This window comes from Anomaloglossus baeobatrachus, chromosome 5 (genome assembly GCF_048569485.1).
Source record: "Anomaloglossus baeobatrachus isolate aAnoBae1 chromosome 5, aAnoBae1.hap1, whole genome shotgun sequence".
NCBI lineage: Eukaryota > Metazoa > Chordata > Amphibia > Anura > Aromobatidae > Anomaloglossus > Anomaloglossus baeobatrachus.
Window position 1 is genome coordinate 349,175,932 of NC_134357.1, and position 72,089 is coordinate 349,248,020.

Here is a 72,089-nt window from a genome sequence, read left to right on the forward strand (position 1 = left end):
TGGCGCCGGTTGCTCATCGTTCCCGGGGTGGCACACGCCGCTCCGTGTGAAACCCCGGGAACAAAGAACAGCAGCTTACCTCCGTTCCGCGGCACCCGCCGGCTATGCGGAAGGAGGTGGGCAGGATGTTTACGTCCCGCTCATCTCCGCCCCTCCGCTTCTATTGGCCGGCTGTTGTGTGACGTCGCTGTGATGCCGAACGTCCCTCCCCCTTCAGGAAGAGGATGTTCGCTGCCCACAGCGACGTCGCAAAGCAGGTAAGTGCGTGTGACGGGGGTTAACGACTTTGTGCGCCACGGGCAACTAATTGCCCGTGACGCACAAACGACGGAGGCGGGTACGATCGATCGTGAAATTGCACGATAGATCGTACCGTGTAAAGCAGGCTTTAGGCTATGTGCACACATTGCATATTAGGTGAGTTTTTTACCTCAGTATTTGTAGCCAAACCAGGAGTGGAAACAATTAGAGGAAAAGTATAATAGACATACCGGCACCACTTCTGTATTTATCACTCACTTCTGGTTTTGTCTTAGTCTTTGTCTTTCCATATGTCTGTGCAAAAACACACGTTTTACATGGTATGTGGTGTAGCTGTGTGTGTGTTCAGTGTGTGCTGTGTGTAATCCGCATTGCACACGGACAGCATGAATTTCTATACTTACCTGTCCATGGTACTGCTGCTACTTCTGGTCCTCGGTGCAGTGCATATGCGATGAGCATAATGAGCGGGGGTTGGAAGCAAGTGACAGCAGTGCTGGAGACATCAGCGGTGGAGAAGGTAAGTGTAAAAATTCATTTGATTTCACAGAAACGTGTTTTTTTCCAGTATGTGTCACACGGAGCATGTGTGACACCTGTGCTGCTGGAGAAAAACGGACATGTCTACTACGTGTGGTGCACACGGACACATGTATTCTCCACATATGTATTCTCTCCATGGGCAAACACGCACGTGTGCACAGACCCATTGATTTTAATCAATGTGTGCCTGTGTCTCCAGTACGTGTAAAAACGGACCTCACACGTACCGGACACACCGACATGTGAAGGGGGTCTTGCAAATACTGAGGTAAAAAACTCACCAAATACTGTTCACGTGGCTTTATGTCTGTGCCCAATAGACAAATGGTAGCCAATGTGCGTTTGTGCGTTTTTCCCACATAGATTTTCATCGTGGAAAATAAAGTGTTCACCATAAGGATGAGAGGACAGATTTAAACACAAATGAAATGACTCCATTATACGAATGTGACGCCCATTTTTTATATATTTGATTAAAGCCTTGTAATTATTTTTTCTTTTACCTCAGACCAGAATTGATGCACCATTCCCTGACAGTAATTACCTTTTATTTCCATGCAAATATGAAAACACTTCATTATTATATTCTAGGTACCGACATTTTACTACAGAACAATTGTTATAAGCAGTCACATTGCATTCCTGGAAAACTCCGCTATCACACTGCGGGTGTGACTCAGCGCACGCACTGACTGCACTAGGACGCCATCACTTCCCGCCCTCAGGAAGGCGGGATTCACAGGCTCCGCCCACACGAGCTGAGATGGGAGTGCGCGGCCTGTGACGTCACACCTCCATGCAGCCGCCATTTTGTGCGGCTGCTATTGATGAAGAAAGAAAGAAAAGCGTGATAATAAAATATACCGCGTCACGCGAGGAGACGGGACCGGGAGGGCGGACAGTGCGGCGTCTCGCCTTACCTGTTGCGGTTTCTCTTATAATTATTTTCCTTTCATAAAAAGATTTGAGCGGTAAGAGACGTCAGGGCAGAGGGGAGTGTGAGGGAAGGGAGGGTGTATGGCTGGTGAGGCGGCCCGGGCACGGTGCCTTCTGAATGTATTGTCCATAAATGTGTTCTCAATAGTCCCCTCCTGTCCTACACTGGCTGCAGGTGGCAGTATGGCTGCTCGGCGTCCTGCAGGAAGCCGCCATGGCGAGGTGAAATGAACCGCCTTGGCGAGGAATGAGGCGGCGCACATTGCTGTGTGGCCGCAGGCCGGGACTCCTGCTTGTCAGGTTGTCCCTATGTAGTAAATGGCGGCTTGTGACATGACTCCTGGCTCATTGTGTGGTGGATTTGAGATTTTTTTATATAGGGAGAATACAGGAGACTTCTGTGAATTGTACTGAGCAGTTCTGGTCCCCTTGGCATTTGTTTGGTGGTTTCCAGGTCTAATCATGGGATTGGGGCAAGTACTACGCCTTCCATACTATATGGTAGCCTGGGTGTCATCAGCTGGCTGGGGAAACTGGATTAGCCCTAAGGCGCTGCGTGCCCACGATCCGGACACGCTGCGTTTTAGATGCAGCGTCATTCCTGCGTGGCCACGATCCAGACATGCTGCGTTCTAGATGTGGCGTCATTCCTGCGTGCCCACGGTCCGGACACGCTGCGTTTTAGATGCAGCGTCATTCCTGCGTGCCTACGGTCCGGACACGCTGTGTTTTAGATGCAGCGTCATTCCTGCGTGCCCACGGTCCGGACACGCTGCGTTCTAGATGCAGCGTCATTTCTCTTGTGGAGACGTTAGTGGTCTCTGTGGGAGAACGCAGCGTCCGTGCCCACGATCACGAGTCTTGGCACAGAGGATTTTCGCTTTGTTCTCCCCACTGAGAACATTCCCGTATCCGCAGCATAAATTGACGTGTCCCGAAAAGCTGCGTTGCAGGTCAGATTAAGCTGCTTAGAAAAGAAGCCCAGTTAGCATTGGATTTCTGGAAATCCCATTCACTGTGCTTGTACTGTACAACGCAGGGTTTTGGACGGGGGAGAAAATATGCTGAGTCTAAAATGCTGCTAATTCTGATCGTGGGATATGTGCACACGTGGAGAAATATCTGCACCTCTTGGCAGAAAAAAAATGTGCAATTCCCCCCCCCTCATTGTATTCATTGGGGAAAAACACGTAAATAATTGATATGCTGCAGATTATTTTCTGCACCAAAACTGCAAGGGAAAAATTGAACGTGTGCACTACAGTTTAGGAGTCTCATTGACTTTGCTGGCATGAGGATTTGCTTCAAATTCTGTGACAAAACTGCACATAAAAACAGTGTGCGGGCTCAGTCACACAGGCTTATAATAAAAATTAGTCCCAGGGCCATTCCAAAGTTACAGGTGTTACATTCACATAGCTTAACCCCTTCACAACCCAGGACATGTATATACACATACACGTCCTTGACCTTGTCTGTCCCTTCAATGTAAGCTCGCACTGCAAGCCTGCATTATTCCTCCACATATCTCTGATGATCTGATCAGCAGACGTGCAGCAACAGGCGCAGGTGGATCTCTGAGCCTCCCATGCCTGTTAGGCCGGTTTCACACATCTGGCGTTTTGCCGGATGCGGCGCTCTCCCGTACAGTTAATACAGTACAATGACAGCGCAACAAGCATGTGACCCGGAAGTTACAGCGCTGTCATTGTACTGTATCAACTGTACGGGAGAGCGCCGCATCCGGCAAAACGGCAAAAAGCCGGTTGTGTGAAACCGGCCTTAGCCGCTTAAGATCGTGCTGTCAAACTGACAGCACAATCTATTGTGCTCTGGCGGGGATCCCACTGTTAACCCCAAACCCCCCGGTCCTCCACAAGCCCTGTTATCGGCGGCCACGTGATGTGATCACTGGGCGCCGATGGTTTGCCATGACAGCGGGGGTCAGCTGATGACCCTCTGTTGCTGTTATGACTCACTTTCTGTGAGTGTCGGCAGGGCATGGGCACTCGCAGGAGAAAAGCAATTTTGTTGATCAGGCGGATTCTGAAGCATCGCTCTGATCATGAGAAGTGATCAGAGTGTGTAGTCATAAAGTCCCCTGGGGGGGGCTAATAAAATCAATAATACTTTAAATAAAAAAATGAAAAAAAAAAACCCAGACATAAAAGTTCAAATCACCCCCCCCTTTTTGCTCCATTGAAACTAAAACAAAATAATAGTATAGACGTATTTGGTATCTCTGCGTTCAGAAATGCCAATGTGTTTGAACTCCATCCAGTAAAGCCATGTTTTATATAAAGCCTCATATCTATCATAAAGAAGCAGTCAATTAACTCCATGTACATTAATTTATTGAATTTGGAAATCCAGAGGGACAGGCAGGGCGGATTAGGTGACTTCCAACTTAAGGGAATACAGACTCTGGCAGCCAACACTAGAAATCTTAACAGAGTGTTTATAGGAGCAGATTGAAGCTCCACAGAGCTGAAGGAGGCGCTTCTAGCATCCTAACAAAATAAAAGAACATTTACGTATAGTGTTTATGTAAAACAGACCTGAGGTGAATGATAATTGTTTTGTGCAGTGTGACTGCCTGAATCAAAGGAGTAATCATTCAGAGATTGAAAATGTTTGTCAAATTTCTGATAGTTTTATAAATAAAAGTAAAATACATTAACCAAAATTTAATGTTACCATAAAATGTCACAAAAAAAACCCCAAACATAATTACTCTGTTGAAACATTGCAGTTATTGCCCCTTAAAGTGCACTGGTCAGAATTGAAAAATTTGGTCTGGTTACTAAGGAGTTAAAATGTCTTGTAATGATTTTTTTTCTTGGATTACAGAGCAGATTTGATAATCACCGGGATCTGTCTTGTTGGGTTGCAGCCCTGTAATAGTTTTTGAGTCCCATTGTTGGTCCTTTATTGGCCCTGTATTAGCATGAGGCCCTTTATTTGCATGTTGGCATATTGTGCAGTAAATGTCTTACATGATGCAGATCAGTACTAGATGACCATTTCTTGTTTATTTCCCTACATTCGTGTCTCTAATTCTTCACTGCACAGTGAAAAAATATTAAAGGGAACCTGTTAGATGCAATATGCACCCAGAGCCACAAGCCGTTCTGGGTGCATATTGCTAACCCTGCCTAACTGTCCCTGTATACGTTAGCATAGATAAAGAGATCTTTAGAAAAAGTATTTCTAAAGATCTTTTATTGTATGCTAATGAGCGAGGGGACTAGTCCCAAGGGCGTTGCTTCCCTTGGCTAGTTGGGCCCATTAGCATGTTAGTACGCCCCTGTGGGCGTGCTAACATGCTAATAAATGCGCAGCTGCAGAGGATGAACTCACTCACCTCTCCGCTGCCATCGCCGTCCAACTCTGGATTTCGGCTCAGTGCGCATGACCCCGGACTTTCAGTCATACGCACTACTTCAGTTTGAAGCGAGGATGCGTACATCAGGCTTCATAGTGTGCATGACTGAAACTCCGGGGTCATGTGCACTGAGCCGAAATGCAGCGTCAGATGGCGATGGCAGCAGAGAGGCGAGTGAGGGCATCCTCTGGCACTGCACATTTATTAGCATGTTAGCACGCCCACAGGGGCGTACTAACATGCTAATGGGGCCGACTAGCAAGGAAAGCAACGCCCTTGAGAGTAAACCCTGAGCTCATTAGCATACGATAAAAGATCTTTAGAAATACTTTTTCTAAAGATCCCTTTATCTATGCTAGTGTATGCAGGGATTAGCAATATACACCCAGAACTGCTCGTGGTTCTGGGTGCATATTGGAGCTGACAGGTTCCCTTTAAACTTTAATATTGTAAAAGTATTTAATTGATTTGTTACTTCACGGTAGCCATACTGATGATTTTGAGGTGTTGCGTTTGGTTATTTTAGGTTTTTCAACAGTGATAACAGTAATCTTTTAGAATACTTCATTGTATTCAACTTAGTAAATGGGTCACTGTAGCTTTCTATGTCTGAGATGCAAAGTTCTAATTTTCTATTTTCTTTATCTATTAATCTGCATTTTTAGTTCGTGGCAATGTTTAATTTCGGCTTGTTCCCTAAGAAATGCATCTGAGATATTTTTTTTTGTATTTATTGTGGTCTTTACTTAACTTCCTAAGCACAAACAATTCAGTAATTACGGTAATATTGATGGGTCTGTATTTACATAACTTATTTTTGCTAGATGTAACAACACTATTATGATACAATTTTTGCAATTTATTACCATATGGTCACTTCAGTAATTTAAGCAACATATCATTTCGATTTGTAAAATTAGCTATTTATTGTATGCATTAAAACAAACAAGCAGCATTCACATCTGTATGACTAAAGTCCCTGCGTTGGCCCTGGTGTAATGTTATTCAGTAAAACCAACATTTATAAAAAAGGATTAGAAACTCAACTGTTACTATGCTAATTAGGTCTTTGACTAGTCAAAGAGGCGTTATATCCCCAGACTAGTCAGCCCAATTTTCATGTTATCTCGCCCCTGTGGGTGTGATAGCATATTTCCATGAGCTGGTGTCAATGCAGCTCCTGGAAATCTAGTGCACGCGCACGGCTTTAGGCACTCCACTCAAATTGAGCCTTCGAAGTCGGTTGTGCACGTCCTGGCTTCAGGGAGGCGCACTGTACATCATCGGAGGAACAGCTTGTGTACTTCTGATCATGCTCAGAGTGCTTCTCTGATGCCGAAAAACGTGCACCTGACCTCAGAGGCTCAATGTAAGTGACCAAAGCTGCACGCATGCACTAGATTTCCAGGAGCTGGCAATGATGCCAACTTGTGGAAATCATGTTATGACGCCCATAGAGGCAAGATAACATGGAAAGAGGACTGACTAGTCAAAGGCCTAATTAGCATAGGAAAAGCGGAGGTAATAAATACCTTTTTAAACATTGAGTTAAGTGAATACCATTATACAGGGCTAGTTAGGCAGGGAATTTATTCATACAGATGTGAATGTTGCTGTGTTGGAGGGCATAGGGGGTCTTGACTGGTTCCTTTTTAAAGGGAACCTGTCACTAGATTCATGCTACCCAAACCAAGGATAATCTGAATCAGCATGGCTACATGATTGCAGCCAGGTGTGTTTTACTCTGACACTTCAGCATTTCCTTTTTCTGAAACGTCAAAGGCCGTCCGGATACTCCCAATCTTCCCCTTTGAAAGATAGTTCTTTCATGTATGCACATAGGGAAAAACCTTTCAATCAGGAGCAGGGCATGGAGAATTTGGCCAGGGACCTCATTGGACGCATCTACCTGTGGTCCCCAGTCGGCTCTTCAAAATATAATTTTCTTAAATGCCAGAGTGTTTGAGTAAGGCCGGGGCCACACGGGGCGCTAGTGCGATCCTCGCATAACACTCGGCTCGCGCTGGCAGCACATCGGGAGCAGAGTGCCATGCGAGTGTCCCTGCGACTGAGGTCTGATCATGCAATTGGACCTCAGCTGCAGGGGGTAGGCCGGCTCTGAGGAGGTGCGGGAGGGATTTATCTCCCTCTCTCCTACGTAGCCGGCTATTGCCATTCTCACTCTGCACTCGCAGTACACCAGTGTACCGCAAGTGCAGTGCGATTTTTCTCTCGCTCCAAAGACTTGAATGGGTGCGAGAAAAAAGGAACGCATTACTGTCGCAGCATGCTGCAATTTTTTCTCGGTCCTATTAGGGCTGAGAAAATAATCGCTCATGTGAGCTGACACATAGGCTAATTGAGTGGAATCTGGAATGCGATGTTTCCACTCGCACCAATTTTCATGCCGTGTGTATGCCATACTGGACTACAGTCGTGCAGCCAGGATCTGAATTCATGATGCCCATGGTTTTGGCAGCATGAATTGAGTGGCAGGTTCCCTTTTAAGAAACCTATATCATTTCCACATAGTACAGATGTATGTCGATTTTGGATTCTGTTTTTCAGCATTTTTGTTTTTTTGTTAATTTCTATTTATAAACTACATTTTAAGTACCCCCTCCTGAAAACAAAAATCAAGCATGGTTTACCTACTGGGCCATGGTTGTATCCTACATACTGTGATTGCTTGTTGTACTGTGGATGGCGGCTTGAAAATGTGTTTGAGGATTTGATGCTGACTGATGAAGACTCCTGTGATTCTGTTCTTTGTACAATGGTACAAATGGAAAGTTTTGTGTTGTGAAAACATTCCACATAGACAATTGATTTTTGTTATCCATGATCTAGTTTGTGATGAGTGCAGTTACGTTGTATTCTGTGAATGGAGATATTTTTCTTAAAGTATGTAATATTCATTTAGTGCATTTGTTAGCAAACAGGCAACAGACTACATTTCAAGCAAACACTCTAGGTTAGTGTTTCTCATAAAACTGAATTTGGACATGTAGTTTGTGTGGCGAACTGTATATGTATCTTGCTATGCCATTACTGTTATCGTCTATTTTATGTTCTATGCAGCCATTTGTCATAACCTAAAATACCAATAAACAGCATACATATATATATAAACTGAAAAACTATGTGACAATGCTGATTTATTTCTCAGTAGCTCATTGTAGTGTTTCATGCAGTATGTAGTAGTCTTTTTGCCCCAAATTGGCTTTGTATTGCCAATAAGGATGGGCAGTTATGTGGATTTTGTATATCTGTTGTAACCTGCTACATACCGTAGTTGGCTATTAGACACAGTGATGTATGACAGATGCATTTTTGCTCGTTTGCATTAATTTGGAAATTGCTGTAATTATTCTTGTAAGTGGATATTGTAAACATGTATTTAGTTGTATCATAAACGTGAAATGACCAACTGATGTTTTAAAAGGGTGGGAAAGCTTAAACATCTTATGCAGTGAGCCCTGTCATAGTACAGCTGGATTGGACAGGTCCTAAAAACCATGAAAACAAATGTGCCTAGCCCTTTGGATTTATTTTTCTCTTCTGAGGTCAATTTCCATTGTTTAGGTGGTTCCTAGAGAGGTACTGGCTCTTAGATTTAGTTTTTTGTGTACCCCTGCAGTATAGAGCAAAACCTATAGATCAGATGCGTATATCTGATGTCTGGAAAACGTGTTATTTTGCTCTTTTTAAATGCATCAATAATTGCCATTATCCATTCCATTTTTTCCATTAACTACTGTACTTATTCCTATGTTGGCACTATGCACCTCATCCTGGTGAGTGTTGCCAGAACAGCAGGGTATTTGCTGGATTACTTACTGCATCTTCTATCAGATTGTTTAATTTGATTTTCATGTATGCCTTTTAATTTCATTTTTTTTGCAGTCATAAAGATTTTTTTTGATTGCCAACAGGATTCATTGGATTCTATGTAATAAAGCGAAAACAAATATCACATTTTCTGCAGGTAAGCTGTTAGTTTAACCATTCACTATTAAAATTTTGAGCACTGCATCCTCATATCAGTAGCTTTGTGTCTGTCTGTTCTAAAGAGAACTTGTCATGAGATATGTGCTACCTGAACTAGAGCATTCTCATTCTCCATGTTTGCCACTGTTAAAATAAAAAGCATTTATACTCCCCTCCACTGCTGGGTGCTGTTCAAGTGGTGTAGACATTTGCTCTCCTTTGGGCTCAGGTGAGGTTGTTAATTTATTCGAGCCATGTGCTCAATCAGCTGCGGCCTCACTCTCCTTGACTTCAGACAAGTAATAAAGAGGAACTTAGGCCTTGTGTGCACGCTGCGTTTTTACCCGTGGTTTTGCTGCAGAAATTTCTTGAGAAATGTTTGTAACCTTTCTGCAGACATTTCCCAGCAAAGCCTATGGGAAAAAAATAGCTGTGCGCACACTGCGTTTTTTCTCAAGAACCTTCTTTCTGCAGAATTTCTTGAGAAAATGTGCATGTCACTTCTTTTCCGCAGGTACCTGCGGTATTTCACTCTATTCACTGTAATGTAATCGCAAAATACTGCAGGTATACCGCAGGTAGCAAATGATTTGTGGTATACTCTCGGTGTAGCCGCGGTTTACCTGCGGTAATGTTCATCACTGCCTGCGTTTTGCAGGGAAGGGATGTCATTATGACAGGAAGAGGAAGCGGAGCTGAGAGTAAACACACACCCATATCGGACACAGACATATAGTAAACACACATATCACACACACACAGACATATAGAATACACATAGAAATCAAACGTGTGTGTGTGTATATATGTGTGTGTGTGTGTGTGTATGTATGTATATATATATATGTGTGTGTGTGTGTGTGTGTATATATATATATATATATATATATATATATATATAATGTATGTGTGTATATATATATATATATATATATATATATAGATATATAGATATTAAATATATATATCTCTATCTATCTATTATTATTTCAAAAACGTGGGCTCCGCCGTGTTTTTACCGTCCAGCCAAGGTAAACGCACAGCGGCGGCCCGGTATTCTCAGGCTGGGGAGGGCGAGGGCCATGGTTAATGCCCCCCCTCCCGCAGCCAAGAATATCAGCCCGCAGCTGCCCCGGGACTGTCGCATCCATTATGCGGCAGTCCCGGAGTGTCCCTGGCTCTTCCAGATTGCCGTGATGCGGTGGCAATCCACGTAATAAGGAGTTAAATGGCAGCAGATTGCTGCCATTTAAGTCCAGGCTTAATCGTGGCAACGTCTATGAGACAGCTTTCATGATTAACTCGTAAGTAAAGTGAATAAATACACCGAAAAATCCTTTATTTTAAATAAAAGACAAAAAAGCCCCCTCTTTCACCACTTTAATACACCCCCCAACACAGCTCCGGCGTAATCCACGCAGGTCCCACGACACTTGCATCCAGTACAGAATGCAGCCTCGTAACGACAGTGCAGAGGTAATTACAGGTCATTTCTCACGGTCGGTAATGTGAGCACACTACCACGCGTGAGAACTGCAGTGTCCTCACAGGTACTCTATCTATTGATTGATATAGGACAGATCAATCTATTGATTATATCCTTCTATCTATCCATTATCTATATCCATTTATTTATTTTTTTTTTATTTTTTTTATTTTTCAACATGCTTTATTTATATATTATTGCAGTTACAGCATAAAAAAACGCAGGGACCAACCTGCGGCAAAACCACATGCGTTTTTCCCATGGTTTTTTACCGCAGATGCGTTAATCTTCAACTCCCAGAAGTTTCTCAAGAAATTTTCTTGAGAAAAATCACTTTTCTAGTGTGCACATAGCTTAAGAGTAGAGGCTGCTCTCACTTCCCGTTGAGCCCTTATATGTCCAAAGGGCGGAGACTGTGAAGCTGGCGCTGATTTGGGGGACAGGGCTGACCTAAATTAATCAGCATCGGCTTCACTGTCTCCGCCCTTTGGATGTTTAAATAATCAATGGGAAGTGAGAGCAGCCTCCGCTCTCAATTCCTCTTGATTATTTGTCTGAAGTCGGGGTGAGTAAGGCCGGTGCTGATTGGACGCAGGGCTTGTGTAAAATAATCTCATGTGAACCCTGGGAGAGCAAATGCTTACACCACTGGAATGGCAGCAGAGGTGTTTTTTATTTTAAAGGGGGCAAACCTGGGAAATGAGATGAGGTAGTCCAAGTACCCAACAACCCCTGTAACCTACAAGTAGTCTGCAGTCACTCTTGTGACTGCAGACTTGTGAATCCTCGCATTGTGCCCGCTGGGAGGATTCTCCTGTGGCATGCATGAGACTACTGTAAATGTGATTTGCATACAAGCAGTTTCGTGCGGACTAGACTTAATCCAGCCTTGCTCAATGGAAGGGTATTGAGCAAGCCCATAAATGGTCTAGTTGGAATGTGGCCAGAAGTATGCAAATCACATACTTGTTCTTCACATGATCACTTGCTTCTGGCACCAGAGAATCCTCACATCGGGTAATGTGAAGGTTCACAAGTCTGTAGTTACATAAATTGACATCAGTATTGTTGCTTAAGACTGAACAACCCCTCTAATCGGACACTGGCTGCGTTATTGTTGCAGTGTATATTTTACTGTGAAAGGCTACAGCATTTTGCCGAAAACAAACTTTGAAAAGTTGGCTCGGGATTGTACATCTCTGAAGACTACATGGAAGATCCCAGCGGTAATTCCCTGCCCGCTGCTGCCTTACACTGATGGGTCTCTTTTTGTACAAACATATATAGGAAGAGATCAATTGGTACAGGAGAGAAATTTCTGTGAACTTGCCTTGGGCTGTCATCCGAGAATTTTGGTCTATTTCTATTTGTAATTCTGCAGTGTTTCTGAGTAAAGCATATAAACATTACAATAATGCAGTCAGCTTTTGATTTAGGCTAGCGTTATACAATGATGCTGAGTGCAACACAAATCTCATTCCAGTGGATGTAATGATCTCCTACAGTGTTGCATTATGTTTCCGAATGTGTTGGATTTTTTTTTGCAGGTCTTAAGTGTTATGCGCACACTTGCCATGGTCTTTAATGCAAGTCGCTTGCGACTTGTCTGCAACTTGGTTATTGTATTTACAGCAAAATCAAAGCTCTAAAATAGTTGTGTGACAGATTTGTGTTTTATTTAAACTGTGTTCACAATAGTCTTTTATTGAAACCAACTCAAGTACAGAATAAGTTGTAAATTTATAGCAGCTCAGTCTTGTGTATGAAGCCTGGCCACTTCTTCATTGGGCATGTGATTTTTTTTGCTGGCAACGTAGTACACCAAGTATAACCTTTGTCCGGCTGAGTAGGTACAATTGTAACTATTCAGTTTTAAAATTGCAATACATTTTTTTTCCAAAAGCCGTAGAGGGCTGAAATTTCGTGACATCTCTGCAGTTTTGGTCCAGAATATATTGGCCAAATTTCAATAAAATATCTCCACCCCCTTCCGAGATAAGGAGTCCCTGTTAACGTTGTAAAATTATGCAGCCTGACGAAGGTGGTTCACTAGTTAGTTTTCATAGGCAGATCTATATTATGTTAAGAAACAAGGTTTCTCTCAAATACCTTGAGTGCCCACCCTTGAGTCACAAGGAAATGAAGAGACTGGAGCGCTGCTGAAGACACATGTTGAGATTAACACTTTAAGGGTATGTGCACAGTGAGTATTTGGATGCAAAAATTTCTGCATCATTTCTGCATCTCTTGGCAGGAAAAATGTGCGTTCTGTTTCGATGTGTTTTTCTAGTGTTTTTGGACACCAATGAATGCTATAGAGATAGATATAGACAGACATAATTGGACAATGCCCTGACATATAACAAAATTGCTACAGAGAGGGGGGAGACAGCACTGCCTATGAATGGCATGCAACAAATAAAGTGTAAAATTCATTCCTACTGTACTATAATGCAAAATGAGATTTTCAGCAAACAATTGATCAATAATTTGAGTCACCCCTGCCACGTCACGGCAAATATCAATAGGGGGGTCCTACTCTATATTATATAATTTACCTTTGTGCCATACGGCCTCCTAAATATTTTAATAAGCAGAACCATATAAGGCTAAGTTCACATTTCCGTTGTTTTGCATCAGTCACATGCGTCGCTTGATGCATGTGACTGATGCGCTGTCCAACGGATGACAAAGAACACTATTCTTTGTCGGACTCCGTTGTGTGCGGGGGGCGGAGTTCGGGTGGGAGTAGCAGAGCGAGGCCGTGGCACTGAGGACGTCAGTGCCGCAGGGACTGCAGGGCTGGGGAGAGGTGAGTGTGTGTGTGTGTGTACATGCTGAGTGCGGGAGGGGGCGGAGCCGAGCGGGGAAGTGTCAGGCTCCCTGCACAGCCAGGGTAAATATCGGGTATAAGCAAAGCACTTTTTGCTTGGTTACCCGATATTTATCTTGGTTACCAGCGTACACCGCTTAGCGCTGGCTTCCTGCACACGTAACCACTGTAAATATCGGGTAACTAACCAAAGCGCATTGCTTAGTAACCCGATGTGTACCCTGGTTACTGTGCAGGGAGGCAGAGAGCGAATGCGCAGCGAAGTCCTACGGATGGCGCTGCTCAAAAAACGTTACATGCTGCGTTCCTCCTGCCCGGCGGTCAGTCATTCCACGACTGATCAGTCGGGCGGAGGGTGCAACGCAGCATCATCAGTCACAATCCGCCGCTCAAACAAGTCTATGGGAACGGAATCCGCCAAACGGATTCCGTTGTTTACCAGAGCAGCGGATTGTGACTGATACAATTTAACGGAAGTGTGAACCTAGCCTAAAAGCAACATATACCTGTGACATATCTGAACTGCTCCCATGTTGCAAAGACAGATAACTGCAAATAAAGGCAGTCCAGGTGCCAGCATATGCAGCAAGGCCACACACACCAGCACAATGTCAGAACTGGCCCTCAGTGTCTGACCAGCAGCCATGGATAAAGGCAGAGCAGGCCCAAGTAAATGGTGCTTAATTAATGATGCCCTTAGTAATGAAGAGATGTCTGTCAGATACCTTCATTTTGAACTCTGTATGGGGAAAGAAAAAAATACACACAATTATACGTTATTTGAAAAAAAAAATAATCCCCCCTTTCCCCTACTTCACCAATTTATAAAAAAACAAAAAAAAAACACCCCTGCGGTTCCGCCGTTGTCCCGGGATTCAGACGTAGTGCACAAATGGATATCTGAAAGACCAAAAAAAGGTAGAAATAAAGGCAACACTTTTTCCCTTATTTGCCAATTTATTAGAAAGCAAAGTTCCCGGCTCCAAAGTAGTCCAGCGGTTCCCCGATTACCTGGATCATAGCTGGTGGCGCGTTAGAAAGCCGCTCCATAGGTTTTAAGCACCAGCCAGTCCTGACTTGCGCTGTGTACCATGTACTGATTAGTGGTGAGGTCCGGAACGTCACCGCTGGTCATTCTGGCATGTGTGTGTATATATATATATATATATATATATATATATATATATATATATATATATATATATATATATATATATATAAGACAAAAGAAAGTAATCTCTATGTGTGTGACTTAGGCTATGTGCGCACACTGCAAATTTGTTTCTTCTGCAAAAAACGCACCTTCTGGCCGAAATAACACACCCAAAAAATGCATGCGTTTTTACCGCGTTTTGCCTGCGTTTTTGTCCCTGCGTTTTTTACACAATAACAATAGCAAAGCACAGGGAAAAATGCAGGGACCTACAGAAAAGTGTCACATGCTGCTTCTTTTTGCTGCAGAAAAACTGCAGCAAAACCTGTAAGGAAAAAAGATTTTTTTCACAGACTTTGCTGGGGAAGGACTGCATGAAGTTTATGAACACTAACTGCACCAATTCTGCACCAAAAAAGCAGTGTGCTCACAGGGCTTAAGGGTCCCGTTACACGTAGAGACGCACCAGCGATCCGACCTGGCAGGACGATCGCTACATGCTCGCTGGTGAGCTGTCAATCGGGCAGATCTCCTCAGAGATCAGCCACTAGCGATCCGTGTAACGACGACTCCCTGCTGGCTACCGGAGGAAACTCCTGTAATGCCAGGCCTGGATTCAGTTACCTGCTTTGCACTTCAGAGCTCTCACCTGCAGCCTGGTCTGATCTCAGAGTTTGCAGGACTGCACCGCGAGCATCGTGTGATTCCCTGGCGATTACAGTTCAGTTCATAACAGCTGCGGAGAGGCCGGGGTGCAATCCGGAGTTCAGGTGAGAGCACCGTAGATCAGCCTGGCTTGTCTTTAGCTGTTATGAACTGAACCGCAATCGCCGGGGAATCAATCACTCGGTGCTTGCGGTGCAGTCTAGGCTGCACTCCAGAGCTCAGGTGAGAGCTCCGGAGTGCAATGCAGGTAACTGAATCCAGGCCTGGCTTTAGTGGAGATTCCTCCGGTAGCCAGTCCGACGCTGGTCCGACGCCGTTGCGTGCTGCAGAGTGGGGGACAAACGAGCAAAAAATGGTCATGATTGTTTTTTCACAATCAGCGACCTTGCAGCAGTGGCCCGCTCGCTGCTGCTTTTCACAAACCGCGATATCGCTAGCACGTCACAAAACCTGTGACATTTCAGCGATCTCGCTAGCGATCTCGCTGTGTGTGACGGGGGCTTAAGTGTTCCCAGGTGTGAAACTGTGGGGGGCTCACAAAGGGAGAATTAAGCCATTGCAAACAAATGAGCAGACCAAGGTTCAAAATCAAATAACTACACATAACCGTTATAATAAGAGACGAATAGTAACTATTCGTGTTCGGATTATGCTTACTGAATACAGAGTACTGCTCCAGTATTCATTACAACAAGAAAAATACTCAGGTTCCCCTCTTGACTTGCATTAGGTTCGTTATTCATGATGAATTATGGAATAGTACTTTGGGATTTGTTACGAATAGTCCAAACATGAATATTTGACTATTCGCCCATCACTAATTATAATATGTTTAATACACCTGTAAACCATGCCGGAGAAGTTACCATATGAATGTGACCCCAGGGAGGCACAGTTGCATTTGACGCTCATTGACATTGAGGCCAAATAGGTTTTTATTATCTATCTCCTATAGCATTCACTGCAGTCTAAAGGCCCTGTCATATACACAGATAAATCTGTAGCAGATCTGTGGTTGCGGTGAAGTTGTGGACAATCAGTGTCAGGTTTGTGGCTGTGTACAAATGGAACAATATGTCCATGATTTCACTGCAACCACAGATCTGCCAAAGATTTATCTGTGTGTGTGACAGGGCCTTAGGAACGCAGCAAATCAGCAATCATTTTATACCTGTGTTTTTATAGCCTTTTTGACTGATTTCATAGAAGTCAATGGTTGAAAATAAAAAAAAGCTGCAAAAACTGATGAATAGACATGCTGCACGTTTTCTGCACCAAATTTGCCAGTCACAAATAAGCAACATGTGAATGACGCTTCAAAGTATTGTCATTGACTTTGCTGGCATCAGGATTCCCTTCAGGTTTTGCACTGAAGTGCATCAAAAAACGCAACAATTGCACACAGCATAGGTGTTAGAGAACTGTCATGGCTAAAAATGCTTGAGGGTAATTCTCAGCTACTGTTACTTATGGCTAAACCAGCAATATCTTAAGAGGTCAGGATTCAGAAAACAGCCAAGCAGGCTGTGTTGCGCTTACCTTGCTGCACTTTCCATAACTTCCATTCATTTTTGTGAGTTAAAGGGAACCTGTCAGGTGCAATATGCACCCAGAACCACGAGCAGTTCTCGGTGCATATTGCTAATCCCTGCCTAACCGTCCCTGTATACACTAGCATAGATAAAGAGATCTTTAGAAAAAGTATTTCTAAAGATCTTAGATCGTATGCTAATGAGCGAGGGCAGTAGCCCCAAGGGCATTGCTTTCCTGGCTAGTCTCCCCCATTAGCATGTTAGTTCGCCCCTGTGGGCGTGCTAACATGCTAATGAATGTGCAGCGTCACACTCTCCTCTCTGCCGCCATCGCGTCCAATGCTGGATTTCTGCTCGGTGCTCATGACCCCGGAGTTTGAGTCATGCGCACTATGAAGCCGGGTGTACGCTACCTGGCTTCAAGCTGAAGTAGTGCGCATTAACGAACCTACAGGGTCATGCGCACTGAGCTGAAATCCAGCATCAAGCGGCAGAGGGGTGAATGTGACGCTGCGAATTCATTAGCATGTTAGCACACCCACAGGGGCGTCTTTAATGTTTGATAGTTTCAGTGTTAAACTGGTTGTCCAGGCTTGCACTATTGATGGCCTACTGGTTTTGCACCCCCACTAATTTGATTTTGTTTCCTTTTGGATATGCTTTGTATGAATAAGTAGAGGTTATCAGTATAAGATTTGGGGATGGGCTATGGCAGACCCAAAGATTAAAGGGCACCTGTCACCAGATTTGAGGCCTATAAGCTGCGGCCACCACCAGTGGGCTCTTATATACGGCATTCTAACATTCTGTATATAAGAGCCCAGGCCACTGTGTAGAGCATACAAATCACTTAATACTTACCTAAATGGTCGCTGCGGTGGAGTTGGGTCATATGGGCGTTTTCGTTCTCTGGTGCCTGCGCCGCCTCTTTCGGCCATCTTTGTTATCCTCCTGAAGCTGGCGTGCATGACGCATCCTATATCATCCACACTCGCCGGCATTGAGGTCCTGCACAGGCACACTTTGATCTGCCGTGTGCGGGACCGGCGAGTGTGTATGACATAGGACTGGTTCACACACAGGCTTCAGAAGGAGGATGAAGCTGGCCGAAAGAGGAGGCACCGGAGAACGGAGATGCCCATATGGCCCAACTCCACCACAGCGACCGTTTAGGTATTATAAAGTGATTTTTACGTTCTACCAGCGGCCTGGGCTCCTATATACAGCATATTAGAATGCTGTATATAAGAGCCCACTGGTGGTGGCTGCAGCTTATAGGCCCCAAATCTGCTGACAGGTTCCCTTTAACAGTTTTCAACTCCGCTAGTGTCTGATTGTGAATGGAGCCAGAAGGGCAGAGCTCCCTTCTGTGTACTGGCCGATCATGGATATTACAACTCGGCTTCTATTTCTGTAAGTGAATAGGATAACTGAAGTGAGCACTAATATATATATTATGAGTGCAAGCCAAAAATTACATACTATATACGGATAAGGCTGCACATCAAACTTAGATAATGGTATAATGCCTCAAGCATATGGACAAATATTGGAATATACAATGAAAAATGCTACTTGCTAATTTGAACATGTGAATAATGAATTGCATACCTGCCATGAATATTAGGAAAAGGAGATATTTAGCAATCGCATTGATCAATGTAACTGAGCCCCAAGGCCTCGTCAAGGCATATCTCTATCCGTATATAGTATGTAATTTTTGGCTTGCACTCATAATATATATATTAGTGCTCACTTCAGTTATCCTATTCAGTTAAATGTAGTTTTTTTCTGAATGTGAACACAGCTCCGCCCCTTTCGGCCATGTTTTTTCCATCTCCTATATAAGAAAGTCCTTAGTTACCCCTCTCCACCCACAGCAGTTTTTAATTGCAATGAGATGACACACAGTTAGGGTCACAGAGCTAGGGACCCCAATATAGAGATATGCCTTGACGAGGCCTTGGGGCTCAGTTACATTGATCAATGCGATTGCTAAATATCTCCTTTTCCTAATATTCATGGCAGGTATGCAATTCATTATTCACATGTTCAAATTAGCAAGTAGCATTTTTCATTGTATATTCCAATATTTGTCCATATGCTTGAGGCATTATACTATTATCTAAGTTTGATGTGCAGCCTTATCTATTTCTGTAAGAGCTGAGCTGCAGTTGGCACCAATGACCACGAAATGGTTAAAGGAGTTGTGCTGACCCAGCTCCATTCACTACTTCATCCCACCACCACAAGAGCTGATAACCGCTAATAGTTGGCGGTGGTCTGATGTTGATGAGCTATTTTAATGATAAATCATGGTTATGAACTTGGACATCCACTAAACCCTTTTTAATATCAAAGTAGTGTCAAAACTAGTGATGAGGAAATGTGTCAGAGTTGTACAGAGCAGCACTTTAACTGTCCTTTCCAAGGGATCATTTAGAATGTGAATGCATCAACAATTATTTGTTTCACCATTTGCAAAAGTAATAGTTGTCTTATTACAAGAAGCACCGTAGTACCTATAAAATGTGACTGGATCTTGGGTTTTATCATATAGAAAGTGACTGCATTTTTTTTTTTAAACACCGATGTAAGCTGGCAATGTTTGCTTGGCTTCAAAACAAAGAGGAAAATTATGAAAAACCAGTGTTTAAAACTGATCTAAAGTTACAATCCAATATCTATTTTGCCTGATACTTTCATAAACTCATGTAATAAAATGTTACTGATTAGGTATTTACATATGTTTTCATATTGTCATGTGTATATAATATATATATAATATATATATATTCAGATAGAAAACAAAATGGGGGGAGACCTAATTGATGGAAGCTTGTTTAAATACTGAGTCTGATGTAGACGTTGCTTTTTTCATCTGCAGGTGATTGTTGTTTCAACGCAGCATGGCTGTGGTCATCCGTTTGCAAGGTCTGCCTATAGTGGCAGGGACCATGGATATTCGGCACTTCTTCTCTGGATTAACCATTCCTGATGGTGGCGTGCATATTGTAGGGGGAGAGCAGGGTGAGGCGTTCATCGTTTTTGCCACCGATGAAGATGCACGACTTGGTATGATGCGCACTGGTGGTACAATCAAAGGGTCAAAAGTGTCGCTGTTGTTGAGCAGTAAGACTGAAATGCAGAACATGATTGAACTTAGCCGCAGACGCTTTGAGACTGCAAATGTTGATATACCACCAGCAAACTCTAACCGCCCTGGGCCTCCACCAAATCCAGCAATGAGCACTGCCTCTGTAATGAGCAGAGTTAGCATGCCTTCAACTGTGCCCAATTATAGCAGCCCCCCTACTAGCACGGTCTCTACAGTTACCTCTGTAGTTGATAGCAGTAAGAATGTTGCAACTTTCTCAACTGCCAGTATTGGAAATGCTCCACCAAATCTAGGTGCTGCCTTCTGCAATCCAGCATTTACTTCTCCTATGCCCACTGCTCCTCAGCTGCCTTCTGTGCCACCACCGCCAATCCCTCCAATGCCAACAATACCAACCCTTCCACCAATGCCATCCATACCTCCAATGCCTGTTCCTCCTCCTGTGTCTTCCTTGCCTCCAGTTCCTCCTGTTCCCCCCATACCTCCAGTGCCACCAGTACCACCAATGTCATCTCTTCCTCCTTTGACTGGAATGCCACCTTTGAATGTACCGCCTGTTGGTCCTTTGCCTACTGGTCCTTTGCCTACAGGGATGAATGGTTCTGGGTCGCAGATGAATAGTAATATCAACCCATTGTTTCTTGGTCCTGTAAATCCAATACCATTAAACCCACAAAATCTAATGAAACCACCACCTCCTCTTAACCATGATGACCCATATGTAGCTCTTCATGGTTTGTCTATACCTGTGATGGAACATGACGTAAAAGAATTTCTTCATGGTTTGCGTATAGATGGGCTGGTTTTTTTGAAAGATCATATGGGACGTCCCACAGGTGGGGCATTGGTGAAGCTTCTAACTCCACATGATACATATGAAGCTTTACAACGGAATAGGATGTTATTGGGACAGCGTTTTATTGAAGTTGCCCCAGCCAGTGAAAGGCAGTGGGTAATGTCTGGTGGACATGTGGGAAAACACAGCACAGGACACCATGGGCCACTGCGTATCATGCAACAATCAATGGGCAGGTCCAAATCGCCTAGTGCTCGGCGCCGTTCCCGGTCAAGGTCACCACATGAGCGTGGTTTCTGCATTTATTTAAAAGGCCTGCCTTACGAGGCAGAAAACAAACATGTGATAGATTTCTTTAAGAAGCTAGATATTATTGAAGACAGCATATATATAGTTTACGCACCCAGTGGTAAAGCAACTGGAGAAGGTTTTCTGGAATTTAGTAATGAGGCAGACTATAAAACTGCACTAAATCGACATAAACAATATATGGGCAATCGATTTATTCAAGTACACCCTGTTACCAAAAGTCAAATGATAGAAAAGATAGAACAAATTCGGAAGAAAATGCAGAGTTTTAATTATGGTGATCATAAGGATTGCGCCCTTGACTTTGAGTTAGATAAACATTGCCCTAGACTCTGGGGACATCTTTCAAATTTGCCATACAACATATCTAGAAAAGATGTGTTTATGTTCTTTAATTTAGAAGGAGTTGCTGTTGAGGAGAGCAGTGTGCATGTCTTAACAGATAACAATGGTCAAGGATTAGGACAGGCACTTGTGCAGTATAGGAGTGAAGATGATGCTCGTAAATCTGAGCGCCTAAATCGTAAAAAGTTAAATGGGAGAGATGCTTTTTTACGTGTCGTGAATAATGAAGAAAGGAAAGAGATTGAGATGAACCCTCCAGTGCTAGGTAGGAAGGGTTTCAAAATGCAACACTTCAGTAATATATCTGAGCCAATTCGTCCCAGTGGTGAAGAATTTTCCTTTATGAACAGTAACCTAAATGACAACAATGGTCAGAACTTTCTTATGCCTAGTAAATTTGGTGGACCAAGTAGTAGTACCTTTGCTCCCCCTGTTCCACCACCTGCAATGGGAATTGGATTTGTAGATCCAAGGCCACCACCACCACCTGGACCGGCAAATGTCAAAAACGCTCCAGCTGATCCACCAGAATTTGTAAGTGGCCCAAGTCATTTTACTGTTCCCCCCGCAGGTTTTGGAGCTGGTCCTCCACCCTTTGCAAGCGGACCATCCAATGCAAATCCACCTCCTAATTTTAACCCAGCACCACCAAATATACCAGGTAGCCCAAGTGCTATGAATCCTCCTCCTGGTTTTGGTCCAGCAAATATACCAGTTAGTGCACCTCCTGGTTTTGGAAATGGGTCTGGAAAACCAGGTCCAACAGTAATTAGGATTCAAAATATGCCTTTCACAGTTACTGTCGATGAAATCCTAGATTTCTTTTATGGTTACCAGTTAATACCCGGTTCTGTGTGCTTAAAGTTTAGCGAGAAGGGTATGCCTACTGGAGAAGCCATGGTTGCATTTGAATCCCGTGATGAGGCAATGGCAGCTGTGGTGGATTTAAATGAACGGCCAATGGGCTCAAGAAAAGTAAAACTCGTTTTAGGTTAATGCATCCCTACATTTGTTTGTACACACTCTATTTTGTACTGTGACTGTCATACATTTAAAGGGCAAGGCATCTACATTTTGCAAGTCTTTTTGATGATGACTTCGGTAAAATGTATAATGTATTTGCAGAATAAACCAATGTTTAGGACAAGCTTTGGTTACGTCAACCTGGTAAGACAACTGTGTGTTGTTGTTTTTTACTTGTCTTTCTGCCAGTGTTATTTCTGATTAAGCACACGTTTTATTTTACGTTCAAATGTATATTGTTTGCCAGACATTTTGTGGGAACAAAAGTGAATGTTATAATTCTGAGAAATGTATGGATAATGTTGATATAATTTTGTTATACATGCAATAATGCTCATTACCAAAATTCTGCCTAAAATGTTGCAAATCAGGTTTTTGTACAGTAGAAATGAATGTCTGTATTCCGGAATACAAACTTTGCCACAAGCTACTCAGTGTGGATACCTTGGTGTTTCTCCCTAGCACCTCCCCTTAATTCTCTGTAGCAGTTATGTTGTTTATCCCATATTGAGCCTGTTAATGCTGTTCTGTTTAATTCAGCCCTTTTGTAAAAAGAACAACCTTCTTTTCTAATGTGCTGTCAGTCTTGCCTTTTGACTGCTGAATTGGCAAGACATAAGCAAATGAGTTGGTGGCAAAACTTTTATTCCATTGGTTTGCAAAATGAACTTCTTAATGGGAACCTGACATTTGCAAGCAGCTCTAGCCGTGGATAGCATGCTATAGAGCAGCAACATCTGAGTAGATTAATGTATGTTTGTGGAAAAAGGTCCACTAACTTGTATTTAATCTAGATCACCATTCTTTGACTGCTTAAAGAGAAGATATCAGAAAATAGTCTATTGTTTAATTAATGTTTTTTTTGATAAATTTATTTAAAAAAAAAAAAAATTACAATCAGTGCTGTCCGCAGTTTCCCTAGTTGTTACGCATCACACTGGCTACTGTGGCTTTTTTTTAACTTTTATGTTTTATTTCTTCAGAAAACACCTGGACATAGCTACAGTGATCAGACCCCCCACCTATCTTTAGAAGTGTCTAATGAGTCTGTGCAAAGGAAATTAAAGGGGTATTCCCATCTCCAAGATCCTATCCCAGTATGTAGTAAAAATAATCTTAGCATATACTTCCAATTAGAAATGTAGTATCACAGTGTCGCTTACCTCATGTTCAGGACATTGTAGGACTTTTAAATATCCATGGTTATGATCACTAGCAACCAACTAACTATGACTATATGCGTGGTCGTAACCATGGATGCCCAAGGTCCTGCAATGCCCTGGACATGAGGTAAGTGAGTCACATGAACTATACTACATTTCTAATTGGAGTTATTTGTTATTACAGCTACGACAATGTAATAGGATCTTGGAGGTGAGAATAACCCTTTTTAAGGCTATGTTCACACAGGGCTACTTTTTGCTGCGTTTTTTTTTAGCTGCAAATCCATGCGAATAAAAAGCTACTTTTTACAGTCCCAGCAAAGTCTGAGATTTCTGAAATCTCATGCACGCACACACACAAACACCTGTAGATTTTTTTTCGTGACTGTTTTGCCAAATACCTGCGTTTTTGCTTCAGATTTCAAAGAATGAGCTAGTCAAGTCTTTGCAGCGTTTTTGCAACTTTTTTTAATTGATGCAACCCATTTAGTAGAAAAAAACGCGCCAAAAACGCCACTAAAAATGCACCAAAAACGCAGATGACTCAAAGGAAATTTCCTGCCACAAGATCAGGCTTTGGTCAGGAAAAAAAACCCTTAACAAAACAGCCCTGTGTGAACATAGCCCAAGGGAGGGGGGAGCAGGGACAGTTGTTACATTGCCAATTGTGAATGATGGTTCCTGTTAGCAGTGTGTAGAGGTCTCTGCTGATAAGGAGCCTAGTTAAAGGCTTCCTGAAAGGACAGAAAGTGAGACAAAAAAAAGCCCCAGTGGCCAATATGATTGGAAGGTTGCCATTTTTAATTTTTTTTTTTTTTTACGCAAAAATTGTGATTTGAAAGAAATTGGCACATTTTTAAAATGCATACATAACAAAAAAGTAATGTAGTTTAAATAGGTAATTTTCTGAGGATCGCTTCTCTTTAAGCATACAGGAGGTGGCCAAACTCTGTGATGACTATCTCTGTATGCAGCGATAAAGGCAAACCCGTCACTCACTGAATAGTTGGTGGGTTTTTTCTACAAAACGATAAATGAACTGCTCTTGCGTGTATAAAATGCTGCCCATAGATCAGAGATCGCATTCAATTTGACAAGTTCCTTTTTAAGATTTGTATTTCCTTTTGGTGAAGGTTTGAGTACAAGGTGGAGCCTGCTTTTGTTTTCTATTGAGAAGATTGTACAGATTGAAGGAGGAGGGTCTTATCCATTTTCCTTTTATACCGCTCACGTGATGCTTTACAACATATCAAGTGGATTTGCTGCTCAAAAGTTGACATCTGAATGGGAAATGCACATGATCAAAATTGTACTTGGTTTAATAAATTGAATATCCTTGTTCAGTTGCACAGCTTGGCTCTTTCAGGATGTTTTCTGTCTAGACCTCTTGTTCTGTGTGGTTCATTCTGGGGTAACATCTTGACTTGTTAAGCAATCGCCATGATCTCCATGATTCCAATTACTTAATTGTTCAAAAGTGACATTTTATGATTTGCAGAAGTGGTTACAAAAAGTGCTACCGTAGTTTTAACTTTTCATTTTAAAGTTCAAAATGCATAACTCTTCCATTTTTTGCTGTTTCAGAGCTAACTGTGTAAATATATCTGTATTTAAAAGGTTGCATGTGTGGAATTCGACAACTAGAAATGTTTTTGTGTTAAATGTTTTGAATCCTCAGTAATGCATTATTTTACCTTAATATCTTACACTCAAATTTGAAATATATCTGCTTCGTACTTGTTGGTTTAATCCTGAACATTAAGGAAATATTGTGGATTCTGTAAATATACAAAATGTGAAATAAAGTGTTTATTTCTTGGGCTCCTCAGAGGAGAGCGTGGTTCTGCTTGATATGCAGATTAATATAAAATGTTTGGTGTTCTTAACCATCAGCATAAAATATTGAAATAAAGGTATGTAGGTGTGGGTTATTGTTTTCCCATTTTTTGTTAATCTAGAGGAAAAAAAAGGAAAAACAACCTTGAAAAATATGCCTTTTTTTAAAAAAAAAAATAAAAAAAAGTCATTTTGCTATTTCGTGTGTTGGAAGGATTTCCACATGACGTGAAATGTTTTTGTTTTTTTTTGTTTCAAATGTATAAAGGCTAGATACATGAACTGCACATTACTTTCTCTGCAGCTATCAAAAACATTGTAACCTCATTGGGTGTTTGGACTTGAGGTGTTTTTCCTTTGGCCCTTAGTCAGGATTTCTTAAGATAAAATGCTCTGGTTCCTAACTTCTCTGTATAGATTTTTTTATGCATTATAGGAAATCTAGAAGTAATTACTTTTCCCTTTTGTGAGTGCGTGCACATGATCAGTGTTAGGAGCGCGTTTTCATTGCGTCCAAAACGCTGCATTGCACAGCAGATGGTATTAATAGAAATCTCATGCCCACTATGCTGCTTTTCTCCGCAGTGTAAACTAACATGTGGCGTGGCTTCCCGAGCTGTAGCATGTCATTTTATGCTACGGAGCTATGAGTGTTCTGCACAGGGAGAATAGAGCAAAGTTCCACAGGGGCCCGAACCCTGATCGTGGGCACAGGCAGCTGCGGTCTCCTGCTCATAACACTCACATCGCTGCAGGAGAAGACATGCTGCTTTCAGATCGTGTATACATATACTTAAAGGGAACCAATCACCAGGATTTTCGTATATAACTTAAAGCCAGTGCTATACTGGCACTATCAGGCTGATTCTATACATTCCTGTAGTGGTCAGCTTGGATGTTTGAAATCCAAGAAAGTAAAGTTTATATAATCAGCAGCTTCCTGAGTGACAGCAGCTGAGGATCAGATAATAGCGGGAGGGTTATTCATACTTATACCCTCTGGTTACATGGGTATGATCTCACTAAGGTCCTGCAAGTGAAAAAGGTAATCAATGGTATAATACTTATGCTAATTCTAACAGGGGGACGGGATAAGTATGTATCCCCCCCATCCGATATCTGATATCTGATCCTCAGCTTCTGTCACTGAAAAAGCTGTTGATTTTATAACCTTTTGCTTTCTTGGATTTCAAAACCTAAAAATCCGAGCTGACTGTTCAAGGTAGGTATAGACTCAGCTTGATAGTGCCAGTATAGCACTGGCTTTAGGATATATACAAAAATCCTGGTGATTGCTTATCTTTAATTTCTTAGGTGATAAAGTATTATTTTGGTACTAACTTTAATTTTGTAAGATACAATTCACTATAATTTCTTTGTCACTGAGAGTCCAACTGGACTCTGCAAGCTTCGGCAGTTTCGTATACACTTCTCAACTTTTCAAATTTCAACGCCAAGAAGGAAAAATTATGAAAATCGCAGGATCGATAACCCTGTTATTGAAAAATGGAGGCAAAACATCTTGATTTATTCAGTATGAAGTATGAGTGCTATACATAAAAATACATGCACTTACATGCCTTGGCTACAATTATTGATGTTATTAATGGTTGTCTGAGGAATGTTCAGCCACACTGAATGTACTTGGGCCTGCAAATCATCAGAATCCACTGCTGGGTGCTGCCTTTGCCGACCAATGATGTGCTTGATGGGAGACAAGCCTGGAGATGCTGCATGTCATGAAGTGTAGTCCATGTAGTCTGCTCACAGCAGCATGAGCAACATGTTGCCTGGTGTGTTGAAGTAAGATAAAAAAAATTCACTGGGACACTTTGATGGGATCGTGAAATCAGTCATATCCCCATTTCTCCAATGTAATGGTGGGTTGTTAATGCACCTGAAATGAAGACAAGACTATCATACATTATGCTACCTTACAACATATATCCGAGAGTACGACCGTTGTGATATTCCCTTATAAAGGCATCTTTATGGCTTTGTCCATTTGGCTCCCGGACTAATCTCTGACTGATCATTAAGCAGGATTCCTTGCTGAAGAGGGTAGCCCTCCTTTTCAGTATTCACTGATGTCTTGCTCTGGATCATTATAGTGTTTGAGACAAATCGCATGAGGTCAATGAAGAAGCCTTCACAAGGTAACGTAACCCTGGTTGTCCTCTTACAATAATCATATGATATGACCTAATATGTGATGGCCAAACCCCCTCTAGCCTTCAGTTCGGGTATCCTAACAGCTAGGCGCTACATTGTTTTGGTGCAGCCGTTTTCTCAAACTCCTAAAGGAGAAGATACTGTGGAAGAGAGAGCGCAATAGGGTCTTACCCGTTAGGGATGTTAGACAAAGAAGGATTCCGGTACACTCCTCTTTTCAGGTTGTGAAAGTCACAACCCCTATGTAGCACATCCAGTGGTGGTATCGGCCACAGCATCGAGATGTATAGCATGTAATATGAGGTAGAAGGAAATCTAGTATATACCATGCTGATACGCAATCGTGTATTAATGATTCCTTTATTGTTCGTACAGGTCTACGCGTTTCAGAGACATCCGTCTTCTTCCTCAGGGCATCAAAGGAACAATATCAGTATTGTATCTTTGATGTCCTGAGGAAGGAGACGGATGTCTCTAAAATGCGTAGACCTGTACGAACAATAAAGGAATCATTAATACACGATTGAGTATCAGCATGGTATATACTCGATTTCCTTCTATGTCATATCAAATGCCTAAAGGGCAGCTTATGCAATAGGACAATGCCAGACCGCAGGATGCTTGTGCTACTGAGCATCCTATGTGGTCTAAGGCTATGTCCGCACACTACATCTTGAGTGCATCTTAGTGCATCTTTTTATCCTGTGGTCATAGAAACGCAGCTTGTGGCTCAAAAAAATGCATGAAAGAACATATACGTTTTGCCGCTTTTTTGTTATTGCGTTTTTTAAAGGTGAAACAAAATATGATTGGATAATTGATAGTTCTAATAGAAAAAATGGAAAGGATAGAAAGAACATATAGATAAAAAGACCAGAATAGAATGAACTAACAGAAAAGCTCGATAGAGCGATAGCTAGCTTGGCCAGCTGTTTTTTGTTTTTTTTTTAATTATTTTTTTGGTTAAAAAAAAAAAGACATGGCACAGGAACAGCGGCAGCTGCGGGCTGCAACCCTCTGCTGTCTGCTATACCATGACTAGTTATGAAGAATAGAGGGGATCCCATGCTTTTATTTATTTTTATTTGATTTATATAAAAAAAAAAAAAAACAACTTGAGGTTCCTCCAATTTTTCTAAAACCAGACAAGGTTCAGTAGGCAACTGGAGGCTGATATTAGGTTGGGGAAGGGCCATGGTTATTTATTTAGTTCTTTCCAGCCTAACAATAGCAGCCCGCAGCTGCCCCATAAGTGACGCATCCATTAGATACTCCTATTTTGGCTCTGGCCACGCATCTTCCCATTGCCCTTGTGTGGTGGATATTGGGGTAAAGCCGGAGTTCCACTTGTGTATGACACGCGCGAGTCTTGCATCGCATCACCCGGTATGGCCTGATGCTCTCCGGACACCAGCGTCTCACCTGCATAGAAAAACAGCAGCCGACTTGCTCCTGTCAAGAGTTTGCGGCCGTGCCAGGATGATGAGATGCGAGACCCGCGCGTGTCGTACGCAAGGGTAACTCCGATCTAATGAGCAGTGTCAATGAGACCTCCCATTACTAATCTGTAAGTGAAACTAAATAAACACCCCAAAAATCCTTTATTGGAAATAAGACAAAAAGCACCCTCTTTCACCCCTTTATTAACCGCAAAAAACACCCCTGTAGGTCCGACGTAATCCACATGAGGTCCCACAACGATTCAGCTCTGCTACATCTGAAGCTCACAACGAGCGCCATAGAACAAAACTGCCCACTGTGAGGATCTTGCAGAGACTGAGCCGCGATCAGCAGTGACGTCACCCAAGTTAGCTGTGGCCACAGCTGAAAGTTCCCATGGTGCTCCACCTGTGACTGCAAATCACCTGAGTGACATCACCGCTGATCACGCACCTCACTTAAGTTGTTGACTGACCCTCACTGCGGGCGGTCATGGTCTATGGCCGCTCGGTGTGAATTTAGATGTAGCCGTGCTGGAAGCATAGTGGGACCTCATGTTCATTACGTTGGACCTGCAGGGGTCTTTTGGGGGTTAATAAAGTGGTGAAAGAGGGTGTTTTCTTATATTTTATTTCAAATAAAGGTTTTTTTTTGGTGTTTTTATTTACTTTCACTTACAGATTAGTAATGTGGGGGTCTCATAGACACCTCCCATTACTAACCTAAGGCTTAGTGGCACCTGTGGGCTGTCATTAATTCCTTATTACCCTGCTTGCCACCACACCAGGGCCATCGGGAAGTGCCGGGACTGCCGCATCTAATTGATTAATTGCAGGCTGATATTTTTAGGCTGTGGGGCACCCAATAATCATGGGTCTCTCCAGCCTGAGAATACCAGCCCCCAGCTGCCGGGCTTTATCTTGGCTGGGTATCAAAATAGGGGGGACCACACGCCTTTTTTTTTTTTTTTTTTTTAAACTATTTAAATAATAAAAAAGCTGTATGCGGTTCCTCCTATTTTGATACTCAGCCAATATAAGTGCACAGCTGGGGGCTGCAGCCTGTAGCCTTGGCTTTATCTGTGCTGGGTATCATGATATGGGGGGACCCAACGCCAGTTTTTTTTTCTATTTTACTATACAGTATCGACCTGCCCACCAGCGTCTGTGGTTGGAAGCATCAGAAATGCTGTCACTCAGCACAGGGGCACATATGACTGCAACCAATCAGACGCCGGTGGTGGGGGAAGCAGTGCATATTGGCCCGGGAAGTGAATGAGCGGCTGTGGGAGCAGTGGGACAGCTGTGCCTGTGACTCGGTGTGAAATGCTTGCTCCTACCCCTTTGTGCCAGATTCTGGTCCCCATAGATGTTACATAGGGGCCAGATACCAGGAATCGGTCCACCGCCGACCCAGAGTCAGCAGGGGATTGATCTCCCAGTCCTTAAATTACCAGTGAGAAACGCAGGGACAAAATGCAAAAAGAATGCATATGCTGTATCTTCAGAAACACAGCCAAAAAGAGATGCACTGTGGGGACAGCAAAATAGAAATCTCATAGACTTTGCTGGGGGAAGGAAATGCATGCATTTGGGTGCATCTTGGTGACCGCTAAGATGCACCAAAAAAGCAGTAAAACGTGTGGATGAGAAATGTTCTACCTTGGCCTGCAGCATCTTCAGACTTGTCTTCCAGTGAGCACATCTGGCATGTCATTGCTCATCTTGTTGATCTGAGTGCACAAGTCCAGGACTTTAGACAACCATTATGTAACTCCTTTATAGCTGCCTAGGTGTTTAAGTGCATGTATTTTCGCATGTTGTGCTCATACTCTTTCCTAAATAAATGAAGGTGTTTTGAAAATTTCCATTTTTACATCATTTGCATATTACTAACATGTCTACTCATCCTGTGATTTTTTTTTTTAATAACTCCACAACTGGTGGTGTAATTTCATTTTTGAGTGTTGAGTGTATCAGTGGTTGAAAATGCACTCCATTCAGATAGGGAACTGAAGTCCTGCAATCTGGTGAAAGATGGGCTTTCTCAGCAACAGCAGTCCCCCCCAAATCCTAGGAAGTCACTTCTTCTTATTCTTTTGGATATTCAAATAACTGTTGCATCTTTTTACGTGTTACATGGGCTTGAATTCTGTTTTCATATTCCACTACTAATGCTATGCAATATTGCTGGGAAATCATAGAATTACTTGTTTTTGGTGTTTTTTTTTTTATAACTACACCACTAAAAATAAATTTAAGATTTGTTCCCCCTTCTGTAACAAATCAATTAAGATATTTTATACACTTTTCTTTTCCCTCTTTATTTCACATATTGTGTCATCAAAGACCTGTGCAAGGCATTTCAACATAAAAAAGATCTGATTTGTCTCGAGGCTGGTATATTCACCCTAGTTAGTGAAAATGGGGCTGTACATAGTAGAGCCGACCAACTCTCCTAGGACCCAGCAGCTTGACCGCTGGTGGTCTGAAGGAGGAAGCACTGTTGGCGCTTCCTATTACCTTATACTTCTCTTGTTTGGTGCTATGTATACAGCAATCAAGAAGGCAGAGAATGTAGTAAACTGTTGGTGGCTCTTCTACAGGGAATTTGGCTGTGTTTAACAGCCAGCTCTACACAGCTACATAATTGCTGTACTATGCTGTGATGTTTGAAAACGTTAAAGTAGAGCGAGGACTGCCCAGACACTTATCGTATTTGGCAGTCAGCAAATAGTTAATGTCAACATTTCTATTATGGTACAGTACGAAAGTTAAATTTAGATCCTGGGTTTGGTTTTGTTTTTCGTTTTCTTCCATGCATTGTTTCAACTTCTAAGCGGTTATACGTAGTTTGGGGTCCTTGTTTTGTTGGAAAAAAAAATAAATGCATGGATAGCTGACCTGACGCAGTCCTAAAGAATTTGATGCATCATATGTCTATTGATTCCTTTTGAGTTTGAGCTCTTCTAGATTTTGCCATAAATTTAAATGTCATTTCTAATTTTAACTGCTAAATCCTGGTATTCTTTAAGCGATTGTTCACTACTTGGACACCCCCTTCTTGCATAAGAAATGTTTATACTCCTCGCACCACTGCCACTCCAGTGATGTCTGCATCGGGTTGCTCAAGTGACCTAACAATCAGCAGTCACTATTTTAGCTGCTGGTCATCCATATTCCATCAGACGAAATTCTAAAGGCAACCAACGGGCAGCATCCACTGGTTGACTGCAGTGCGCATGTGACATAATCTGGGAGGTGAGTATAAGCTGTTCTTATTTTACTCCGGTGACTTGGGCATTTAAGAAGGGGTTGCTCAAGTAGAGGACGAACCCTTCAAAGGCCGTTGTAAGCAGTGTCTAAGAGAGGAGGAACTGAATATATTAATCAGCACCGCAAGATGGGTTTTGGAGCAGGAAGGAGCAATTTAATACATCTCAAAATTCATAACTGTGCAGTAGAGTATAATAAAATGAAAGCTTAGATACTCTGATTTATTGAAACTTTCAGACTTATTCTGAGTACTGGAAATGCACATATATGAAATGAATCAAAGCGTGTTAAAATTGTATGGCTCCCAAACAAGGAGCTTGAAACAAAATCTTTATACCGTACTTTTCGCTTTATAAGACCCACTTTTGTTCCCCCAAATTTAAAAAAAGTAGGGGGTGCGTCTTATAAGCTGAATATACGGGGGGGGGGGGGGGTGTGATATATATATATATATATATAATATATATATATATATATATATATATAATATTTTACACTGCAAGGTCCAGGGGAGGTGGGGGCGCTGCTGGGGGCAGGGGAACGCTGCGGCGGCAGCCTTTGATCTCCTGCTCCCGCTCATATAATATGCACAGCCGCTGTCCATCTCCGTGGTGCTGAAACTGCACCGCAGTGAGGGGCTGGGGCAGCGGTGCATATTATGTCTCTTCGCCCCCCTGTGATGGCACATGCCCCCCCCTGTGTTAGATTTGGCCCCCAGGCTGCTGCTCATTCTAAAATAAAAAAGCTTTACTTACCCCCTCCAGCGTTTCTCCCCGGTGTCCCTGCTTCCACTGTGATCAGGCACGCAGCGATCTCAGTCTGCTGTGACGATCACATGACCGCACTGAGAACCAGGAAGTGGAAGAACAGAAGCACGGAGGGAGACAGGAGGGAGATCAGCGCTGGAGGAGGTAAGGAAAGAGTGTTTTATTTTACTATGGGCAGCAGCCTGGGGGCGATATCTAACACAGGGGGACTTGTGCGATCTATATAGGAGCCATGGGCAGCACTATGGGGGCGATATCTAACACGGGGACTTGTGCGATCTATATAGGAGCCATGGGCAGCACTATGGGGGCGATATCTAACACAGGGGGACTTGTGCGATCTATAGGGGCCATGGGCAGCAGCATGGGGGCGCTATCTAACACAGGGGAACGTGTGCAATCCATAGGGGGCCATAGGCAGCACAGGGGAACATATGCAATCCATAGGGGACCATAGGCAACACAGGGAAACGTGTGCAATCCATAGGGAACCATAGGCAGCACAGGGGAATGTATGCAATCCATAGGGGGCCATAGGCAGCACAGGGGAACGTGTGCAATCCATAGGGAACCATAGGCAGCACAGGGGAATGTATGCAATCCATAGGGGGCCATAGGCAGCACAGGGAAACGTGTGCAATCCATAGGTGACCATAGGCAGCACAGGGGAATGTATGCAATCCATAGGGGGCCATAGGCAGCACAGGGGAATGTATGCAATCCATAGGGGGCCATAGGCAGCACAGGGGAACGTGTGACATCACAAGGGGGCTATATTCAATATAAGGGGGCCATATCCAGATTAAGGGGGCTAATTTTAGGATGGGGGGCTATGAGGGACATATACCCTATATAATTTGTTAGAGGGACACTGGCATTATAAGATGGACCCCCTTTAACATTAAAAAAATTATCTTTTCCTTCACCAAAGTTGGGGGTGCGTCTTATAATCAAGTGCGTCTTATAAAGCGAAAAATACGGTATTCTCTCCTTGCTCCTACCCCCCCACACTCATACAAATGTATTGCAGGAACCATTCTTTTTTGAAGTCCTTTGCTAAATGATAGTAGTTGCGTTATTATAATTCGCCTTGTGGACAAGCATTGTTTTGCAGTTTGTGCATTATGGTACTGAGGGCACAGGAAGAAACTTCTTAGTTGCTTACCCTCTAGCGGTTTGAAAATGATGTTCATTAACTGATTACCACTACTAGTATCCATTCTGGCACTGTGGAGAAGAAATTGCGTTTCCTTTTTTTTTTCCCTTTTTGGTTCAAATATTGCTATTAATTTCACAGTGCTATACAGACATGATCATCACTGTCCCCATTGGGGCTCACAATCAAAATTCCAGTTTATCAATCAGTCTGTCTTTGGCGTGTGGGAGGAAACCAGAGTACCCGGAGCAAACACAGGGAGACCGTGATGATGTCCTTGGTGGAGTATGAACCAAGGATTGCAGCGCTGCAAAGAACAGTGCTTAACCACTGAGCCACCGTGCTACCCTGATCAACGTGAAGGCTGCAGGGTCCCTGCATCCAGGGAGAATACAACAGTACAATTGCATAAAGGTTTATTTGCACACCGTCTTCATATGCATTGGTTTTCTATTGGCGGAGACTGATGCACACGTCTGTTCGAATGCTCCTCCATCAGCAGCCACTTTGAGAATAGTAGAGCTGTTCAATAGAAGGGAAATTGGTAATACTTGTATATTAGTGCCACAGTCATGTCCCCAATACATTGGTTAAAGAGAAAGTTGAAAACTCCTTTTAAGGCCCTGTGCGCACTAGCTGGATTTTCCCACGGATTTGCTGCATGTTTTGCTGTAGAAAATGTTCATAACATCTCTGCAGTGATTCACCAGCAAATCCTATGGGGAAAAAAAATGCTGTGCGCACAAGGCTGATTTTGACAGCTGCATGTTTTTCCCGCAGCAAAAACAATTGCATGTCACATCTTTTCCGCAGATAACTGCGTTATTCACTCTATTGACTGTAATGTAATCGTGAAATCCCGCAGGGAATAACGCAGGTAGCAAATTCTGTGCGGTTCATTGCGTTTTCCTGCGTTATTCTCTGCGGTATTTCGCGTTTTCGGGACATAATGTTCATCACTGCCCTGCGTTTTGCAGGGAAGTGATGTCATAATGACAGGAAGAGGAAGTGGAGCAGAGAGTAAACACATCACACTCACACACAGACACACACATATAGAATGCACATACAAATCAAACGTACATATAAAAAAAGGCGTGTGCTCTGCTGTATTTTTACCGTCCAGCCGAGGTAAACACACAGCGGCGGCCCGGTATTCTGAGGCTGGGGAGGGCGAGGGCCAGGGTTAATGCACCCACCCCTCCCTTCGCAGCCGAGAATATCAGCCCACAGCTGCCCCGGGACTGTCGCATTCATTATGTGACAGTCCCGGAGTGTCCCCGGCTCTTCCAGATTGCCGTGAGGAGTTAAATGGCAGCGGATCACTGCCATTTAAGTCCAGGCTTAATCATGGCAGCGTCTATGAGACAGCTTCCATGATTAACCCGTAAGTTAAGAAGTTAAGTGAATAAACACACACAAAAAAATCCTTTATTTTAAACTATAATAATAAATAAAACACAAAAAAAGCCCCCTCTTTCACCATTTTATTAAACCCCCAAACACACAGCTCCGGCGTAATCCATGCAGGTCCCACGACGCTTGCAGACTGCTGCAGCCATATCTGACACACTGTACAGAATGCAGCCTCGTAACGAGCCTGCAGAGGTAATTACAGGTCATTTCTCAGGGTTGGTAATGTGAACACACTACCGCTCGGGAGAACTGCAGTGTGTGCTCACAGGGAACGCTATCTATTGATTGATCTGTCCTCTATCTATTTATCTATCCATTATCTAAATATCCCTCTATCTATCCATTATCTATCTCTCTATCTCAGAAGAAAATGACCTTTTTTTTTCTTCAATGTGCTTTATTGCATTGAATGCCTTAAAACACATGTACCAACGCGCGGGAAAAAACGCAACAAAACGCATGCGGATTTCGGTGCGGTTTTCTTTTTTTTTTTTTTTTTTTTCCGTGGGTGCGGAAATCTTTCAGTGCCTGCGGAATTTTCTTAAGAAAATTCCATTTTCTAGTGCGCACAGTGCCTAACCCCATTTCCTGCAAGTAGCAACTTGGTAGTGAAGGATGTATGAAGAGACCTGGTTCCTAATGACCATTTCTTACCCTGGATTGTAGCTTCAGCAGAGTGTTCTAGGGCTCATTTTTGATTCTCATTTCTGTAGGCTCAACGCAACCTGCAGTCGCAGTGCTTTGTGTCTGTAGCGGTCACTCCCACTTTCACACATGATACCTTTGGCTGGATAATTAGCTGCTATTCAGATTGAAATACAGCCTGTCCCAATGCACTCCCTGACTTCAGCTAGTGTAAAGAAGTGGGGAGGTTACCATGCAGCTGACAGATGTCACCTACTTTTGACCTTATGTAAAATGGGTGTGCATCACGTCAGCCAAATAAGGTGTTTTTTTTTGTTTTTTTCTTTTTTGTTTAAATCCCAGTCATCATTGCACCTCCTATGTCCTTAGCTAAAAGGCTATGTGCCCACGGGAGCTTGCTCCTGCGGATTTTGCCGCGGAAAACCTGCGGATTTATCTGGATTTTCAAGATAAATCCGCAGGTTTTAGCAAGTACAGACACTCCCCATGTTATCCTATGGGACATGGGGAGTGCTGTGTCCATGCTGCGGAATGTGCGACTGCGGAATATGCTGCGGATGTCCCGCAGCCGCACATAACTGCATGTCAATTACCTGCGGAAATCCCAGCCCTCCTCTATGGAGAAAGAGGCCGGGACTTCCGCAGGTAAGTCACATGAATGTCTGCAGGTTTACCGCAGCTATTTTGCTGGAATCCCGCAGCTAAAAATAGCTGCGGATTCTGGCGAGCAGCTACAGGAAACCTGCGGATATATCCGCAGGTGCAAGCTCCCGTGGGCACATAGCCTAAAACTCCTACCTTGACTCGCCTTATGAATGCCATAAAGAAAAAGATATTCCCAGAATTGCTGTTTCACACTCATTTTGTTTAATAAAAAGTGATTGTCTCCTGAACCCCAAAATAGTTCCAATAAACCCTACAGTTCATCATGTAAAAAAAACACACCGTTCTGTTGATGGAAAATAAAAAATTGTTTCTTACAGTATGGAAGTGCATGAAGTTTTAAAACTGGATTTCACTTTAAGAAAGTGGTAAGCAATATGTAATGGTTTATTCATATTTTATCACAACTGTAATGATCTTACCTATAAAATTAACACAATTTATCTTGTCTAATGAACACCATAAAATAAAAAGTCAGAATCGCGTTTCTATCCCATTGTTTCAAAAAAGATTCAATGAAAAGCAATTTAAAAATAAACACAAACACATTCATCCGGCACACCCACAGATCAGCTGTTCCCGGTGTAGGCGGCAGCAGCAGGCAGGCGGAAATGCTCAGTTCCAAAGCTGCTCTATCGTCTGATAGCAGCTGTGGCCAGATACAGAACATCTCTCTCCCATCCTAATCAATAGGAGTTTGATATGCAGTAACTGGCCATGGCCACTATCGGATGACTGAGCAGCTCTGGAACTGAGCATTTACGGCTGCTGCTGGAACTAAGAACAGCTGATCAGTGTTAGTGCTGGGTGTCAGACCCTGGCCGATCAGACATTGATGACCTATTCTAAAGGCCGCTTTACACGCAACGACATTGCTAACGAGATATCGTTGGGGTCATGGAATTCGTGACGCACATCCGGCCTCGTTAGCGACGTCATTGCGTGTGACCCCTACGAGCGTCCGCTAACTATCAAAAAATACCTAATCGTTAATCTTTGACACGTCGTTCATTTCCAAAATATCGTTGCTGGTGCTGGACACAGGTTGTTTGTCGTTCCTGAGGCAGCACACATCGCTATGTGTGACACCCTGGGAATGACGAACAACAGCGTTCCTGCGTCCTCCTGCAATGAGATGGGCATGTCGTTAATGCGGCTGGTCTCCGCTTCTATTGGCGGGCCGCTGTGTGACGGCGCAAGAACCTCACCCTTAAAAAAAGAGGTTCGCCGCCCACAGCGACGTCGCTAGGAAGGTAAGTATGTGTGACGCGTCCTAGCGATATTGTTCGCCACGGGCAACGATTTGCCCGTGCCGCACAAACGACGGGGGCGGGTGCGATCGCTAGCTATGTCGCAGCGTGTAAAGCGCCCTTTAGGATAGGCCATCATTGTAAAAGTAGGGGACAACCTCTTTAAAGTGAACCTGTCAGTTGAGACCTGCTTCCCAAACCTTGAGACGATGACTAAATGATCACAACCAGGTATGTTTGACTCTGAAATGCTATGGCATTCTAGAGAGAATCGTGCTTTGAATGCTGGTGGGTACCAAGCTACTCAGGAGATTAGTCAGACAGGAAGATCCCTGGCAGCTCCTCTCTGCCCACTGACCTGGATTGACAGGTCTTCCTGTGTGCTTGCATAGGGAGAAACCTGTCACTCCAAAGCAGTACTGGGGAGAAGCTGCCCGGGACCCGCCTCTCCAAATAATCTACAATGCAGCTCAGTCCCAGGCAGCTTTTAAAGCATGTATTTCTCTGAAATGCCTCAGTGTTTGTGTGAAGCATACCTGACTGCGAATCAGTCAGTATGCATTAGCTGTCAAGTTCACTTTAACATTGTTAAAGGGAACCTGTCACCTAGAATATGCGTTCTGACCTATCAGCAGACGCATGTGTGCCCTAATTCCACCTCCCTACCCATCCTTGTGTTGTAAAATTGTGTAATATGAAAGTAATAAAAAAAGTTTCATTAACTTCATATTTCCTATGTAAATTAGAGAGCTTCTGGTCACAGGGGCGGCGCATTGCCCTATGGACGTCTGCATACTTTCCGTGGTATCACGCCCCTGTGGCCGTGATATCATGGAGTCACATAAGCAACGTCCCCGTCGCTCATTCTATCCTGCGCGCATTGTGGCAGGCGTCTTTTCCGGGTGTTCACTCGCCGGCTTCAGATGCGCACTGCGCGTCTGAAACTGACAAGAAGAACCCGGAAGAGAAGCCTGCCGCAATAGTAAGTGTAAACGTGCGCAGGATAGAATGAGTGACGGTGACGTCACTCATGTGACTCCATGGTATCATGCCCACAGGGGCATGATACCACGGAAAGTATGCAGGGCAAGGCGCCGCCCCTGTGACCAGAAGCTCTCTAATTTACATAGGAAATATGAAGGTAATAAAAAATTTTTATTACTTTCATATTATATAATTTTATAACACAGGGATGGGTAGGGAGGTGTAATTAGGGCACACATGCGTCTGCTGATAGGTCAGAACGCTTATTCTAGGTGACAGGTTCCCTTTAACCCGTTAAATGCTGCTGTCAATCTGATGTTGCATATATCTGGCTCATGACGTTCCCCATTCTCATCCCCCCCCCCTCCCCAACATGATCACAAATACTACTGGATTGCTATGCAGCCAGGGGCCTGTCATGTTGCATACTCTTGTAAAGACCAGCCTGTGATTGTGTTTGAGAGCATGATTTCTACTATATAAACACAGTACATTGGTATTGTACTATAGTTATTCTAAGAGATCAGAAGATCACATGGGTCAAGTCCTATAAAGGGACTAAAAAGTACTGCAGTAAAATAAAAATGTTTCTATTCTATTCTAGATTAAAGAAATTGAGCCCCACCCTTTAAAATAAAGAAAAACAAACACATCACTGCATCCATGAAAGTCCGATTATATACCGTATTTTTCGCTTTATAAGACGCACTTTTCCTCCCAAAAATATGGGAGGAAAATGGGGGGGTGCATCTTATATAGCGGTACCTGGGGGGGTCCTGTCTGAGGCGATCGGGCGGCCGGGTGCCTGTGGCTACATGCAAGCGGCCGGGTACCTGGGCTTGCGTGTGGTGGCAGCCGGGTACCTGTGGCTGTGTGCGGGCGGCAGCCGGGTGCTGTGTGAGGTCGGCAGCCGGGTACCTGTGCTTGCGTGTGGTGGCAGCCGGGTACCAGTGGCTGTGTGCGGGCGGCAGCCGGGTGCTGTGTGCGGGCGGCAGCCGGGTGCTGTGTGCGGGCGGCAGTCGGGTGCCCGTGCAGGCGGCTGCCGGCTGCCGCCCTCACACAGGCACCCAGCTGCCGCCCGCACACAGCCACTGGTACCCGGCTGCCACCGCACGCAAGCACAGGTACCCGGCTGCTTGCACGCAGGGTGGGCGGGCTGGCTGCCACTCTGTGCGTGCGGGGTGGGCGGCTGTGCAGCAAGTTACCAGTTGTCCGTGGTCCAACTTTCAAATGATGGCGCCGGTGGAGCTCTTGGGATGAGAGCTCCATCTGCGCATGCGTCGCTCCGGGCGCCGTTACTTGAATCGGGACCGCGGACACACTGGGAAAACACCGCATCCGTCTGCTCCACCTCTGAGCAGTCGCCGCCGCTGCCACCACTGAACCGGGACCGCGGACACTCACTGCACCGGCCTGCTGCACGGCTCACCCGCCGCCGCTGCTGCCGCCACCACTGACCCCACAGCCCCTGCCACCCCATTTTTCTTTTTTTTACCTTTTTTTTATGTCTAAATTTGGGGTGCGTCTTATAATCCGGTGCGTCTTATAAAGCAGAAAATACGGTAATTAAAGTACCTCTCCAGAATTTTTTAATTTTTATTTTTTTCCCCGTTGGAGTGGTGCTTTAAATGGAAGTCCCCTGCCCCCTGTATTATATTTGCCTGCTGCCGTCTTCACCTGTTTCTAGCATCCGTCTCTGCCAATTTGTCACCTGCCGGCAGCTCCAGTGTTTTAATGTAGTACCGGCGGTCCCAACTCAATGCATCTCTATGGGTTCTTTGTTCTGCCTGTTGTAGAGATGCATTGAAAACTTGTGACGCAACTTAAAACTTTTGGGCAATCGGACGTTAGTCATAAGATGTCTCCTCAGGAATGGAACAACGCTGAAAAAGGGTGAAACCGCCAGAGGTGGTGCAGGGGTTTTAAATTTAAAAGATTTCCCCATTCAAGTATATGGGGCGAGAGAAAAATCGCACTACACTCGCGGGACACCGATGTACCGCGAGTGCAGGGCGAGAATGGTAATAGTCGGCAACGGAGGAGAGAGGGAGATAAATCCTCCCTCCCCTCCTCAGAGCCGGCCCACCCCTCCTCAAAGCCAGCCCGCCCCATGCAGCTGAGGTCCGATCGCAAGATAGGACCTCAGTCGCAATGACCCTCGGCTCCTGCTGTGCTGCCAGTGTGAGCCGAGAGTCTTGCGACGATTGCAGTAGTGCCCCGTGTGGCCCTGGCCTTAAAGCACCACTCCAGCCCTGAAAAATAAAAACGCTGTACTGGTGCTTTCAGGAACCATATGATAAAAGCTGTAAACAGAGCAAAACTCTGAAAACAATTGCGGAATTGTTTTATTTTAATTTTTCTTCAAAACTACATACCATCCCTCTGAAAAACCAGCTGGAATACTGTTCTGCTGACGATCAAATAATTTTATTGCTATTGAAATAAGTTGCTCAATATCCATTCTTATGCATATTTTAAGTTTTTAGCAAAATTTTGCTTTCAATCAAAATTGCATGAAAGTGCCTACATGTATAAAGTGCTGAGAGGCATTTTGACAACTTGCCAGAAATCTACTTTCAGAAAATATACATTGGGTGAAATAAGTATTGAACATGTCACCAATTTTCTAAGTAAATCTATTTCTAAAAGTGCTATTCATGTGAATTTCTCACCAGTTGTCTGTAACAACCTTTCCAAACCACACAGGCAAAGAAATCAAACTATAAGAGTCCATAAATTTGTGTAATAATGAGAAATTACACAGGGAAAAAGTATTGAACACTCTTATTGAAATTTGTTTTATACTTTGTACAAAAGACTTTGTTGGTAATGACAGCTTCAAGACGCCTCCAGTATTGAGAAACTAGTCGCGTGCATTGCTCAGGTGTGATTTTATCCATTCTTCCACACAAATATTCTTCAAATCCTGTGAGCTCCTCCTATGAACTCTGAGGTTTAGTTCCTTCCTTAAATTTTGTATTGGATTCAGGTCAGGTTATTGTCTTGCTGAAATGCCCACCCTCGTTTCATCTTTATCATCCTGGTAGATGTCAGCAGATTTTTATCAGGAATGTTGTGTTGCGTTTGTCCATTCATCCTCCCTTCAATTATATGAAATTTTCCTGTATGTTGAAAAATTGCCCTGCACCATAATGTTCCAACCTACAAATTTCACTGTTGGTATAGTGTTAAAGGCCTCCAAATATGATGTGCTTGAAACGCTCTTGAACATGCTTTTTGTTCAGCAATGGAGTCTTGCGTGGTGAGCGTGCATACAAGCCATGGAGGTTGAGTGCACTACTTAATGTTTTCTTTGAAACAATTGTACTTGCTGATTCCAGGTCTTTCTGTAGCTCTGAACAGGTGGGCCTTGGTTCTTGGACAACTCTTCTCATAATTCTTTTTACTCTTCTGTCTGAAATCAAGCGGCGAGCATCTTGGTCATGGCCGGTTTATGGTGAAATGATATTCTATCCACTTCCAGCTTTTGACCCTGTTAGTGCTCAATGGAAGCTTCAGTAGTTTAGAAATTGTTCTGTAATCAATGCCATCAGTATGCGTTTCAACAATATGATTGTCAAGGCTTGGAGACAGCTCACTGGTTTTACCGGTCAGGAGATGTTTCTTGTGTGGCACCCTGGTTATGAAACACCTTTTAATAGGCAATTACTTGAACCAGCTGATATTATTTTTTAGTAAGTAGCAGGATTGCTTTCTCATTACTGATAGATTTCAGCTGGTGTCATGACTTTCCATGGCTCTCTTTCTGCATGTGTTTTTCCGTGTCATTTATCATTACACATCACTAAATTAATGGACATCAATGACTTTATTTGTTTGCTTGTGTGGATTGATAGGATTGACACCAGATGTTGGTAAAAAACCAATGTCAATAGCACTTTTAAACTCATTATACTTAGAAAATTGGTGACATGTTTATTACTTATTTCACCAACTATATAGGTACTGAGGGTTAATATCAATTTTTATTTTGGCTTTTTTTTGTACACCTCAAAATCTAACATCTGCACCTGACTACCAGAGGTGCAAAATGTCAAGAGACCAGTGTCAGCATAAGGCTTAAGCGACAAATAATGGTCTAACTTTTAAGAGTGATCTTATGGAAATTACCTTGTGTTTAGGGTCCTTGCCTTCAGTGCATTGACACCTGACCCGATATGTTCCTCTAGAATTTGTTACTCTGTGTAGAATTGATGCTTTCATTGAAGATCTGAGCTAGTTTAGACCTGTTATCAAAATTTGACATAAATGAATTGTTTCATTCCAACATAAGAATTTTACAACCTGAAATTCAATCATACATTTATGCTAATTATCTAATATAGATAGCCCGGCAATATTCTAATTGGAGAATAGTGGTTTCTTGCTTACTATCATGCCTTGCATACATTATTGAGGATTTGCTAACATTCCTTTCTTGTGATCAACTTTAACGCTTTGCTATTGAAGTGATTTATTAGATATCCACTCTGGAAGACTAAGAGAGTGGTGGTAATATTTTTGCCATGTTGACAAAGTTTTTGACAGTGAATTGTTGAAGGCCAAGACTTCGAATTAGGCATTGGCACATTTGGTTGAGGTTACTCAGGAGCGGCTTATATTTTAAAAATCCATTACAAAGAAGACCTGACTCTCATACTGAAGGTTCAGGTTGTAATAAGCATCACCACCCAAAAGCTTGGGAAGTTTAGGTAATGGCACAAAATGGATCTTAGAGAAGTAGACCAAGTAAGTATTTGAAGAACATCTGTATTTTTGTCTTTGTACTTTGCTAACCGTACTTTCGAATATCTTTTCAAAATAACTAGTCCCATGTATGTACATCAGGAATAACAATATTATTGGCTACACTGCATTTTCACCAGTTTCCCCATTTGCAGGCTCTCTTAATTTGTAATCCATTCTAAGCTGGGGAGAGGTGACTAGCTGCTCCCATACATACCACACAGAAATGTATTTCTGCTCTTCTTTCTTTTCTTTGTCAAGTAGTAGTATGGAGGACAATAATTTAAGACCTGATCTATCTGTATGTAGTTCAAGGATAGGGGTGAGGTAAGAGACTTGTTAGAGAGCTCAGCACAATCAGTCTGGGACTTCATCTGCCTGTTTCTGCCTTACTCCCCTCTCACTATTAGCTGTGTCACATAACACCACAAGGATCTAGCTGGCTGTCTTTTTTCTTAGGTTGATAAAATATATATTTCAAAGTTCTATTTGCCTGTACTAGTCATGCAAAGTGTCAAAAGTACAATTTCATTTTAAGAGATATATCTTATAAGAGAGCCCCTACTACTCTGTGTACAACAGTGTAGACGCTAAGGACCTTACTCTGGGAACATCTTTAGCAGCATTGTATCCCTCAAGATTTTCTTTAGCCTTTCAAGAAAACAAATCATTATACTTCATACTTTAAGAATTTATCACCATTTTTTTTTTTCATTAGAGCAGCACAAAATGGGGACGAGACATAATTTTAGCATTGTCCCTTAAAAGGAACCTGTCAGGTCCCATATGCTTTCTAATCTAGAAGCAGGGTGATGAGTGGCCTAGTAACCCCTTTCTACCCATCCCAGTGTTGTAATAGTGTGTAATATGAACGTATAAAAATGTTTTAACTATGTGTTCCATATGTAAGTGAACAGGGGCTCTAGTCCCCTGGGTTTTGCATCACCCTGTGGATTTACATGAGATCCCGCACGTGCACAATTGCCATTCCTGCACCCTTCTTATCCAGGTGCTTGTTTCTCGACTTCCGACGCGTATTGCAAATGCTCAGAAGACTCCTGCGGTTCCCGTCACGCGCAGAGGGTGTCTGAAGCCAGCAAGTAAACAGCCGAGACAGCGCATGACCGGAACCACAGGAGTCTTCTGAGCATGTGCAGTGCACGTCTGAAGCCGAGAAACAAGCACCCGGATAAGAAGGCTGCGGTAATTGTAAGTGCGCATGCACGGAATCTCAAGGAGCGACGGGCACGTCGCTCATGTAAATCAATGGTATCACGCCCACAGGGGAGTGATACCACGGAAAACATGCAAACACCCACAGGACGATGCGACGCCCAGGGGACTTAAGCCCCTGCTTATTTACAGAGGGTACACATCTAATATATAAAGCTCAGTGTATGTATGTGTGTATGTCCGCTAAAGGAATCCGCACCGTCGCATGTACAATCACGAAATTGTGCACAGACACTCAATGTAACTCAGGGAACGTCATAGACTATGTTTGGGCCGGAAAATTTAACCCCGTCCTTTCCAGTTACTCTACAAAAATCCTGCCTCCATTAATCTGAATGAAGCTGGGAGCTCCAGGCTATAAATAGCAACTGTCAGTGGTTGCTATAGGAACAAAATAAACTGTTAGTATACGAAGCTTATGTGTGAGGTAAAAAGATGTCGGTGGTGAGATGGATAGAGACAGCCGGGCAAAGAGACAGCCCTGGAGAGACAGCCCGGCAAAGAGACAGCGCGGGAATGAGACAACCGGGCAAAGAGAGAGAGACAGACAGATACAGAGATTGAGACAGACTGATGCCAATACAGACAGAGATAGAGACAGACAGCGACACACAGACAGAGACTGGGAGAGAGACAGAGAGACAGTTACTATCCTGGGCAACGCCCAAGTACTACAGCTAGTCTAATAAATTAAAGCTGTGTGTGTGTGTGTTTGTATGTCCGCTAAAGGAATCCGTACCGTTGCATTTACAATCACAACATTTTGCACAGACCTCATGTGTCTCAGGGAACGTCGTAGACTATGTTTTGACGGGAAAATTTAACCCCGCACTTTACAGTTACCCTCTAAAAAACCTGCCTCCATTAAAGTAAATGGAGAGGGGGCTACAGGTCATTAATATGAGCTGTGATTAGTTGCTATAGGAAGGTACAAAGGACATTCTTAGTATAAGAAGCTTAAGTGTGTGGCATTATGATGTCGATGGAGAGACGGATAGATAGAGAGACAGAGAGATAGTCAGACAGATGCAGATATAGACAGTCACAGCAGAGACAGACATAGGCACAGGCAGACAGGGAAAGTGAGACAGAGAGAAACCGACAAAGACAGACAGGGAAAGTGACAGGGAAAGAGACAGACGTTTAAAGTGGCAGGCAGATAAAGAGAAAGACAGGGAGGGAGAGAGACAGACAAGGAAAGATACAGACAGACAGGCAGACAGGGAAAGAGACAGACAGGGAAAGAGACAGACAGGGAAAGAGACAGACAGGGAAAGAGACAGACAGGGAAAGAGACAGACAGGGAAAGAGACAGACAGGGAAAGAGACAGACAGGGAAAGAGACAGACAGGGCAAGAGGCAGACAAACGGAAGCAGACAGGGCAAAAGGCAGACAAACGGAAGCAGACAGGGCAAAAGGCAGACAAACGGAAGCAGACAGGGCAAAAGGCAGACAAACGGAAGCAGACAGGGCAAAAGGCAGACAAACGGAAGCAGACAGGGCAAAAGGCAGACAAACGGAAGCAGACAGGGCAAAAGGCAGACAAACGGAAGCAGACAGGGCAAAAGGCAGACAAACGGAAGCAGACAGGGCAAAAGGCAGACAAACGGAAGCAGACAGGGCAAAAGGCAGACAGGGGAAGAGAAGGAAAGAGGCAGACAAAGATACAGACAGGCAGACAGGGAAAGAGACAGACCGGGAAAGAGACGGAGACAGACAGAGAGACTGAGATACAGATAGAGACAAACCGAGACAGACAGAGACATAGAGAAATAGACAGAGATAGAGACAGACACACAGAAACAGACAGACACGAAGACAAATAGACAGAGAGATACGGACGGAGAGACTGATACAGAGACATGCAGACAGAGACAGACACGGCTAGAGACACAGACAGACACAAACAGACAGACAGGGAAAGAGACAGACTGACAGAGACAGGGAGCGAGACAGAGAGACAGTTACTATCCCGGGCAACGCCGGGTACTACAGCTAATACGTAATAAAACATTTTTTTATACATTCATATTACACACTATTACAACACCGGGATGGCTAGGAAGGGGTTACTAGGCCACACATCACCCTGCTTCTAGGTTAGAACACGTAAGGGACCTGACAAGTTCCCTTTAATGAGTTGGTGGCTGAGATTTCGATAAAATCAATGCTTTACAGTTGCCATTAAAATGGTTCAACCCCCATTACAAATTAGGTTCATTAGCAAAATTTGCAAACTTTCTGCTCTTTGCATTAAACCAATGATACAATAACAGTTTACCTCAATAAAAATGATATAACAAGTGGTTTCATCAAATCCAAAATAGAATGCCACTTTTACGGATTGCTGCAACCTCAATTATTGAACCCCTTCATGACAAACATCTTTAGTACCTTACCACTTTTTACTTTTATGGGCTGTGGCAAACGGTATGCACAGCCAGTCCCCAGATTCTTGCAGTATTCCTGAGGAATCTTAGGCCAGTCCTCACTGACATGGCTGCAAGTTCAGTTCACTGATATTTTCTAGTTGCCAAGAGGGTGCTCCAAAGAGTTAAAAAGAAATCCAAAGAAAAGGATAGAGAAAGATAACAAAGGCATTGACTGTTCCTACAGATAAAGTTGGAAGCAGTTATCAAGCTGAAGGAACACTGACTAAACTACTTGGATATGGCGGAAAGCAGTTATTACCGGTTGGCGCTAGACTCCTGAGGCAGGTGATCAAAAACCCTTCAGGAACTGCAAAAGACCTGCACCAAGATGTGAACACTGATGGAAATTGGTCAGACGATGCTTTATTGTGCAATATATCAGTTTTCACCATCTTTCATAATTTTTTCTTGTGTGCAAACCCCCCCCCCCCCCCACCTAAACCCCAACAGTTTCCTAGAATCATCTGTGAGAGAGAAACTGACAGCACTAGGATGGCTTTTTTGTGCTCTTTTAAGTTTTTTTTTTTTTATGCTCATGCAGCCCAATTCATAGAAGGGAATCTGTCACTAGGTTTTTGCTACCCCATCTGAGAGTAGAATAATATAGAGACAGACACTGATTCCAGCGACGTGTCACTTACTGAGCTGTTTTCTGTCATTTTGATAAAATTAGTGTTTTCTCTGCTGCAGATCTAGCAGTTATACAAAACTCATGAATATGCTGGACTACCTGGCAGCATGCCAAGTAGTCCTCTAATGATAATCTACTGATTTAAACATTGATTTAATCAAAACTACACCAAGCAGCTCCAGTAAATGACACATCGCTGTAATCAGGATCTCTACCGTTCCATTATGCTCAGATTAGGGGGCAAAAACCTGGTGATACAGTGGGTACGGAAAGTATTCAGACCCCTTTAAATTTTTCACTCTGTTTCATTGCAGCCATTTGTTAAATTCAGAAAAGTTCATTTTTTTCTCATTAATGTACTCTCTGCACCTCATCTTGACAGAAAAAAAACAAATGTCAAAATTTTTGCAAATTTATTAAACAACAAAAACTGAAATATCACATGGTCATAAGTATTCAGACCCTTTCCTCAGTATTGAGTAGGAACACCCTTTTGAGCTAGTACAACTATGTGTCTTTTTGGGAATAATGCAACAAGTTTTACACCTGGATTTGGGGATCCTCTGCCATTCCTCCTTGCAGATCCTCTCCAGTTCCGTCAGGTTTGATAGTGAATGTTGGTGGACAGCCATTTTCAGGTCTCTCCAGAGATGCTTAATTGGGTTTAGGTCAGGGCTCTGGCTGGGCCAGTTAAGAATGGTCACAGAGTTGTTCTGAAGCCACTCCTTTGTTATTTTAGCTGTGTGCTTAGGGTCATTGTCTTGTTAGAAGGTGAACCTTCTGCCAAGTCTGAGGTCCAGAGCACTCTAGAAGAGGTTTTCTTCCAGGATATCTCTATATTTGGCTGCATTCATCTTTCCTTCAATTGCAACCAGTCGTCCTGTCCCTACAGCTGAAAAACACCTCCATAGCATGATGCTGCCACCACCATGTTTCACTGTTGGGATTGTATTGGGCAGGGGATGAGCAGTGCCTGGTTTTCTCCACACATGCCGCTTAGAATAATCCCCAAAAAGTTTTATCTTCGCCTTATCAGACCAGAGAATCTTATTTATTTCTCATAGTCTGGGAGTCCTTCTTGTGTTTTTTTGCAAACTCTATGCGGGCTTTCATATGTCTTGCACTGAGGAGAGGCTTCTGTCAGGCCACTCTGCTATAAAGGCCCGACTGATGGAGGGCTGCAGTGATAGTTGACTTTGTGGAACTTTCTCCCTACTGCATCTCTGGAGCTCAGCCACAGTGATCATGGGGTTCTTTACCTCTGTCACCATGGCTCTTCTCCCATGATTGATCAGTTTGGCTGGACAGCCAGGTCAAGGAAGAGTTCTGGTGCTCCCAAACTTCTTCCATTTAAGGATTATGGATGCCAAGGGTGCTCTTAGTAACCTTGAGTACTGCAGAAATTCTTTTGTAACCTTGGCCAGATCTGTGCCTTACCACAATTCGGTCTCTGAGCTCCTTAGGTAGTTCCTTTGACCTCATGATTCTCATTTGGTCTGACATGCACTGTGAGCTGTGAGGTCTTATACTCGTATAGCCAGGTGTGTGCCTTTCCAAATCAAGTCCTATCAGTTTAATTAAACACAGCTGGACTCCAATGAAGGAATAGAACCATCTCAAGGAGGATCACAAGGAGATGGACAGCATGTGACTTAAATATGAGAGTCTGAGCAAAGGGTCTGAATACTTATGACCATGTGATATTTCTGTTTTTCTTATTTAATAAATTTGCAAAAATTGCTACATTTCTGTTTTTTTCTGTCAAGATGGGGGATGGCGTGCAGAGTGCACATTAATGAGAGAAAAAAATGAACTTTTCTGAATTTACCAAATGGCTGCAATGAAACAAAGAGTGAAAAATTTAAAGGGGTCTGAATACTTTCCCTACCCACTGTAGATTCACTTTGGTGTTTTGGATAATTATTGATGACTGGCATATAGGAGTGTGATGTACCCAATTTAAGAGATGACCACAACTAAGTGAATGAGACACATTGCATTGTTGATGTGCGCCTTCGCCAAAATATTACTGCAGTCAAGAAGTGAAGTATATTTCTGTATGTAAATCATGTCTCTAAAGTGGAGTAACTATTGAAGAATTAGTCTGTCAGACTTGGGCTCCCCCATGTTTACCCATTTTAGTGTATGTGGCTAGGACTGGAGCAGAAATGCCAAAACTCCCTAACATTTTTGTATAACACTGCATTTTACACCAGAAATCTGACGAGACTACTTTGAATTGATGTTTGGACTTGAAGGCTGTTTGTGCACAGTGAATTTTTACTCAGTTTTTTTTTCCCGTTTCTTAGTTCCAGCAAAACAGATGGGATTTATAGAAATCTCACACTCACTGTGTTTCTTTTTTACTCGGCATATACTAACCTGTGGTGCATGTTTCAAATCCACAACATATCAATATCTATTGCGGATATGCTAAGCTTTATGTTCGGATTTTCGTCATAGACTTGCATTGGATTTTCGAAAATCTTCAGGTAAAAAAGCAAATGCGTTCCTGCTGTGTAACGCATCGAAAACACATGTAAACCCACACACAAGTATATCAATAAAGTTTTCTGAAAGCAAATACCAGGAAGTATCAAAAGCAAAGCTGTTTTAAAACATGATATACCTTTTAAGAGACAAAAAACTGCGATAATGCATGTAAAAAAATCACAAGTAACCTAGTTTTACATAATAGATGCAGAAATTATGCAACATTAAAAATGCACTAAAAGCTCATCATGGGAACGTAGCCTAATGGGTGAGTTTAATCAGTGACCAGGCTCAGAGACCGTCATGTCTTGAGTAGTCAAAATGAAACCTACATTAAAAAAAAAAAATCAAAAAAATCCATCCTTCATACAATGAAGCATGCTGGTAACTTGATGATGCTTACTGTGGCACTAGAAACATTCAGCAAGGTGGATTCAATCAAGTTCTAGGAAATCCTAGGAGAAAACAACATACCTTGTATGAACACTCGAACACTTGGGTGTCATTACAGGGACGCTGCACGAAAAGATTGTTCAAACGAAGTACAGGCGCTCGTACATCATGAAAGGGCCAAACATTTAAAAGTACCTGCTCATTTTCCATCCATCACTGCCCTTCTCTTGCTTTCTGAAGCCAGAGCCATCAATCAAAGAAAAGGGGAGGGTGGAAATAGAAGGAAAACAAGCTGGTGGGAAGTTGTATATAAATGATTGGCCTCGACATGAAGCATCAAGCGCCTGTACTTAGTTCAGACAGTTATTCTGTGCGGACAGTCCCTTTTTAAGCCTTTCAACAGGACAATGATGCCAAGAATACCTGAAATACTACAAGGCTTGTTTTTAGAATTCTTTTCTTGAACCCTTAGAAAATCTTTAGTGAGATTTGAAGAATGCTGTTGCAGCACACAAACCTAAGGGGTACTTTGCACACTGCGACATCGCAAGCTGATGCTTGCGATGCCGAGCGCAATAGTCCACCCCCCGTCGCAGCAGCGATATCTTGTGATCGCTGCCGTAGCGAACATTATCGCTACGGCAGCCTCACATGCACTCACCTGCCCTGCAACGTCGCTCTGGCCGGCGACCCGCCTCCTTCCTAAGGGGGCGGGTCGTGCGGCGTCACAGCAACGGCAGGCGGCCAATAGAAGTGGGGGGGGCGGAGATGAGCGGGACGTAAACATCCCGCCCACCTCTGTCCTTCTGCATAGCCAGCGTGAGCCGCAGGACGCAGGTACGCTGATGTTCCTCGCTCCTGCGGCTTCATACACAGCGATGTGTGCTACCGCAGGAACGAGGAACAACATCGGACTGTCACGGCAGCACAATTATGAAAATGTCAGACGCTACACCGATGATACGATTACGACGCTTTTGCGCTCGTTAATCGTATCATAATGCGTCACTTTCGATTTGACCCCACCGACATCGCAGCTGTGATGTCGTAGTGTGCAAAGTACCCCTAAGAATGTCAATGAACTGAAGGCCATTGCCCATGTGTAATGGGGTAAGGTTCCTCCGCAATACTGCCAGAAGCTTGTGTCTTTTTATATTACGGGTCAGAGCAACCAAAAGATATTCATGCTTGTCATGAAGTAGTTGAATTATTCTGAGACCTCAATAAAAGTTCAATTTTGTGTGGATTTTGGAGAAACCATTTGAGTTATTAGTGGCATAGAGTTAAATTTGTTCTTTTTAATTTATTTAAAACAGAATTTTTGTAAATGTCGAATAGGGTTGAGTAATCTTGATTGGACTTATATGCAACAGTTCTGCTAGTCCTCTCAATGATGAGCTCCTGTTAGATGATATTTGAGCTCTTACTATATCAAATTTAGGCTATGTGCACACTAGAAATGTGAAGTTTCTCAAGAAAATTTCTTGAGAAACTTCTGGGAGTGAAAGATTTCCGGACCTCCGGAAAAAATCCGCACCAAATCCGCATGCGGATTTGCCGCGGATTAGCCACGGAATAGCCGCGGAATTGCCGCGATTTTCCCGCGGGTGGTTCCCTGCGGATTTTTGCAGGCTGTACTGCCGAAATCCGCAGGGTACCTGCGGAAATAATGGACATGTTCATTTTCTCAAGAAAGTTTCTCAAGAAATTCTTCTCAAGGAAATTTCTTGAGAAAAATCCGCACCAGTGCGCACAGCTATTTTTTTTTACCATAGAATTTGCTGGGAAATGTCTGCACAAAGATTGCAGACATTTCTCAAGAAATTTCGCGGCAAATCCGCGGGTAAATCCGCGGGTAAAAAGCTCTAGTGCGCACATAGCCTAACACACACTTGCCAACATGCACGCTAGTAGCATCCTGCCTATGTCCAGTGCAGGCAGAAAGCCGTCAAGTACTGCTGTGTGTGGGGTTAAACAGATCTCATCAAAGGGAGAGCTTATTCTAAATGAAAGCGGTATTAATAATAATAAAGTTTATTTATATAGCGCCAACATATTCCGCAGCACTTTACAATCAGGTGGGGGCTTGTACAGACAAAAACAAAATAGCACATCATTTAGCAGCTACAGTAGGAATGAGGGCCCTGCTCGAAAGCTTACAATCTATGGGGAAAGAGGGGGACACAAAAGGTCAAGCACACAAGTAGTATCTGGTCCGGCCATTGTTATGCTAGTTTATTGGTTACATATAAAGATGAATGATCCGGTTATTAGACAGTAATCTTTTGGGTGCCCTCATGTGCTATTTGTTGTATGCAGGATGTGTGGACAGAACTAGGAGAGAGAAGGTTACGAGTAGCATTTGAAGGTGGGACGGTGGAGAGTTAGGTTAGTAAGTTATTATGATAAGCTTGTCTGAAGACATGTGTTTTTCATGTACGCTTAAAAACTTTGGGGCTGGATATTAGTCGCATTCTTTGGGGTAGTGCATTGCAGAAAACTGTCGCGGCACGATAAAAGTCTTTGAGACGGAGGTGTGAGGTTCGTATTATGGAGGATGTTGGTCTAGTGTTACCAACATGAGGTAATGACTGCCAGTCTGCTCTCCTGATCTACTTGTCTCGCACTGGTACCGCCCCCTTATATTTAATAAGGTAGATACTCAGTGAGAATCCAGCCTATAGATCAGATGTGGACCCCTCCGGAATAAGACATCGAATTGCAGATATTAAGGTGTCATTTACACTTGTCTATGACCTGCATGTCCATATCGATTGGCTTTTGAGGGTTGATCCTTCTATCACTGCTGAGAGGTGGGAGGAAGTATGGGGGCAGCAGTGCAAATTCAGTTCAGATTTACTATCACTTATGCAAGCAGTGGCTGGAGGTTGCAGGGCATATTGCAGTTTGTATTTGCATATGCTAGACTACTTACTAGTTACACTGAATTCCTACAACAAGATAAGAGGAAGAGGGAAAGCTATAAAAGTTACTGATTCTGAAAGGTCTCCATAAGGGGTACTTCTCACATAGCGAGATTGCTGCTGAGTCACAGTTTTTGTGATGCAGCAGTGACCCCATTAGCGATCTCGCTGTGTGTGACACTGAGCAGCGATCTGGCCCCTGCTGTGAGATCGCTGCTCCTTACACACAGTGCTGGTTCATTTTTTGGACGTTGCTCTCCCGCTGTGAAGCACACATCGCTGTGTTTGACAGCGAGAGAGCAACGATCTGAATGTGCAGGGAGCCGGCTATTGGCAGCCTGCGGTAAGCTGAAACCAAGGTAAATATTGGGTAACCAAGCGAAGCCCTTTGCTTGGTTACTAGCGTCCGCCGCTCTCAGGCTGCCAGTGCAGGCTCCCTGCTCCCTGCACACGTAGCCAGAGTACACATCGGGTTAATAAGCAAAGCGGTTTGCTTATTAACCTGATGTGTACTCTGGCTAGGAGTGCAGGGTTCCAGCGCTAAGCGGTGTGCGCTGGTAACCAAGGTAAATATTGGGTAACCAAGCAAAGTGCTTTGCTTGGTTACCCGATATTTACCTTAGTTACCAAGCGCAGCATCGCTGGGGACTGGTCGCTGGTGAGATCTGCCTGATTGACAGCTCACCAGCGACCATGTAGCGACGCACAAGTGATCCTGACCAGGTCAGATCGCTGGTGGGATCGCTGGAGCGTCGCTAAAGTGTGACGGTACCCTAAGCCCTATTTAAAGATAACTTTAATATTGTACTACAAAATCACCTGACAGATTCCCTTTAGGTATATTAGCAGGTCTGCAACAGTTAACAGTGCGTTTATTAACACCACAGTAAAACATACAATACGTGACCCAGCAGGTTTATATACGGTTCTCAGCTTGGAAGGCATAAGCCTGGTGACAGATTCCCTTTCATTTGTAAAGATAAGTACATAATACATTTTATATTCCATGTGCTAAATGAAGTTTAAATGGGTTTCTGTTCCAAATGCACTACACAATGCTGTACCTTAACATTGCCATCTTAGTTTCTCTCGCAACGTCATTCATTTTTAAAGTGGAGTTTGGGGAAAGCCGCTGCCAGACATTTGATGCTGACTTTTCTTCACAGAGAACCCCTCCTGTGCACATTAGATTGGCCTTTACACATTAAGGTCCAGTCACACTAAGCAACTTACCAGCGATCCCAACAACGATAGGGATCGCTGGTACGTTGCTAGGAGGTTGCTGGTGAGATGTCACACTGCGACGCTCCAGCGATCCCACCAGCAACCTGACCTGGCAGGGATCGCTGGAGCGTGGCTACACGAGTTGCTGGTGAGCAACCAGTGACCAGCCCCCAGCGCCGCGTGGAAGATGCTGCGCTTGGTAACTAAGGTAAATATCGGGTAACCAACCCGATATTTACCTTGGTTACCAGCGCACGCAGCTACGAGAGTAGGGAGCAGCGCACACTGAGCGCTGGCTCCCTGCTCTCCTAGTTACAGCACACATCGGGTTAATTACCCGATGTGTGCTGCAGCTACATGTGCACAGAGCAGGGAGCAGCGCACACTGCTTAGCGCTGGCTCCCTGCTCTCCTAGCTACAGCACACATCGGGTTAATTAACCAGATGTGTCCTGCAGCTACATGTGCACAGAGCAGGAGCCGGCACTGACAGTGAGAGCGGCGGAGGCTGGTAACAAAGGTAAATATCGGGTAACCAAGGACAGGGCTTCTTGGTTACCCGATGTTTACTGTGGTTACCAGCCTCCGCAGAAGCCGGCTCCTGCTGCCTGCACATTTAGTTGTTGCTGTCTCGCTGTCACACACAGCGATCTGTGCTTCACAGCGGGACAGCAACAACTAAAAAATGGCCCAGGACATTCAGCAACAACCAACGACCTCACAGCAGGGGCCAGGTTGTTGCTGAATGTCACACACAGCAACATCGCTAGCAACGTCACAAAAGTTGTTCGTTAGCAGCGATGTTGCTAGCGATGTTGCTTAGTGTGACGGGGCCTTTACTGTTACCAGATTACCTATAGAGAAGAACTAAAGCATTACTTGGTGTCCATCTCAATCAGCTAACAATCTATATGACTCCTGGATTGAACAGATTTCTAAAGCTGGGTTTGCCAATCTTTTTCAGGCCTCGCCTAAACGAATAACAATCTTAAATTACTTTTTGTCTCAACAAAAGTCACAAGTTTACATTTTCACCTTAGCCACAATTTAGTTTTTCACAATTCTTGACATTTAAAGGGAATCCTGTCACCAGGTCTTTGCTGCGTTCTCTTACAGAAGCATAATGTAGAGGTAGAGATCCTGATTCTAGCGCTGTAAATTGCTAAATTTCTTGCTGTAGTTTTATATGAACATTTATGTGCTACCGCTCTGCTAGCTGACCCCATCTTCAACATTGACAGCTTATTGCCTCCACTGCATAGGCAGAAAGATGCCAGGCTGTGGAGGCAGGTGGAAGGAGAATTCATGAATATTGAGTACTATATTGCTGAAATTTTGTTAGTCATCTCATTGATAAACTAGGATTTTAGACTTTCATCAGCAGAAGAATATAAAATCTACAGAAGCAAGCCAGTAAGTGACACAGCCCTGAGATTAGGATTACTGCTGCTACATTAAGCTGCTCTGAGGAGGTAGGAAAAACCTCCTGATAGTTGGAGTCCACATTCCCTCTCCTTGGTCAATCAGGATCACTACTGTATTTCATGTATGTGAAATGTCAGACTACATATGACAACTATTTAATCAATCAAATCTGTCATCACTTTCTCCGTGTTTCTGAAGTTTGCATACACATGATTAGTATTTTGTAGGATTTGCCTTTTAAGTTGTCTAACTTGAGACAAGTTTTTCACCACTATTACCAGAATTTCATCTCCTCCAGACAGAATTTGTGTAACTGAGCCTCGTCATGTTTGCTGAACTTTTCTGCTCTGTCCAAGAACACTCTAATGTACCATCATCATTCATAATGATGGTCCAAACTGATTAAAGGGAACCTGTCAGCAGAAATGTCCCCTAAAACCTAACAGATTCCCCCTCTGCAGCTCCTGGGCTGCATTCTATAAAGGTCCCAGTTATGATTGTGCCCACTTTCTGACCGAAAAAAAGTGTTTATAAAGTTGTACCTTTTTGGCTTCTGATTCTGTAAATCCGTCACGGGGGCGGGCTGCCTGATGGCCGTTATTCTGCCCCCTGGTCCTGTATGCCGCCCCCATCGCTGATTTCAATACTTCTGGACACCGCCCACTGCTCCAGCCATCCCCGCGCATGCCCAGTGCCCATCTCTCGGGGATGAGCACTGTGCCCAGCGTCACGTGCACGCAGGGTTAAGATTATGGGCGGTGCTGTGATGTTTATTCCTAAGCAACCGCCCATAATCGCGGGACCGCGCTTTCGGTGTAGTCACTGCTCCGCGCTCTTCCCATCTATTTCCTGCCTCGGGGCAAGATGGGAAGGAGGCGAAGTGAGGTCAGCAGCAGCGCGCTTGCGCAGAAAGAAGCAGGCCGAGGGGGAAAGCGCGGTCCCGCGATTATGGGCGGTTGCTTAGGAATAAACATCACAGCACCGCCCATAATCTTAACCCTGCGTGCACGTCACCAGCGGTGACGCTGGGCACAGTGCTCATCCCCGAGAGATGGGCACTGGGCATGCGCGGGGATGGCTGGAGCAGTGGGCGGCGTCCAGAAGTATTGAAATCAGCGATGGGGGCGGCATACAGGACCAGGGGGCAGAATAACGGCCATCAGGCAGCCCGCCCCCGTGACGGATTTACAGAATCAGAAGCCAAAAAGGTACAACTTTATAAACTCTTTTTTTCGGTCAGAAAGGGGGCACAATCATAACAGGGACCTTTCTAGAATGCAGCCCAGGAGCTGCAGAGGGGGAATCTGTTAGGTTTTAGGGGACATTTCTGCTGACAGGTTCCCTTTAACCTTTATGCAAGTCATGAGCAGAGATGACCAGGATGACCGACACAAGTTAACATTGCCTTTATCCAACTACCAAGGAGGACCAAACTGGGCTCTGGAACAGGGTAAGGTTGTGTGCGGACGTTGCGTTTTTTCATGCGTTTACGCAGCGTTTTAAACTGCAGCGTAAATGCATGTGTTGTGCGTCCCCAGCAAAGTCTATGACAATTAGGCTATGTGCCCAAGTTGCGTTCTGTCACTGCAGAAATTTCTGCAGCGATTTGAGCAGCACACGTGCGCTTCAAAACGCTGCAGAAACACTGCGTACTGAAAAGCCGATTTCATGCGCTCTGGATGCAGCCTCCACCATAGACAGAGCGGGGACTGCATCCAAAGCGCACGAAAGAAGTGACATGTTGCTTTTTAGAACGCAGCGATTTGGCAGCATGCAAATTGCTGCGTTCTAAAACGCAACGTGCGCATGGATAATGCACAATCTTCATAGATTGTGCTGGGGACGCAGGACGCATGCAGTTACGCTGCAGTGCAGAACGCAGCATAACTGCATGCAATACGCACACGTGGGCACAGAGCCTTAAGCATTTTCCATGCACACGTTTCGTTTTGAAACGCAGTGTTTTAGATGCCAAATATTTGACCATCAATGAGTTCTAAAAAGCAACATGTCACTTCTTTTTCTATGTTTTGGATGCTTCTCCCTCTCTGTCTGTGGGAGAGCAAGCATCCTGAACGCATGCAATCTGCATTCAAAACGCAGCGTTTTGGATGTTTTTTTGAAAAGCACTTGCAGGGACAAAACGCATTTTATTTGTCAAGCCTGAACGCAACTTGCGCACATACCCTAATAGTATTCTTTTTTTTGATCAGCTTTAAGGTGGCTTTACACACTGCAACATCACAAACAACATCGCTGTAACGTCACCGGTTTTGTGACGTTACAGCGACCTCCCCAGCGACATTGCAGTGTGTGAAACACATCAGCGACCTGGCCCCTGCTGTGAAGTTGTGATCGCTACAAATCGTTCAGGACCATTCTTTGGTCTTTTGTTTCCCGCTGTGCAGCATGATCGCTAGAAAGTCTCAGTGTGTAAAGGGGACTTTACAGCGACTCCGCGGCTCTGTCTGTGTAGCGTCCTGATTAGCGGTCACCTGTGAAGGATTCACCAGTGACCGCTAATCCCCCGAGTGACTGAAGTGTCCCCCCCTCTCTCATACTCACCGATCCCCGATCACCGGCGCTGCACGGCGTTCACACTGCTCCAGCGGCTTTTCCGCTTTTCCTTTTTTGAAAAAGCCGGCCGCTCATTAAACAATCTCGTATTCCCTGCTTTTCCCCGCCCACCGGCAAATATGATTGGTTGCAGTGAGACACGCCCACACGCTGAGTGACAGCTGTGTCACTGCACCCAATCACAGCAGCCGGTGGGAGTGTCTATACTGTGCAGTAAAATAAATAAATAATTAAAAAATCCGGCGTGCGGTCCCCCCTATTTTAATACCAGCCAGATAAAGCCATACGGCTGCAGGCTGGTATTCTCAGGATGGGGAGCTCCACGTTATGGGGAGCCCCCCAGCCTAACAATATCAGTCAGCAGCCGCCCAGAATTGCCGCATACATTAGATGCGACAGTTCTGGGACTGTACCCGGCTCTTCCCGATTTGCCCTGGTGCGTTGGCAAATCGGGGTAATAAGGAGTTATTGGCAGCCCATAGCTGACAATAAGTCCTAGATTAATCATGTCAGGCGTCACCCCGAGATACCTTCCATGATTAATCTGTAAATTACAGTTAAAAAACACACCCGAAAAATCCTTTATTAGAAATAAAAAACACTAACAAATTCCCTCATTACCAATTTATTACCCACAACAAAGCCCTCCATGTCTGGCGTAATCCACGGTCCTCCAACGTCGCATCCAGCTCTGCTGCATGCAGGTGACAAGAGCAGCAGAAGACACAGCCGCTCCTGTCACCTCCACGCAGCTAATGAAGAGAGCCGTGTGATCGGCTGACCTGTCACTGAGGTTAATCGCGGCCACCGCTGCATCCACCGCTGGATCCAGGTAACCTCAGTGACAGCTCAGCCGATCACACGGCCCTCTTCATTAGCTGCGTGGAGGTGACAGGAGCGGCTGTGTCTTCTGCTGCTCCGGTCACCTGCATGCAGCAGAGCTGGATGCGACGCTGGAGGACCGTGGATTACGCCGGACATGGAGGGCTTTGTTGTGGGTAATAAATTGGTAATGAGGGAATGTTTGTGTTTTTAATTTCTAATAAAGGATTTTTCGGGTGTGTGTGTTTATTTACTGTAATTTATAGATTAATCATGGAAGGAATCTCGGGGAGACGCCTGACATGATTAATCTAGGACTTATTGGCAGCTATGGGCTGCCAATAACTCCTTATTACCCTGATTTGCCAACGCACCAGGGCAAATCGGGAAGAGCCGGGTACAGTCCCAGAACTGTCGCATCTAATGTATGCGGCAATTCTGGGCGTCTGCTGGCTGATATTGTTAGGCTGGGGGGCTCCCCATAACGTGGGGCTCCCCATCCTGAGAATACCAGCCTGCAGCCGTATGGCTTTATCTGGCTGGTATTAAAATAGGGGGGGACCGCACGCCGGATTTTTTAATTATTTATTTATTTACATGGCACACAGACAGAGCCGCGCAGCATTAAATGAAGTCGGGTGAAGTTCACCTGCTTTTTTGACACGTCCCCAACGACCAGCTAGTCGCTCTGCAGGTCCGGATCGCTGTTAGGTCGTTGGCCAGGTCTGCCTGTTTGACAGCTCACCAGAGACTTTGTAGCGATCCCGGCTAGGTTGAGATCGCAGGTTGGATCGCTAGAAAGTCTCAGTGTGTAAACCCAGCTTTACTCTGTTGACCACCAGTTGCTCTTGGTTTAAGAAGCTCATCTCTAGAGGGAGAGTTGCAGTTAGTAGCCTCTCCTCCGTGGTGAAGGGAGTGAGGTCACAAGTTTATGTTCATATGCATTCATAGAACCTATTCATATACACTAGCTACAAAAAGTTAGCGATATTTTGCTTTCGGTTGAAATCTATGGAAACCTTAAAGTTCACGCTACAGTGATATTTTATCATCAAAGTAGGACATTTAAGTAGAAGCATGCAATTGTGATGCCCTGATGTCAAACCATTTATTGAAGCAAAAGCCAACAGTGTGGGAATAACCCCCCGAAAAATGTCAGTGTCTCAATAACTTGTCATGTGGCATTGAGCATCAATTACTACTTGACAATGACGTCTCATGCTTTTCACAAGTCAAGTTATTGTCTGCTGTGACATGGCATCCTACTGTTCTTGAAAGGTAGCCCTCATGTTATTAAGGTTGTGGGGTATAGTGTTACGAGCCTCTACACGGCGACTTGGCTGATCCCACAGGTTTTCTATGGTATTCAGGTATGGAGAAGGTGCAGGCCACTCCATTTGACGTACCCCAATCTCCAGTAGCAGTTACCTAATTATGCAACCTCGATGAGCATTGCTGTCCATGAAGATGAAATTAGGCTTGTGTTATTCATGCAAAAGCACAATGACTGGATTAATGATGTTGGTCAAGTAGTAGTGGCTTGTGACTGTACCATACACAAAGTTTATGGCAGTTCTGTATTGAACTCCCATACTGCAACCACCCCCACAAAACGCTTGTTTTGTGAGAACCATGTCTGATGCATAGTGCTCTGCTTGACGTCTCCAACTTCGTTGGCGGCCATCATTTCTGCTCATCGTGAATTGACTTTAGTCAGTAAGCAGCACTGAGGCCCACTGGTTCCTTGTTCACCGTAGATGACGTCTGTACCTGATGGTGTAGTCAGGTACCCTTGCAACTTTAGCACACAGATGTAAATGGTTTCAAATGGTCTAAAGTGATGTTTGGGGGCCTCTCCCCACCCTTAAAGGTGCCTGTACTGGCATTCATCATCTAGTTCCGAAGGTTATTGTTCACAATGAAGCATTAATCAGAGTGGGCTGTGGCTAAAGGACATCCACGTCTATGCCATTCTTTAACTCTTCCAGTTTTGCTGTATCTCTGTTGCAACCTGCTGATGATACTCTGTGACACGCTAAGCTTAGTGGCCACTTATGTCTGAGAACATCCTACTAAAAGCCTTACAATGGCGAGGTACTGTTGATTGATAGGTGTCTTCTTGGTCTTATGATGACAAAATATCAACCGCATGATGATAACTATTTAATACCAATTCTAATTGAACCCCAAAATGTATTGGGCGATTCATGGCTCAAACACCTGTTGTGAATTTTGCAATTAAGCTCCTTGTTAGTGCAAAAAGTACTGAAACACTGAACAGTTTGACATGTGTATTCAAATTTGTAGAAAAGGTCAAATTAAGATCACCTGAAAAGGTTACAGTGCATTTTAGGTTCATCCTGAAAAATTTTACCAAAAGACAAATATCCCTACTTTTTGTCAGTGGGGAACATTACAGATCTAACCCAGACAGATATTCTTTCTTACAAAGAATGTGTCAGTTTATTCATATTCCTGCTGCTCAAACATCAGGAAGCATAAATTAAATTGTAGCCAGATAGGTTTTTCTGAAGGCTGATTTTTCATGATGAGCTGTGGTGCTCCTTATGCCAGAAATCCTACAGTCACTCACATGCTAGCTGTGTCCCCTACATGGCATGTGGAAGAAGGTGCTCTGGTCAGATAAGACCAAAGTAGAACTTTTGGGGCTAATTGCAAAAGGTGTTGCAGAATACTAAAACTGTGTATCACCCTGAAAATACCATCCCCACCGTCAAACATGGTGGCGGCATCATTCTGTAGAGATGCTTTTCAGCAGGGGCAGGGAATTTGGTCAAAATTGATGGGAAGATGAATGGAGCTAAATACAGGGCAATCCTGGAGGAAAACCTGTTAGAGGCTGCAAAAGACTTGAGACTGGGGCGTAGGTTCACATTCCAGTAGGACAGCGACGCTAAACATACTGCCTGAATTACAATGGATGGTTTAGATCACAGCTTTATCATGTGTGTGAATGGTCCAGTTAAAGTCCAGACCAAATTGTATTGAGACTCTGTGGTGAGACTTGAAAATTGCTATTCACAGATGCCTCCATCCAATCTCACTGAGCTGCATCTGTTTCGCAAAAAACGGACAAAAATGACAGCCTCTAAATGTGAAAAGTTGGTAGAGACTTATCTTAAAACCTTGTAATAGTAATTGCAGCAAAAGGTGGTCCTACAAAATATTTACTCAGGGGATTGAGTACAAAATGCATATCCCAATTTTCAGGTTTATATTTTAACCCCTTCACCAACCCAGATTTTCAGTCTTTCGATTTTGTTTCCCCCCCCCCCCTTCTTCCAAGAGCCGTAACTTTTTTTGTATTTTTCCATCACTATGGCCATATGAGGGCTTCTTTTTTGCAGTACAAGTTGTACTTTTGAATGGCACTATTCATTCTGCCCCATATTATACAGGAAAATGGCAAAAAAAAAAAATCCAAGTGCTGTGAAATTGCAAAACAAAGTGCAATTGCACAATTTTATTTATTTTTGTTAATTTATTGACCATATTCACTATATGGTAAAGCTGAACTGGCATTATGATTCCCCAGGCCAGTATGAGTTTGTAGATGCCAAACATGTAATGGTTTTACTTTTATCTAAGTAGTGGAAAAAAAATCAAACGTTTGCGAGTGGGGAATTGCGCTTTTGTCGGCATTTTCCGAGAGCTGTAGCGTTCTCATTTTTCGGGATCTGGGGCTCAGTAACAGGTTGGTATTTTTGGCGTTTTGAGCCGGCATTTTTTTAATTATACAATTTTTGGGTAGATGCCATGTTTTCATTGCATGTTATTGCATTTTAATGCAATGTTGCGATGACAAGAAAACCTGTAATTTTGGCTTGTGGAGTTTTTTTTTTTTGATGTACCGATCAGTTGAATTGATTTTATATTTTGATTAGGCGTTTCTGATTACAGAGATACTAAATATGTGTTTTTGTTTTTTATTATTGTTTTATTTTGTGTGGCAAGATGGAGGTGATTTGAGCTTTTAGGTTTTCTTTTTTTTTTTACTGATTTTAATAGTGACTTTATCACTGCACAGTCTGATCGCTTGTGCTGATCAGAGTTAAGCTTCAGCATCGCTCTGATCAGCAGAGATGCTGTTGCCGTGAGTGCAGATACACTATCTGCATTCACAGAAGTGATTCATGGCAGTGACAGGGGTCATCAGCTGACCCCCGTGCTACCATGCCAACTCATTGGCACTCTGTGATTGTGCCATGGGGCCACCGATGGCAGCAGGGAACCGTTCGATCACCACCGGAGCACATTAAATTGCGCTGTTAGCATTTGACAGCGTGATCGGAGATCCACACAGGCCTGTTAGCCGCACATGTCTGCTTATCTCAGTCATGGCGAACCTTTCACAGGCAAAGTGCCCAAACTGTAGCCCTAAACCCATTTTTTTTTACGAAGTGCCAACCAATCCTATGATGTAAATAATTGATTGTAACCTTACCTTTGCAGTCTTCTCTTCAGCAGGGGGCATCACGCTCATGCATGCTTACCACACATTGAAGCTGAGCCACTGCCCTTTCCAGACACAGCAGTTGGATTGATCTTTCTGGAAAAAATTGCAGCATATTAGACAGAGATTTTAGCCTGGAATGCAATCAGATGTCACCCTGTAATCCACATCTACATTTCAAAGTCTGAACATCTTGAAATCCCATAAAGACGTGCGAGTTGCTCCCCTCCCCTTCATTGTGTAGTTCTGTCCCCCTTTCTGGCCACTTCCTGGTAAACATGTCCCCCATCCTTACTTATATTTCCTACATTCTGGTATATTTGTCCCAATCATGGCCCCATCCTGGTAAATGTACCCCATCCCAGCATATTCTCCATCCTGGTAAACGTACTCCATCCTGGTAAATGTACCCCATCATTGTAAATGTATCCCATCCTGGTATGTTCCCCCATGCTGTTAAATGACCCCATCCTGGTAAATGTACCCCATTCAGGCATGTTCCCTTATCCTGGTAAATGTCCCCTTTCCTGGTAAATGTACCCCATCCTGGTAAATGTCACCCTTCCTGCTAAATGTTCCACATCATGGCATTTTTCCTCATCCTGGCATGTTCATGTAGCCCCATCCTGGCATGTTTTCCCCCATCCTGGTAAATGTATCCCCCCATCCTGGTAAATGTACCCCTTCCTGGCATGTTCCCCTTCCTGCTAAATATACCCCATCCTGGCATGTTTCCCCCCATCCTTGCAGCCATGTTTCCCCCCATCCTTGCAGCCATGTTTCCCCCCATCCTTGCAGCCATGTTTCCCCCCATCCTTGCAGCCATGTTTCCCCCCATCCTTGCAGCCATGTTTCCCCCCATCCTTGCAGCCATGTTTCCCCCATCCTTGCAGCCATGTTTCCCCCATCTTTGCAGCCATGTTTCCCCCATCCTTGCAGCCATGTTTCTCTCCATCTTTGCATGTTTCTCTCCATCTTTGCACGTTTCCCTCATCCTTGCAGCCATGTTTGCCCCGTGCTCTCCATGTTTGCCCCGTGCTCTCCATGTTTGCCCCGTGCTCTCCATGTTTGCCCCGTGCTCTCCATGTTTGCCCCGTGCTCTCCATGTTTGACCCGTGCTCTCCATGTTTGCCCCGTGCTCTCCATGTTTGCCCCGTGCTCTCCATGTTTGCCCCGTGCTCTCCATGTTTGCCCCGTGCTCTCCATGTTTGCCCCGTGCTCTCCATGTTTGCCCCGTGCTCTCCATGTTTGCCCCGTGCTCTCCATGTTTGCCCCGTGCTCTCCATGTTTGCCCCGTGCTCTCCATGTTTGCCCCGTGCTTTCCATGTTTGCCCCGTGCTTTCCATGTGTGCCCCGTGCTCTCCATGTGTGCCCCGTGCTCTCCATGTGTGCCCCGTGCTCTCCATGTGTGCCCCGTGCTCTCCATGTGTGCCCCGTGCTCTCCATGTGTGCCCCGTGCTCTCCATGTGTGCCCCGTGCTCTCCATGTGTGCCCCGTGCTCTCCATGTGTGCCCCGTGCTCTCCATGTGTGCCCCGTGCTCTCCATGTTTGCCCCGTGCTTTCCATGTGTGCCCCGTGCTTTCCATGTGTGCCCCGTGCTTTCCATGTGTGCCCCGTGCTTTCCATGTGTGCCCCGTGCTTTCCATGTGTGCCCCGTGCTCTCCATGTGTGCCCCGTGCTCTCCATGTGTGCCCCGTGCTCTCCATGTGTGCCCCGGGCTCTCCATGTATGCCCCGGGCTCTGTCTGTTTGCCCCGTGCGCTCCATGTTAGCCCCGTGCTGGCACTGTCCCCCGACACCTTGGCACAGCCGCACACAGCTTAAAAATAAAAAAAAAACAAAAAAACACCTTCCAGCACTCGCTCCACCGCTGCACGCCGCTGGGTCCTCAGTCAGTTAAGTTCCCGCGCGGCCACAAGACGCCAGCGCCGCTTTCTGACGCTCCTCCGTCTCCTAGGCAACAGGCCTGCAGTCCAGGAGAGGAGGCGTGTCAGAGGGAGGAGAAATGTCTCCTCTGCTAAACACAACTTTGAACTGCCGGCGCGATCACACCGACAGTTCAAAGTGGCTGAATGTGGGGACAGCGTGCGTGCAAGCAAAAAGGGCTCTGCGTGCCCAGTGTGGCACGCGTGCCATAGGTTCGCCATCACTGGCTTATCTGATCAGCAAACATGTGCAGAGATAACTGTTAACTGGGGGGAGGCGATATGTCCTAGGTTGTGAAGGGGTTAAAATATATAGACCTATTAAAGGATGTATTATTTCCTTTACACTTCACAAATACTTGCTACTTTGTGTTGGCATATCACATAAAATCCCCAAAATGTATTTAAATTTGTGCGCGTAACATGAAAAACAGGAAACATTCTCGGGGTTTGAATACTTTTTCAAGTATGTCGCCTGTCCTCAAATGATGGTATCGGATGCCATCATACACCTAAAAGTGGCTGTCAGCTAAACACTTGTTTGCTGGAGAACCCATCCTACCAACATCCGTATACTCTCCCCATTGACAACCCAATAGGGAGAGAATACTTTTAAAAATAACTTCCTTGGGTATTATTAAATGGTTATTTAAAAAAAAATAAATAATTTTGAGGAATAATGTTTTGTGAACCCATTCCCTTGGATGAAAAGGAACTCCACACATGAATGGTTTCAGGATGTTGTACTGATGGCACGACACAGGAATCATGATAGCTCTCACCTTTTCTTCTCCAGTCATCCTTCCAGATGTGCAAGTTTGAAGGTTTCATCAAATAAAATGGCTTTACTCCAGTCTTCTGTAGTCCAATCCTTGCACTTCTGACAGGATGTCCGTCTATCCTTGATGTTTTTTTAGGCCAGCTTAAGAAATCCTTTTCCTTAATGTGCATAGAGATGCACTGACACTTGCCTGCTGCCATTCCTGAGCAAGCTCTGCACTGGTGTTGAACTGATCTCATAGCTGAATCTTCGTTAGAAGCTGGTCCTGGGGACTTGCTGAACTTTCTTTCACTTCACAGCAATTGAATCTTTTTGAAGTTCTCAAGGGGATTGTTCACAACCCATTCTGATTTTACATGTTTCCCCCCAGGAAAAATGTCTGCATTCTTCTCCCTTAATGACACCGTTCCAGCGGTGCCGCGGTTCGTGTTCCTGGAACTCATGTGGGGTTGTGAGATCACACAAGTCCCGCTTCCAATCACCACTGATTTGTCTCTCCGCCTTCAGACTAAATGAGCAATCAACGGGAAGTGAGCGCAGCCGCAGTGCTCAAATCCTGTTAATTGCTCATTTGGTGAGGAAACAGAAGCCGGCACTAATTGGACACGGGGCTCACTTCATGTTGAGCCCCAAGAACGCGCACCTCTGGAAAGGTGCCATTATGGGAGGTGAGTATAGGCTTTATTATTTTAACAAAAAACGATTCATAGAAAATAGCCAACATCAAATATAATAAAATAAACATCTCTTTATTGACAATATATTAAAAACATACAAAATAGATAAGGAAGGAAATGGTGAATAGAAGAGGGCCTAAAACACAGTACTGATTAGGAATGATATTGTAATATAGCTTCAATAAAGTGCAAGAGGTGCAATTGCATTTTACCTGGGGTAATCATGTAGCATTAGAAGTTGTCCTAGTAGTGGCAACTCCTTTTAACCCCTTAACGACCTTGGACGTACTGAGTACGTCATGGTCACATGGTGCTAAACGACCCATGACGTACTCAGTACGTCCTGGCGAAATCGCGGTCCCGGAGCCCCGGGGAGTGAAATTTATTTACTTAAACGGTGGATTCGGGAAGGAGGGGACCTCTGCCTGACCTCAGGAGGGGTGGTGCCTCCTCCCCGAACCTACAGAGGCTGTGATTGGCTGACGAACGCCGCTCAGCCAATTACAGCCACTGTAATGTTCCAGCCATTGAAAATGGCTGGAACATTGAAATCCAGCCCTGATCAGTGCTGCTGTAGCACTGGCCATTGGCTGGAGCTGGGTGATCGATGCTTCACCTGCCCCCAGCTCTGATTGGAGAGACCGGTCTTGTGACCGCTCTCTCCAATCAATGTGGATCTGCGGCCTGTGACCGTCCCTGGAAGCCGAGGAGAGCGGTAAGTTGTTGTCCCCGCCGCCCGCCCCCTGTCCCCGATCGCCCCGCCGCCCGCCCCTGTCCCCGATCGCCCCGCCGCTGCTCCCGCTTCACCGCTGTCCCCGCCGCTGTCTCCGATCGCCCCGCCGCTGCTCCCGCTTCACCGCCGCTGTCTCCGATCGCCCCGCCGCTGCTCCCGCTTCACCGCCGCTGTCTCCGATCGCCCCGCCGCTGCTCCCGCTTCACCGCCGCTGTCTCCGATCGCCCCGCCGCTGCTCCCGCTTCACCGCTGTCCACGCCGCTGTCTCCGATCGCCCCGCCGCTGCTCCCGCTTCACCGCCGCTGTCTCCGATCGCCCCGCCGCTGCTCCCGCTTCACCGCCGCTGTCTCCGATCGCCCCGCCGCTGCTCCCGCTTCACCGCTGTCCACGCCGCTGTCTCCGATCGCCCCGCCGCTGCTGCCACTGTCTCCGATCGCCCCGCCGCTGCTGCCGCTTCACCGCTGTCCCCGCCGCCATGCTCCCGCTGCACCGCTGTCTCCGCCGCCGCTCCCGATCCACCGCCGTCCCCGCCGCCATGCTCCCGCTGCACCGCTGTCGCCGCCGCTCCCGATCCACCGCCGTCCCCGCCGCCATGCTCCCGCTGCACCGCTGTCTCCGCCGCCGCTCCCGATCCACCGCCGTCCCCGCCGCCATGCTCCCGCTGCACCGCCGTCCCCGCCGCCATGCTCCCGCTGCACCGCCGTCTCCGCCGCCATGCTCCCGCTGCACCGCTGTCTCCGCCGCCGCTCCCGATCCACCGCCGTCCCCGCCGCCATGGTCCCGCTGCACCGCTGTCTCCGCCGCCATGCTCCCGCTGCACCGCTGTCTCCGCCGCCGCTCCCGATCCACCGCCGTCCCCGCCGCCATGCTCCCGCTGCACCGCTGTCTCCGCCGCCGCTCCCGATCCACCGCCGTCCCCGCCGCCATGCTCCCGCTGCACCGCCGTCCCCGCCGCCATGCTCCCGCTGCACCGCTGTCTCCGCCGCCGCTCCCGATCCACCGCCGTCCCCGCCGCCATGCTCCCGATCCACCGCTGTCCCCGCCGCCGCCGCTCCCGATCCACCGCCGTCCCCGCCGCCGCTCCCGATCCACCGCCGTCCCCGCCGCCATGCTCGCCACTGTCCCCGCCGCCGTCGCACCCACCTTTTTCAGCCGCTGCTGCTCCCGATCGGCGGCCGCCGCCTCCTTCATCGGCTGCCCCTTCTCCATCGCCACACCACCTATCCCTCCATGTGCTGCAAGCCACCCTCCCCCCACGTGGGGGGAGGGTGGCTGGCTTGCAGCACATGTGGGGGGAGGGTGGCTGGCTTGCAGCACATGTGGGGGGAGGGTGGCTTGCAGCACATGTGGGGGGAGGGTGGCTGGCTTGCAGCACATGTGGGGGGAGGGTGGCTGGCTTGCAGCACATGTGGGGGGAGGGTGGCTGGCTTGCCACCCTCCCCCCACATGTGCTGCAAGCCAGCCACCCTCCCCCCACGTGGGGAGGGTGGCTGGCTTGCAGCACATGTGGGGGGAGGGTGGCAAGCCAGCCACCCTCCCCCCACATGTGCTGCAAGCCAGCCACCCTCCCCCCACATGTGCTGCAAGCCAGCCACCCTCCCCCCACATGTGCTGCAAGCCACCCTCCCCCCACATGTGCTGCAAGCCAGCCACCCTCCCCCCACGTGGGGGGAGGGTGGCTTGCAGCACATGGAGGGATAGGTGGTGTGGCGATGGAGAAGGGGCAGCCGATGAAGGAGGCGGCGGCCGCCGATCGGGAGCAGCAGCGGCTGAAAAAGGTGGGTGCGACGGCGGCGGGGACAGTGGCGAGCATGGCGGCGGGGACAGCGGTGGATCGGGAGCGACGGCGGTGGATCGGGAGCGGCGGCGGCGGGGACAGCGGTGGATCGGGAGCATGGCGGCGGGGACGGCGGTGGATCGGGAGCGGCGGCGGAGACGGCGGTGCAGCGGGAGCATGGCGGCGGGGACGGCGGTGGATCGGGAGCGGCGGCGGAGACAGCGGTGCAGCGGGAGCATGGCGGCGGGGACGGCGGTGGATCGGGAGCGGCGGCGGAGACAGCGGTGCAGCGGGAGCATGGCGGCGGAGACAGCGGTGCAGCGGGACCATGGCGGCGGGGACGGCGGTGGATCGGGAGCGGCGGCGGAGACAGCGGTGCAGCGGGAGCATGGCGGCGGAGACGGCGGTGCAGCGGGAGCATGGCGGCGGGGACGGCGGTGCAGCGGGAGCATGGCGGCGGGGACGGCGGTGGATCGGGAGCGGCGGCGGAGACAGCGGTGCAGCGGGAGCATGGCGGCGGGGACGGCGGTGGATCGGGAGCGGCGGCGACAGCGGTGCAGCGGGAGCATGGCGGCGGGGACGGCGGTGGATCGGGAGCGGCGGCGGAGACAGCGGTGCAGCGGGAGCATGGCGGCGGGGACAGCGGTGAAGCGGCAGCAGCGGCGGGGCGATCGGAGACAGTGGCAGCAGCGGCGGGGCGATCGGAGACAGCGGCGTGGACAGCGGTGAAGCGGGAGCAGCGGCGGGGCGATCGGAGACAGCGGCGGTGAAGCGGGAGCAGCGGCGGGGCGATCGGAGACAGCGGCGTGGACAGCGGTGAAGCGGGAGCAGCGGCGGGGCGATCGGAGACAGCGGCGGTGAAGCGGGAGCAGCGGCGGGGCGATCGGAGACAGCGGCGGTGAAGCGGGAGCAGCGGCGGGGCGATCGGAGACAGCGGCGGTGAAGCGGGAGCAGCGGCGGGGCGATCGGAGACAGCGGCGGGGACAGCGGTGAAGCGGGAGCAGCGGCGGGGCGATCGGGGACAGGGGCGGGCGGCGGGGCGATCGGGGACAGGGGCGGGCGGCGGGGACAACAACTTACCGCTCTCCTCGGCTTCCAGGGACGGTCACAGGCCGCAGATCCACATTGATTGGAGAGAGCGGTCACAAGACCGGTCTCTCCAATCAGAGCTGGGGGCAGGTGAAGCATCGATCACCCAGCTCCAGCCAATGGCCAGTGCTACAGCAGCACTGATCAGGGCTGGATTTCAATGTTCCAGCCATTTTCAATGGCTGGAACATTACAGTGGCTGTAATTGGCTGAGCGGCGTTCGTCAGCCAATCACAGCCTCTGTAGGTTCGGGGAGGAGGCACCACCCCTCCTGAGGTCAGGCAGAGGTCCCCTCCTTCCCGAATCCACCGTTTAAGTAAATAAATTTCACTCCCCGGGGCTCCGGGACCGCGATTTCGCCAGGACGTACTGAGTACGTCATGGGTCGTTTAGCACCATGTGACCATGACGTACTCAGTACGTCCAAGGTCGTTAAGGGGTTAAAAGGAGTTGCCACTACTAGGACAACTTCTAATGCTACATGATTACCCCAGGTAAAATGCAATTGCACCTCTTGCACTTTATTGAAGCTATATTACAATATCATTCCTAATCAGTACTGTGTTTTAGGCCCTCTTCTATTCACCATTT

General features: G+C 45.4%; 1 protein-coding gene across 3 annotated transcripts; it reads left to right on the plus strand.

Annotated features, from left to right (window-relative positions):
* Positions 1–1,580: 1,580 nt before the first annotated feature.
* On the plus strand, positions 1,581–25,369 carry RBM12 (RNA binding motif protein 12). Of its 3 annotated transcripts, none has more exons than XM_075349900.1 (3): positions 1,581–1,775; positions 9,032–9,113; positions 19,673–25,369. In XM_075349900.1, exon 3 carries the CDS (start codon positions 19,695–19,697, stop codon positions 22,347–22,349), a length of 2,655 nt encoding a protein of 884 aa, XP_075206015.1. In that variant the 5' UTR covers positions 1,581–1,775; positions 9,032–9,113; positions 19,673–19,694; the 3' UTR covers positions 22,350–25,369. The 3 variants fall into 3 exon arrangements, with proteins under 3 accessions (XP_075206015.1, XP_075206016.1, XP_075206017.1); XM_075349901.1 differs by having other exon boundaries at positions 9,061–9,113; XM_075349902.1 differs by lacking the exon at positions 9,032–9,113.
* The last annotated feature ends 46,720 nt before the right edge of the window (positions 25,370–72,089 follow it).

Coding starts and splice junctions, on each gene's coding strand:
- RBM12 (XM_075349900.1), top strand. CDS start 19,695: ATGGCTGTGGTCATCCGTTTGCAAGGTCTGCCTATAGTGGCAGGGACC.